Source organism: Oryx dammah, unplaced genomic scaffold (assembly GCF_014754425.2).
Source record: "Oryx dammah isolate SB20612 unplaced genomic scaffold, SCBI_Odam_1.1 HiC_scaffold_11, whole genome shotgun sequence".
Classification (NCBI taxonomy): Eukaryota; Metazoa; Chordata; class Mammalia; order Artiodactyla; family Bovidae; genus Oryx; species Oryx dammah.
The window spans coordinates 33,523,201-33,593,976 of NW_024070195.1; the positions used below are offsets into that span (position 1 = coordinate 33,523,201).

At 52.0% G+C, this 70,776-nt stretch overlaps 1 protein-coding gene across 6 annotated transcripts; it reads right to left on the reverse strand.

The window, feature by feature from the left end:
* Positions 1–26,184: 26,184 nt before the first annotated feature.
* Positions 26,185–42,224, reverse strand: VEGFA (vascular endothelial growth factor A). Of its 6 annotated transcripts, none has more exons than XM_040249619.1 (8): positions 41,108–42,224; positions 38,086–38,134; positions 34,736–34,932; positions 33,880–33,956; positions 33,508–33,537; positions 31,372–31,621; positions 30,307–30,438; positions 26,185–28,154 (listed from the first exon to the last, which is right to left on the reverse strand). In XM_040249619.1, the coding sequence occupies exons 1-7, from the start codon at positions 41,171–41,173 to the stop codon at positions 30,376–30,378; spliced, it is 732 nt and encodes a 243-aa protein (XP_040105553.1). In that variant the 5' UTR covers positions 41,174–42,224; the 3' UTR covers positions 26,185–28,154; positions 30,307–30,375. The 6 variants fall into 6 exon arrangements, with proteins under 6 accessions (XP_040105553.1, XP_040105554.1, XP_040105556.1 ...); XM_040249620.1 differs by lacking the exon at positions 41,108–42,224 and adding an exon at positions 39,428–40,330; XM_040249622.1 differs by lacking the exons at positions 30,307–30,438; positions 31,372–31,621.
* Positions 42,225–70,776: the final 28,552 nt, after the last annotated feature.

A 70,776-nucleotide genomic window follows, 5' to 3' on the forward strand; every position in this document is an offset into this window, starting at 1 on the left:
ATCCTCATAGCCACCACCCCAGGCTGAGCCACCTTCTCTCTGGAGGAAGGTACTAGGTCCCTACCCAGCCCTGCTGTTTGCCCTCTCAACCCAACACCAGAGTCCAACCCCCTCCAGCAATGGGGAATATTTTTAAAACACAAATCCAATTATTGTCACTCCTTTGCTTGAAACTCTTCAATGACTTTGTGAACTTCAAATGACTGCGAAAGCCCTACATACACACACACACACACACACACACGCACGCACAGAGAAATCCAGCAGCACCAGCCACCTGACAGCTCCCAGGATGCATTCTGCCCCACCTGCCTCAGGACCTTTGTACATACTGTGCCTGCCATCTAAACAGTCCTTACCCCTTGTTGGCCCAGTAAATGCCTCCTCACCCTTCAGCCCTCTTAAATGCACTTTCTCAGAAATGCTTTCCCTTTCACTTAAAACCTATTTCTTCAGCACCTTCTACATGCCAGGCACAGTTCTAGGAAATGGAATACAACAGTAAGCAAGGAAGACCAAATAAATGCCTGCCCTCTTCAACATATTCTGGTGGGAAAGAAAGATAACAAACATCTAGACTGAAGGCAAAAGGAGAAGGGAGTGGCAAAGGATGAGATGGTTAGATAGTGTCACTGACTCAAGGACTTGAATTTGAACAGGCTCCGGGAGACGGTGAAGGACAGGGAAGCCTGGAGGGCTGCAGTCCATGGGTCACAGAGAGTTGGACACAACTTAGTGATTGAACAACAACAATCAAAACACGAGTCATTTTCTTATTAGAAGATGTACATTATTAGAAGAAATGGTTTACATTTTTTATTGTTTAATAAAATTGTTTCAATATATATCAAAGGCATTTATTTTGATATATAGCAAATATATATAGTATAAAGACACATGTGTATATATATGTGTGTGTGTGTATATATATATATATATATATAAAATGGGGACTGTTAGCATTTAGTTCTAGAATGCTGTTTCTGTTTGTGTAATTTGGAAAATGTGACTCCAGCATGCTCCCTCAATCAAAAAATAAAATAAAATACAGTGTCACAGCTCGTGGATATACACATGGGCACACACACACCAAAAGCGACACACAGAGCCCATCACAGACCACAGGCTCACACATGTTTACATACACAAAGATAAACCATGCTTGAAACAACACATTCGCACACTGACAGTCATAAACACACAGAAACCACCCCCCAAAAGCCAGCCCTGCTGGCTGGAGGTGTGATGACCGAGGGTAACAAGTCTCTCCCCTCCTATGTTATCATCGTTCAGATGATAATCAACAGCTGGGGGCAGGGGAGTGGCAATAGGAGGCCCTAAATTCTACCCCCATTCCCAACAGTTACCCAGCAACCTGACCCCAGCAGAAGCTGAGGTTAAATTAAAATAGAGATCGAGGCACCTTGTAATTTGTGGTCACTCTCTACAGTGACCTCTGCTTAGCCCCCCAAGTCCAGAACCAGTACCAACCCCATTCCCAATACAGACCACCCCACTCACAGTACAGGCACCAGGAGCACACACTCTGCCCACCCTCCACATCACCCCACTCCTCATATCCCTGCACTTACACTTAGACCACACACTCGTGCACAAGCCCGCCCCACTCTCATGAAGATGCAGGTCAGCTACCGGGCTTCTCAATCGATGGGAACATCTGGGGTGTGAACCTGGGTTCCACACCCCTTCCACACCCCACATACCCAGTGCCCATGACCTGGCCTCTCTCCTCCTTGCTGCCTGAAATTTGTGACTCATGGCTCTTACACACAGAGCCACCCATGCAGGGCCCATGCCAGCCTCCAAGCCTCCCCATCACCCACTGGCACCTGACCCACCAGCCACTCTGCCTACGAGCATCAGAGGAAAGACCAAAGTCTTCAGGCACAAGGTTCCTCCCGAGTGGGGAGGGGCGAGTCACAGGATCCGAGTGACGTCAGGTGACTCGGGACCTCAGGAGCCCAGGGAATGCTGACCCCTGGGCAGAGGGCACAGCTGACTGCCCGGGTCCACGTGGGCCTGGCACCCTGGGGCTCAGCTGACTGTGGCAGCAGGGCCCAGTGAATGGAGGGCAGTGGGGCAGCCCGCAGAGAAGTCTGTCCCGCTGTCACCACACCTGGGGAAGCATCGAGGCTATCCCTCCACCCTCACTCTAGGGCTTGGCTCCCAGCTGTCTCCGGAAGTAACAACAGTGCCAAGGAGATGATCCAAAGAACCATCCTGGGCTTCCCTGGTGGCTCAGTGGTGAAGGATCTGCCTGCCAGTGCAAGAGACATGGGCTGGATCCCAGATCCGGGAAGATCCTGGATCTTGCTGTGGAGCAGCTAAGTCCATGCACCACAACTACTGAGCCCGTGCTCTAGAACCAGGGAGCCGCAACTACCGAGCCCACATACCCAGAGCCCAAGCTCCACAATAAGAGAGGAGCCCCTGCTCGCCAAAACTATGGAGCCCACACACCCAGAACCCAAGCTCCACAGTAAGAGAGGAGCCCCTGCTCAGCGCAACTACCGAGCCCACACACCCAGAACCCAAGCTCCGCAGTAAGAGAGGACCCCCTGCTCAGCGCAACTACCGAGCCCATACACCCAGCGCCCAAGCTCCACAATAAGAGAGAAGCCCCTGCTCAGCGCAACTACCAAGCCCATACACCCAGAGCCCAAGCTCCACAATAAGAGAGGAGCCCCTGCTCAGCGCAACTACCAAGCCCATACACCCAGAGCCCAAGCTCCGCAATAAGAGAGGAGCCCCTGCTCGCTGCAACTAGAGAAAAGCTGGCACAGCAACAAAGACCCAGTGCAGCAAAAAATAAACAAGTCCATAATATATTAAAAGAGTCACATCCTAGAACCTCTAGGAGGAGACAAGACGTCTTTCAGAACATCTTCTCTTCTCTCTGATTCCCTAGTTCCAAGAGAGAAACAAGGCAGTTGGCAAGCCACACAGAGAACAGGCACGGAGTGGTTCAGGCCTCACCATGGGGATAGAACAGCCCTGAGACTCTGTGACCCTAGGACCCGGGGCAGGGATACAGAGGACAAATGGAGAGAGGCGGCCCTCTGCCAGCCTCCACTCTCATGACTGATCACCCAGCCCACCCGGCCCCCGGCTCCCTCCATGAAGGACTGAGAACCAGTTTTCCTTCCTAGAGGTCCTTTCCAGGGTGAAACGAGACCAAGACTAAGCTGAGCAGCAGGACCATGAATAACAGGACTAAGAGTGTCAGGAAGACAGCAGGAGAAACTAAGGTCGCAGTAAAGAAGGACTGCCTGGTGGACCAAAGACAGTTTAATTCAGTTAATAAATACACCACGAGCACCAGCTTTGTGTCGGGCACTGTGCGAGGTGCTGGGGCCACAGCGAGGTGGGGAGTGTGTTCTCTGCCCTCAAATTGCTGAGACTGTGGTGAAGTAATAATAACATCCAGCGCCTGTATAATGTTTATGATATGCTAAGCCCTATTCTCCGGGTTTTACAAGCCATTTGATTCTCATAACCAATCTTCTAAACTAGTTACTATTTTTATTCCCATTTCAAAGACAGCCAAGAGATTGAGGCCTAGAAGGGTTAAGTTACTCACTCAAGGCTGTGCAAACAATAAGAGAGGATTCGAACTGGGCACTCAACTCCAAAGTCCGTGCTCCTCACCGTCTTGCTCTCCTCCTTCTGTTGGCAGCAGCAGGCTGTCTCGTGCCTATTTCTTTTTTTTTTTTTTTCAATTTCTATTTATTTATTTATTTTTATTTTTGGCTGCGCTGGGTCTTCATGGCTTTGGGCCGACCTCCCCGCTCTGGGGCGAGCTGGGGCCACTCTTCCTTGTGGTATGCGGTTTCTCATCGCAGTGGCCGCTCCTGTTGTGGGGCACAGGCTCTAGGGACACGAGCCTCAGTCGTTGGAGGACACGGGCTCCGTAACTGTGTCTCACGGACTCTAGAGCGAGGGCTCAGTAGGTGTGGCGCACGGGCTCAGCGGCTCCACGGCATGTGGAATCTTCCCGGACCAGGGATCGAACCCGTGTCCCCTGCACTGGCAGGCAGATGCTCACCCACTGTGCCACCAGGGAAGTCCTCTTGTACACATTTCTCCATGATGCTGGGGCCCCTCATCTCTCCTGCTCCCCCTGCCAACCCCAGCCTGAGTGATCTGTCCTCACATGTAGGTCATTTTCACCCACTCACCAAACATACACTGGGCACCTGTTCCGTGCCAGGCCCTGTGCTGATGCTGCAAACGCAGACCTTAGTCAGGCTGAGCTCGGCCCCAGGGAGCTCCCTGTCCATGAAAGGTCAGCAGGTGAACAGGCCATCAACTCAGGGAAACAGGTCTAGGGGAAGCTTGGATATGGGCTACTCTGGAATGCCATATGAAGGAGCCCACCAACAGCACCAAGAACTACTGGAATTCATGGAGCTTTAAAATACTTTGTGTATCAAAAGATACTATCAACAGAGTAAAAAGGTAACCCATAGAATGAGAGAACATATCTGCAAGTTATATATCTGAGAAGCGATTAATATACAGAATATATATAGAGAAAAAACAGAGTGTATATATATATACAGAACTCCCCAAACTCAACAACAACAACAAAATCAAACAACCCATTTCAAAAATGGGCAAGGAGGAACTTCCCTGGTGATCCAATGGCTAAGACTCTTTGCTTCCACTCCAGGGGGGTGCAGGTTTGATCCCTGGTTGGGGAACTAAGATCCTATATGCCATGTGGTATGGCCAAAAAAGAAAAGGAATTTTAATGGGCAAAGGACTTGAAGAGATATATCTCCAAAGAAGATGTACAAAGGGCCAATAAGCACATGAGAAAGAGCTCAACATCACACTTTGTTAGGGAAACACAAATTAAAACTACAATAAGATACCACCTCACACCTGTTAGAATGGCTGCTATCCAAAACACTTCAAATGACATATTTTGGGAGGATGTAGAGAAATTGGAAATTTTGTGCTCCACTGGGAAGAATGTAAAATGGTATAGCCACTATGGAAGATAATAAAAAGAGAATTGCCATACGATCTGGCAATCACATTTCTGGGTATATACCCAAAAGCATTGAAAGCAGGGTCTGCAAGAGATATTTGTACACCCATGCAACCCACAGCAACATTGTTCAGAACAGCTAGAATATGGAAGCAACCCAAGTGCACACGGATGGATGAACAGATAAACAAAGTGTGGTCTATGCATACAAAGGAATATTATTCAGCCTTAAAAGGAAAGGGATTTCTAACATAGGCGACAACAGGGGAACACCTGGAGGATATTTTATTAAGTACTGTTCCATTCATGCAAGGTATTTAGAGTAGTAAAGATCAGAGAGACAGAACGTGGAATGATATTTTCAGGGGCCGAGCAAGAGAGAATGGAAAGTTGTGTAGTGGGTCCTGAGTTTTAGTCAGAAAAGATAAAAGTTCCAGAGACTGTGTTGACCATCGCACAACGAGATGAACGTTCTTAATACCACTGAATTGGACTGTATCTTACACAGTAAAGACAGTAAATGTTATGTTATGTGTGCCTTAGCACAGTAAAATAAGTCGAAGAACTGGAGGCAAAACAGAACTGCTCAGCCAGTCAGAATGTGATGGGAAAGTTTCCCCGAGGCAGGGACACAACCGAGGCCACGTTGGAAGCAGCAAGAGGATCAGCTGAGTGGAGGTGAGGGCAGAGCTGACCTCTGCCACCAAACCTTGCTGTGTCCAGTTACTTCCTCGTGCAAAGGTTCAGTTTCCTCTCTGTCTTGTGGGATTGAAAAAAATCCCTGCTCTGCCAAACCCATAGGAAATTGCCTGTGCAAAGGGCTTGGGAAAGGATAAACCGGCAGCTTGTATTTGAGTCAGGTGTTCAGCTCAGTTCAGTTCAGTCGCTCAGTCGTGTCTGACTCTTTGCGACCCCATGGACTACAGCACACCAGGCCTCCCTGTCCATCACCAGCTCCTGGAGTTTACTCAAACACAGGTGAGAACCGTTGAAGGCCACAGCCGGGTGTGGAAGACGTTAGGTTTACACACCTGGAGAAAGCTTTCCTGAAGAGCTCCGTGAACCAGAGGTAGGACAGGAGTACAAGTTTGAGGCCGTGCCTTCCCAGAGGTAGGGACAGGCCTTTCCCCAGGGGGCTTTCCTGCGAGGGTCATCTTGTCCATCCCTCTGCCTTCTCCAGGCCTGTCCTACTTGACAAACCCCCAGAGCCTCTGTCCCTGGCGAGCCCCCAGGGCAGCAGGGAGGCCACAACCACTTGCAGCCACGGATCTCAAGGTAGTGATGAGCGGATCCAGCCCAGCTGAGCACAGAGCACCTAGGTTCTCACCCAGGGAGGACGAGGAGGAGAGAGAGAGGCTGGATGGATAAATCTCGAAAGCTCTCCAGAGGCCTGGTTGAGCCAGACCAGCAAGGAAACAGCAGGCCGCAGCCCATCACCCACAGTGGCGAAAAGCTCTGAACTTTGACACAACCCAGGCCAGGGGTCAAGTCCTGCGCTGCTCCTTGCTCTCTGTGTGATCCTGAGCCGTTACATAAGCTCTCCGGGCTTCATTCTTCACGTGGGTAAAAATGAGGGGGATGTTTGTACCCTTCTCACAAACGGAGGGTTGTTTTAAGGAGTACAGGTGGCTCTATATAGTGTCCCCAGGGTCCCACAGAGTTATTATTATTACTTGCGCTCTGCTTCCCAAGGCTGGGGTGATAGTGTTTGGGGCACGTTCCAGTGTCTGAGGGTGAGGGGCCTGCCCGGCCAAGTTCTGACCCCCTGAAGCCCCAGATGTGCCCCTTCTTTTGCTGTGGCTAGGAGCCCCTCCCATCTATGGGAATCCCAAGCCTGGAATGTTTTTCCCTCTCCCCCCAAATTGCTCTCCTGTCAGTGTGGGGTTGGGGGGGGGCAGCACCCTGGACTTTACCCTCCCTTTGGGGCTCACAAGTTCCATGGGCTGTTTGCCCTTAAAGACCCAGGTCCCTCCTTACAGCCCATGCATGGAGAGGAGCCAGGCCCAAGAGGAGGCATTCAAAGGAGCCATCGTCCTCCTTTTGGGGCTGCCCTGCCCTGTCCTGGGCCACCCCTCCATTCCCACCTTCCAGCTATTCTTACACACATTGACATCTGGGGCTGTTGGTGACCCAATAGGTAATCATTAGCCCCAGGGAAGTGCTGGCCCTTTAAGGCTGCCCTGGGAAGAGATGACAAAATCACCCCACTGGACTTTGTGCCCCGAGGCAGCTATGGAAAACAAGGTCTGGGAGCTACGTGCAGCCTGCCCAGGCAGGCCCACAGCCGGAGTCCAGCCTGGAGTGCGGCCTCTCCTGGCCCCTTTCCCTTTCCCTTTCTCTCTCCCTCTGATAAACTTGCTCTGCCCGTGAAAAACAGAGCCAGGCTGAGCACTCAGGTCTCCAGGAGCCGTATTCTCGAAGATGGGCATCCTTCTACCCGAATTGTGAGGCTCGGCTCATATCCGCCTCCTTCCAACAGGCGTCTCAGCCTGGACCACCCTTTTGGTGTCCATCTTTCTCTGTGCAAGAAGGGGAGCCCTGGAGGGTCCGCCCATCTGTGCCCAGCACCCAGCCCAGAGCTCAAGGGGCTGACCAAGCGAGAGCACTGGCCTAGTGAAGACAAGGGCAGGTGGGCATCTAGTGGGTGGGAGTCAGGACACCTGGGCTCTGAACCCAGCTCGACCTGGAGTCATCCAGGGCCTCAGGAGTGTCTCTGCCCACCTCTGAGCCCAGCGTGTCTGACTGTTGGCGATGGGTCTTCTCTTTGCCAGCCAGTGTCTGTGGCTCTCATCCCTCAGCGGGCAATGATTGGGTAGGGGTTGCTGATGCAGGGCATGGCCTCCACCTTCCTCCTCCTCCCTGTGAACCAGGATCACAGATAGGTTACAAGCATCTCTTGGGCTGACCAAGATGGGCAAAAGCTTTCTTAAACTGCTTACACCAGATGAATGGCTGAGTAAGAATCTTTGAGACTTCCTCAGGGAAGATTTCTCTGACAGCCCAAGCATTTGGCCACAGAGCTGAGGCACTGTGCTGGTAAATATCTCTCACCTCTCTGAATGCTTTGTACTCCTGGGGACTGGGAACTGAATCACCTCCGACTCAGAGTCAGAGCAAGCCCAGTGCCTGGCACATGCAAGGCCCCAGGCAAATGTTTTTTGAGTGAATAAATGAATAAGTGTCAATGGTTTTAAGATCTGAGTAATGATGTGCAGGTTGGGCCAGGACAAGACCAAATTCTTTCATCAAAAAGATAGATGAGAACTTCCATAGCAGACCAGTGGTTAAGAATCCGCCTGCTGATGCAGGGGACACGAATTCGATCCCTAGTCCAGGAAAATTCCACATGCCACAGAGCAACCGAGCCTGCCTGCCACAACTACCCATGTGCTCTAGAGCCTGTGCTATGCAACAAGGGAAGCCACACAGTGAGAAACCCAGTTGCCACAACTAGAGAGTAGCCCCTGCTCACTGAGGCTAGAGAAAGCCCACACAGCAGCAGCAGAGACCAAGCCCAGTCCAAAAAAACGGATAGGTGAACTTGATTAATCTGACCTTCCTGGTCCCACTGGGCCCATGCCCCACAGGCCAGTTAGTTGGTGAGCATCCATTAGGGGCAAGATGGGAGAATCAGAAGACATAGTCTCTGCCTTTGCAGAGCTCAGTGGCAGTCAAACGCCCTCTGAAATAATATGAGAGCAACTGCAAGGAGAAATCAGGATGGGGTAGACAGACCAAAGTTAGGAATGGGAGGGTAATAGACCAGGATGGAAGTAATCCCAGGAGGCTGCCCAGAGGAGGTGAGGTTTACACTACAGTGTAGACCCATAACATTAGTCTCATTCATCCAACTGTTGAGAAAGATATTGTTAAAAGCCAGGCTCTGGGGTACAATGGCAAATGAGCACAGTCCTTACCTCAAGGATCTTACAGCCTTACTGAGAAGCCAGCATCTAAACCCAGATAACCACATGGTCTGAGATGTGACCTGAGATATATACGCTATGTACCAGAAACTGGAGAAATGGGGAGCCTATTGGGAAGATCAGTTATGAAGAAATCCCCACCAAATCTGAACTTCTAAAGGAGCAGGAGACATGGGCAATGAGAAGGGGCAAGAAGAACCTTGTAAGGCCACAGGTATCTGGCAGGTAAACAAGGTTAATGAGGACCTGCTGTTTCTCCAGGTCCTTGGTGACCTCACCTTTGACCAACAGTTTCCTGGCACTAGCTCAGGCTGCCAAGGGGGACAGAGGGGGAGGAAGAGGATGGTAAACAGCAGGTAAGGCCAAAGGTGGCTCTGGAAGGCAAGGGGCACATTCCTAAAAGTCTCCCCAGCCTGAGGCCTGCAGCAGAGCCCGAAGTCCGAGAGCAAACCCACACCTGCATTCCGACCAGCCGAAGAGGTCATAAATACCTGAGAACCCACCAAAAGGGGTGCTTTTGGCGGCCTCAGCATTCCTCCCCTTCCCCACTCCACAGCTCAGTTCCTCCTCCAGGAGGCCTTCTGGGTTCACTTCAGGTCCGAAGGTTCCCACCAGGCCTGACCACCTCCACCTCTTCTCCCTTCTCTTCACTCTCCTCACCTGGACTGGCCAGTGGGAACCTCAGAGGTCTTAATGTGTGCAACCTTTGTGAAATGAGAGACCATCTGTACAAACCTCTTTATCTTTCCAGGTGAGGAATGGAGACAACAAAACGTATACTGACTCGCTTGAAATCGCCCAGATAATCAGTACGGGGCCAGGCATTAACCGACTCAATCCCACAAGCAGGCGCCCAGGACCTACTGTGGGTTCTGTGTCCTGCTGGCATGGGTGGGGCCGCCAAGAATTGATGAGCTGTAACTTGATTGGTCAAGCCGGCCTAAAATCCTTGGAATGAGAGTGCAAACAGGTTACCAACTTTCTGATTGTGTAAGAGAGCTTGCAAAATCGCTAGAAGTTCAGCAAAGGCAGAATTGGAGCCTTCATCCATTCGACAAATATGTATTGAACCCCAAACACTGGACATGGGCATACAGTGATAACTCACTGGACAAGTTCCCTGCTTTCCTGGACTCCGAGAGAGAGAGAGAGAGAGAGACAATAAACAAGTAAACACATCAGATTAATTCAACTAGGGATAAATGCTATAAAGAAAGTCAATAGGGTAATTATTGAACAGCTCAGTGATCTAATTTACACTGTGGTGGGGGGTGGTGTTCAAGGAAGGCCTCTTGGAGGAGGTGACATTGATCTGAGTCCTGAAAGGTGAGGAGAAGACATCCATGCAAAGGTGTGGAGCCAGAGTGTTCCAGGAGGAAGGAGAGCAAAGTCCCTAAGGCAGACATGAAACTGATATGTCCAGGAATGGAGAGGTCAGTGTGTGCAGGGGGTGAGGGGCCCCCTCGGGGAGATAGAAGGGGTTGCCAGGAGGCAGATGAGGAAGGCCAGCTTTACAGTACACAGGGAGGGTTTAAGCAGATGGCAGGATGCTGTGTGTGTGCTGTCAAAGATCATCCTGGCTGCTGGGAGGGGCAAGAATTGGCAGGGCTGGAGGGGGCAACCAAGAAAGCCATGGAGCCCAGGCCAGAGAGTGGGAAAGGGGGAGCAAGGGATGGAAATATTTCTGAGACAGAACAGGCCCCAGGGTTGCTGATAGAGTTGGATGTGGGAGATAAAGCAAAGCGCTGATCAAATATGAACGCCAGGCTTCAGGCCCGAGCCACAGTGGTGATGGAGGCACCATTCACAGGCTGAGGAGAGTAAGCGGTTCCTAGGGAACCAAGGGTTACGGGTTGTAGATCAGGGGGGAAGCTCAACGTTCTTTGCTCACAAAACCTGTCCCGTTTGAATGTGCTATATAATAGTGCATCCATATGACAACAAAAGATAGAGCCTTTTAAAGAATTCAAAGGAGGTTGTGACAGATGCGGGAAGCAGAGGCCAGGCTCTGACAATGGCCAAAAATGTCCAGAAAGGTATCAGTCATGAGTAGAATTTCAAAACCACTTTCCTTCTGGGTTTTCCACACCATAAGGCAGACAGCCAGGCCTCTCCCCTGGGGCCAACGGAGAGCGGTCAGGGACAGCGGGCTGGCAGGGAGACCTTGTGTCTACTGTGTGTGGTTCTTTAACTCTTGCTCACTCTCTCATTCCATCTCTGTGTTACGGGAATAGTAATTATTAGATTTTGATTTTTTAAAAATAAGCGTTCCTTCCTACTGGGGAAAAAAAAATACATATATATATATATATATATATAGGAAAAGGAAATGGCAACCCACTCCAGTACTCTTGCCTAGAAAATTCTATGGATGGACGAGTCTGGTGGGCTACAGTCCATGGGGTCACAAAGAGTCAGACACGACTGAGGGACTTCACTCATTAATATCAGCTGGAATCAAATACAAAACCAGCACTCTGAGACTTCCCTGGTGGTCCACTGGTTAATAATCTGCCTTGCAATGCAGAGGACGTGGGTTTGATCCTTAGTCAGGGAACTAAGATCCCACATGCCTCAGGGCAACTAGGCCCAGATGCCCCAACTAAAGAATCCATGCCCCAGAACAAGATTCCTCATGATGCAACGAACATCCCAGGTACTGCAACTAAGGCCTAACGCAGCCAAATAAATAAATATATATATTTTTTAAAACTGAAAAAAATCACACTCTAGGTGCCATGTTCTGCAGGAAATGTGGGCATGGATCCTGCAGCAAGAGCTCCCACTGGAAGCCTTCTGGATTACAGGGTGACACCATCCCTGTGCCTGTCACTGCAAACCCCAGAGGAAGACCCAGCAAATTCCTTCCTCCAGGGATTCTAGTTGAGAAACTCAGCCTCTTCCTCCAAATGTGTATCCTGCAAGGGCCCCTGTGCCTCAAACCCACAATCTTAACCAGCCACGGCCTCAGGCCCAGGCTCAGCCTGGTCTCTCTCCTGGGCTTCTGCTGACCTAAGCCACATCCTTCCTCTTTCTCCCCCATGCCAGCACCCTGCCGACACGTGGTCTTTTCCTTCTGACTGGAAGCGTCAGATGTTTTCCCTCCTGGCTGGTCTATCACCAGGCCACCTCCTCCAGAAAGCCCCAGGGGTTAAGTCTGATACCACCAACATCCAACTAGATGTAGGCCCCAGCTCCCATGAAACTGGCATTCTGGGTGGGGAGTCAGATTATAAAAAAGGAGGTAGATAGGGGAGTGGAGAGAAGTTAAGAGTAGAGACGGAGATTCAAGATCTCTCTAACAGGGATGCAGTCTCTTCACTCACTCGACATAGTGAATACCTATGATGTGTTGGGTGCTGTTCCAGGGACTTAAGATACAGCAGCAATCAGACAAAGAGAGGGGTCTCACTGGTGGTCCAGTGGTTAAGATTCAATTCTTTTGTTGCAGGGGGACAGGCATTTGATCCCTGGTTGTAGATCCTACATATTGTGTGGTATAGCCACAAAACAAAACAAAGAGAGAATTCCCTGGCATCCCAGTGGTTAGGATTCCATACTCTAACTGCCAAGGGCCCAGGTTCAATTCCTGGTCAGAGAACTAAAATCCCACAGGCCACAAGACACAGCCAAATAAAACAAAGATACCTGGCCTTATGGAACTTAAGTCCTAGTTGGGCAGAGAGACAGTACACAACACACATAACAAATAACTGCATTTTATAATACAAGACTGTTAGTGGTCAGTGCTTAGAAAAAACAGTCAGGTAAGAGAGACAGGGTGTGGGAAGCTCATTGCCATTTTGAACAGGACACTCAGGGGAGGGGCTTCCCTGGTGGCTCAGATGGTAAAGCGTCTGCCTGCAATGTGGGAGACCTGGGTTCGATTCCTGGGTCGGGAATTTCCCCTGGAGAAGGAAATGGCAATCCACTCCAGCACTCTTGCCTGGAAAATCCCATGGACAGAGGAGCCTGATAGGCTACAGTCCATGGGGGGAAGTCAGGAAGGTTTCTCTGAGGAGGCACGTCTTAGCTAGGGACTGAGGGATAGAGTATGGACACGCCCACCCTTGCATCCCTCCTCTTCCTCAGGCTGTCAACCAGGGAAAAGCCTTCTGCTGTCCAGCTACCCCTCTCTTTCCTTCCCACCCCCTCATCCTCTTTCCCTCCCTCCCTCTCCTCTCCCACCCCTTTGCTGACCCTCCCTCTCTCCCCATCTGCCTCCTCTCCCTCACCTATTTTTCTTTTTAGCTTCACCCCATGGAGATAAGGGCCTCTCCCTTCCCAGGATTCTTAGAAAACAGTTGTAAAAAGCAGAAAGAAACCCTGCAGCAGGCCCTTGGCAGGAGGGAGGGCAGCAGATTACAGTGTCTGGTGCTGGTCGCTCACCCTGTAATCATCAATGTGTCTTGGGTGGACAGAGACCCTGGGGCATGGGCCTGCTGGGCCAGGACTCCCCTGCCGCAGCCAGCCCTTCCCCAAACCCCCACCTCAAGCACAGGCGAGGTAGGAGGGGGCATCTTTTGGGTCCTGGCCTCAGTCCAGCCTTCGAGCCCTGACAAGGGATAAGGTAAGATGAACCGCCAAGCTTTCAAACACAGCCCCTCATAGTACAGAGGGTGGGGCAGAAGCCTCAAGAAAAAAACTGTGCAGCTCCAGTTCACGTGATCAGAGTCGACCCCAGGATGCTGTCCACAGCCCAGACTGTCTCATCCTGTGGCCCAGGCTTTGGTCTCAAGGAGCCGGTCCAGGCTTTGGCATTCCTAGTCTCAGACAAAGAAGGCAGGGCTATCATGGGCAGACAGTGGGCTCTAAGGGCGGGGAAGGGGGGCACGCTGCAGGACACCAGTTCCACATGGCCAGGAAAACTCTTTCCCTTGGAGACTGGCCCTAACCCCACAGCTCTGGGAGGCCAGCAAAGGCCCGTCCCAGCCTGCTCCCACCCCATCAGCCAGCCAGTGGGTTCAAGGCTGGGGAGGATGGGGAAACCAACGGCCCTCTTGTCAGCCCCACCCCAAGGGCCCAGGCTCGAGGCCCAAATGAGAGGCCCTTGTTCTCCCAGGAAGGAGACTCCCAAGGTCAGCCTCCTGGGTCATCTGTCTGTCCGAGAACAGGTCTGGCTCTTCTCGGCTGTCACGTGCCACGCGTGGTGGCAGCCTCCAGCACCTGAGTCATCTGTGACTCATTGCCCTCTGCCCTTGGTCTTGAGAGGGCTGGGCCAGGTGGACTTGGCATAGGGATGGTGAGACCTGTCTGGTATCCCTGGTCCAGCCTGTCCCTCCCCTTGCCTCCACCCTGTACAGACACAGGAAGAACCAGACCACGCGCAGAGGATATTGTGTGAACACACGTCTCCTCACAGAGGACCCAGAGTGGCTCATCTCTCTCTTTCACACACACACACGCACACGCACTCCCACGCAGGTTGGCCCCACATCCTCCAGAGTCTCCCTCAGACTCAGAGCTGGGGTATAGAATTTGGGCTCTGCTGTTACTCCCTGTGTGACCACAGGAAGGATTCATCCCCTTGCTGGGCCTCAGTTGCCTCCTCTGATTCTGGGACTCTCCGATCTCCAAGATCCCTTCTAGTCCATAATCTAAGAGGTGAATTTCATGAAGTGATTTCAGACCTGCGGTCAGTCAGCAAAGTGGGAGCCAGGAGGGTGATGGGGGCCGCGGCAAAGGTGGGGACTCCTTCCTGGTACCTTCCTGATCCCACCTAAGGCTACAGGCTAGCAGCAGAAGAGGTGATAATGCCCTGGACGACTCTTCCCAAACCAGCTGACTGAGAACCTCCAGGGCCCCTCTGCAGCCACCATCCCTAGGGGAAAGGCCCAGATGGTGGACTTCCATAGGGCTCCCCTCAGACCTGGGCTCCCTGAGGCGGGGCTGTGTCCCCTCAGACTGGGGCTCCCTGAGGCGGGGCTGTGTCTCCCCAAGACTGAGGCTCCTTGAGGCAGGGCTGTCTCCCCTCAGACTTGGGCTCCCTGAGGGCAGGGCTGTGTCTCCCCTCAGAATGGGGCTCCCTGAAGCAAGCAAAGCTGTGTAACCTTCAGTTTGAAAGCCCCACAGGTCAAGAGTTTTTAGTTCCTCCTTTTTATTTCACATTAACTCTCCTCCTTTCTTGCATGCATCTGACCCCTCTCCCCTTTCTGCCTGTTTCATGAGAAGTGACTTGGATGCCAGGGTGCTGACCCCCACCGGGACAGAGGTGAACAGACCTGAGATGCTATTCGCATCTTCCACCTGTTTTACCTCAAATCATCCCAGGAATGTGGGTCACACCTAGATCGCATTCCCTAGAGGAGAGACAGGGCAGAGTTTCAGAAAGCCAGGTATTTGCCAGGTCACACAGCAGGGGGTCCCTAGCTCCTCACCCTCTATCTGTTGTGTGTATCCCCCCCACAAGACCCCACCACTCCTGCTGAGGGCCACCTCCCCCACCCCCAGGAAGGGTTAATGAGCACAAGGCCTCCTCGCAGGGTGGAAGGTGGTTGGGAAAGCTAGGGAGGGTCAGCGTTTCTCCACTTGGCGGGCACGTCGGTTTCCCAATCCAGTGTTACTGGGGGGCCAAAACCAGAGCTGGGCAGGCTGGGCACTACCAGTTACAGATCCCGGCACTCTCTCCTGTTTGGCCGTGGAACATGACTAGCTCCTGAAGGCGCTTGGCCTGGAGGGGTCTGGCCTCTGGGGATGTGGGCCCAGGCCCAGGTGAAGCTAGTACTTAGAGAGAAGAACCGATTCGTGTTGATGTAAGGCAGAAACGAACACAATAATGTCAAGGATTTATCCTCCAATTAAAAATAAATAAATAAATAAAATTTTTAAAAAAAGAGCCCTAGAGAGGAATTTGCCAGCATGGGGGCCTGGCACCCACGAGGTGGAGAAGGAACAAACACCCTCTTCTGGGTCTCCAACTGCCCCTACCACCCTTCTGTCTCAGCTTCTGAGATATCACCTTCCCAACTTTTTTTAAGAAAAAATTTTTTTACAGACTTCTTGATTTAGTTTTGGCTGTGTTGGGTCTTTGTCACTGTGCACAAAGTTGCGGTGGGCAGGCGTCTCATTGCAGTGGCTCCTCTTGTTGCAGAGCTTGGGTTCTAGAGTGCTCAGCCTTCAGTAGTTGCAGTGCACGGGCTCAGTAGTGGCTGCCCACTGGCTTAGTTGTCCTGAGACATATATGGGATTTTCCCGCACGAGGGATCAAACCGGTGTCCCCCTGCATTGACAAGGGGATTCTTTACCACCGAGCCACCGTGATAAGCCCTTCCTGACATTTATGCTTTACCATAACCCATGTGAAAAAACATACGCTCTTCACAGGACTCCCTGAACATCCATGCACACACACATACCCCAAGGGTTTCAAGAAACAATACTTACCCTTACTATGTTTGAGCTTCTCTGAATATTTTCGACCCTGTTCTCCTTCATATGAAAAAGCATCTGGCTGGTGGCAAACCACTCATCTGACCTCATGACCCATTGATAAATGACAATTTGCAGTTTGGAAAACACTTCTGCAAGCTCACCAAGCTAGATCCATCACCATTGCACAGATGAGGACGCTGAGTCCCAGAGAGGGCACCGAAGCCTTCCCAAGGTCACTGGGCTGATCAGTGACAGAGTTGCAGCCAGAGCTCAGGTGACTCTCAGGGAAAATTTTCCACTGTAAGTTTCCAGAGCCTGGGGGACTTCTTGAGATAGCTGCCTGCAAAAACAAGGCTGGGGATGAGGATTCCCACTGGCAGATGGTCAGAAGAGATGAGATGGAGGTTGTTAACAAGCAGGCTCTCCTAGGCCTCCCCCAGGTCACAATTCTTAAAGCCATATTGAACCTGTGGTGAGGTCAGCCGTATTGAACCTGATGACTGCGGGGGGCAAGGTGGAAGGGGGGGTGTTGCTCAGCCTCCAGAAAGCACTCAGTGATGAGAGAGAGGTGAAAGGGAGGCTCCCCTCCCTCAGGGAGCCCCCATCTGAGGAGGGAGACCCTATCTCTGCTGTGGGCAGAAATGGAAAACATATCCAGAATGAGGGCCCGAATTCCACACCTGCATTCGGAACCTCACTGGCAGAGCAATGAGAAGGGTGGAGGGGAGAGAAGCGTTGAAGCACTTGAGGGAATCACCTGAGTGCAAGGACCAGCCATTCCCTTCAGGCAGAACCGCCTAACTAGAGGATACTCAGTCACTGTGAATTTCAGACTCACTATGAAAATGAAATTTTAACTGGGCATCCTGGATTTTCATCTACTATATCTGGCAAAATGCCTCCAGGACAGGCCCTTCTCAGAGCCAACAGGTCAGGCTGACAGGGACCATGGGGCCCACCTGAGACTAACAGCAGGAGAAACGCACGGATCCAGATATCCAGTCCTGAGTAGGGGGGCCCTGTCAGCCCTCAGGAGGCAGTCCTCAGACCCACAGCCACTCCCAGCTTGAGCGGCTGCCTCCACCCCACCCAACCCCACAAATGTAGCTGGGATGGGGAAGGTCAGGGACGGCCTCCGGAGTAGGCATGTGGTGGTAGGCAGGGGGGCCATCAGCTTCCTCTGACCCTTCTCTGCAGCCCCACCGGGCCAGTCGAGATAAGATGGTCTTCAGGGAAACTTCCTGTTAGGCAAACGCCAACGGCTGGGCCTGGCGCACCACCGGCATCTGGAGGCCGTTTCTCTGAAACCATGGGGCCAGGGGTGGGGGGAGGGTTTTACCAGCATTGAGTCAAACTTTCCCCCACCCTCACGTTTCTTCTGCCCTCCTTCCTCCCTGCAGCCCCCAACACACACCCACAGTTTTGGCTTTTAGTGTGGCTGCTGAAATCGGGCAGTGCCAAGGGTGTGGCTACGGTGGCCACAGCCAGAAGGAAAGGGGGTGATCCCACTGGCCTGAGCTTTCATAGCCTTTGTGGCCAAAGACGTCCCCTTCCCCAGACCCAGGAGGGGAGCTCAGTGCTGGGTCCCAGGCCCTGCCTGGATCTCATGACTGAGAGGAAAAGAAAGTAGTTTCTATTTCCCTGTGGGTTTCTACACTGGCTGTTTCCACATTCCACACCAAGGGAATAAACCACCTAAACTGCTCAGCCTTCTTTGAATACTATAGATCAGCCTCGAAGAGGAAGCTCAAAGTTTACACCCTCATTCTCAGGGAGTACCCAGGCTGATGAGAGAGAATGCGTATTGGTCCTTGGGGACCCTGGCAAAGTGATGTGACTAATGTCCACTCATTCATTCATTCAACAAGTACTCTCTTCATTGAGCCCTCTTAAGTGGAAATCACTTTATATTCATTACCTAATTTAATCCATATTAACACCTGGGTGATAAGTGTCCTCAAGCCTATATGAAAGATCATGACGATGAGGCCCAGACAGGTCAAGCAACTTGCCCAGGATCACAAAGCCAGAAAATACTAATGATGTCAGAAGTACAGCCCCTAACTCTGTGTAATTCCAAATCGTCTTTTCCAGACTTCCCTAGTGGTCCAGTGGGTGGGGCTCTGCCTGTCAGTGAAGGTGACATAAGTTCCATTCCTGGTCTGGGAAGATCCCACATGCCACAGAGCAACGAAACTCATGCCCCACAACTACTGAGCCCATGTGCCTACAGCCTGTGCTCCACACCAAGAGAAGCCACCGCAATGAGAAGCCGGTGCACCGCTACAAAGAGTAGCCCCCGCTTGCCCCAACTAGAGAAAGCCCGTGCAGCAGTGAAAGCACAGCCAAAAATAATTTTTTTTTTAAATCCTCTTTTCCTACTACTCCATGCCCAGTCACAACAGCAACAATAGCTAACCCTTTGGGGCACTTACTACATGCCAGTCACCACCCTTGGTCCCTCCAGGTTTCCCTAGGTCTCATGTCTCATGGTACCTGTTAAAGAGACAGCTGAGTTTCAAAAAGGTAGTTTTGTCCGAAGACACGTTTAGAAGCTGTCAGGGTTGGGCCTATGTTTAGGGCTTGGGTTTTGGACATCATGGGCCCAGAATTCTCCATCGGGATTTGAACCCAGGCTATCAGGCCAGGCTAGGCCAGAAGGGACCCAGTTCTAACATTTCTGCAGCTGCCAGACAGCAGGTTATTAATAGCTTCGAGGTGTTTATTATTGCTGAACAGTCAGCAGCTCCCAGAGGGGAGAGCAGGGTCATGGGACTCCAGCCAGGTCAGCCCCCCACCCCCAAGCCCCACGGGAGATCGTCCTGAGGAGCCAGATCCCTCAGCTGGGCCCCACAGCCCCCGCCCTGGGAACCCTTACCCAACCAGGCCATCGCCCTGTGACTGGGAGTGGTGACCCCTGTCACACTTGTGAGTGTGCAAGCTGTGCGGAAGGAGACCTGTGACCCGGCGTCTTGCTCCGGGTGAGAGGATGCAGCAAATGCCAGGGGTCATCTGCCCCACGTTTCCCAGCAGCAGGGCCCAGCAGGCCCCAAATCCAGGCCCAGACATCCTGTCTCTTACTCCAGCTGGACAGAGAAGAGCAAGGATGGAGCAGCTGGGAAGAAAACCCTGGGGAATGAAGCAGAGAGACCTGGGGTGGGGTGGGGAGGTGGAGATTCTTCTATAAGGCAAAAGCAAACAGGTATGCCAACACCCTCTCTAAATTATTTCCCCAGAAGTCATCTTCCTGCTGCTGCCCCAGGAGACGCCAGCTCCCAGATCACCACCTCTCCAGGAAAGCATACTTCTCCCCACCATACCGAGCCCCACCCCCACCAGTACCACACACCTTTCCCCCAAAGATCCTGGAGTCTTCCTGGGAGGGCTTCTGAGATGTACACTCCTGTGGGCCTGGCTTGCCTCAGTCCTCAGCAGGGGAGAAGGGATGAACACTTGCAAAAATGGGTATAAAACCCAGCCATGGTATTTTGGTTTAAAAATTAAAAAACCAGGTGGGAAAAAAACAACCAAAGTATACTAAAGTAGGAGAAGAAAAAGGCTTTGACGTGAGTACTAGAAACAACAGCATAATTATAAAGACCATTGTGAGCACACCCTACATACTGGGCACCATACGGGTATTTTTGCACGTCAACATCACTTCTTCCCCTCAAGTTAAGTGTAGGCATGATTGTTCCCATTTTGGAGATGAGAAAGTTGAGGCCCAGGGAGGTAATTCAGCCCGTGGCCAACCAGGATTCCAATCTAGATCCGTCAGAAGTCCTGGCGGGGCTTCGGGCAGCCTGTATCGGGCTCTGCCGAGGCAGCAGGCAGGGCATGTGAGGAAAAGCCACTTCGGGCTGGCCTCAAAGGCCATCACTGCACCTCCGGAAGACTTCCGGGCTCAGGATGACTGCATCAGCTGCAAATGGGGTGGAAAGTGGGGACATGGTCTCCCTGCACGGAGTCCTAGGAGGTAACAAAATGGGGTTTTCAGAGGGGTCAGGCAGGGCCCTAGGAGGGAGGTATATGTTGGCATCTGCCCGACTTGGAGCCAGACCTAGGGAGCATCAGGAGATGTGTGGGGAAACATCAGGGCCCAGCCATTGTTGGCTCAAAAATGGTACAGAGAGAAGTCCTGTGGGGACTGTACACACGTGCTGGGAGGCGGGGAAGGTTGCAGGCCCTGAAAGGACTCCTCAGGCACCAGTATCCCATGATTCCGAATATCGATAGCAGCCAAATGAAGGTCGGGGGGTGCCTTCCTAAGAATGCTTTCCATCTTTATCAGTAAAGAAATATCTGAACTTCCCTGGTGGTCCAGTGGTTGAGAATCAGCCTGCCAGTGTGGGGGGACACGGATTCAATCCCTAGTCTGGGAAGATTCCACATGCATGGGGGCAACAATGCCCGCGTGCCGCAACTGCTTAAGCTCGCTCACTCTAGAGCCTGTGCTCCGCAACAAGAGGAGCCGCTGCAGTGAGAAGGCCACGCATCACAACTAGAGAGTAGCCCCAGCTTGCTGCAAGCAGAGAAAACCTGCCCCCATCAACGAAGACCCAGCACAGTCAAAAATAAATAAATAAATAATTTTTAAAATGAAATAAATAAATGTCTGACAGCAGGGGTTTTGTCTTCTTCCCGAGACTAGAAACTCTAGGAGGGCAGGGAGCAACCTGAAGGCAAGGACCATGTCACCCCCCTCAGACTGGGAGCTCCCTGGGGAGTACTTATGCTTTCTTTACTAACAGACTGACCACCCAAAGGCAAATGCAACCTTTTAACACCTGTTTCAGATCTCATGATCCTGAATGGACCAGGCCCAGTATTCCTCCCATAGGCACCTATGCCCAACGGGGCCTTTTCCTTTGACTCTCTGCTCCCCTTGGTTCTAGCTCATCCCCCTTCTGAATGACTCCCATCCCCTCCTCTGCAGATGCTCAGCGAGGCCCTATCTTTCCCTTGCATTTTACCTTTCCAGGCAGATTATACATATTTACTGATTCCTTGCCCTCCCCCTGTTCCCCATGTCCTGATGGATAATGTCCTGTGCATGTAGCTGAATTATCTTCCTCCCAAGAACCCTGAAGCCAATGTGGTGGAGGCTCCCAAAGGTCATCTCATCTGGCCCCATCTTTAGGCTGGTACACGCTAAAACTGGTCCTAGTAAGTGTGAGTCCATTCTGCAACAGGGCATAAAATATATGGTTGGTAGTCCATATGGATAAAAGGAAGGAAAGGAAAGAGAAGATCCCATAGCCTTTTCCCCCAAATCTCTTGCACTTCTCTCTCTGCCAGTTCTTCTCAGCCTCTAGCCTCTCTCCCTCATGCTGTAAGTGAGGCCCACTTTCTCTTAGTGAGACTTCAATAAAACTGAGTCACTCCTCATTCTAGAGATCTGGACAATACTTTGTCCTGCCTGGGTCAGCCTTTGCCCTGAGTCTTCCCACCAGGGCAGACTGCTGCTGGACTCTGATTCACTTATAAATATCCTTCCTGGGACTTCCCTTGTGGTCCAGCAGTTAAGAATCCACCTTGCAATGCAGAAGATGTGGATTCGATCCCTGGTTGGGGAACTAAGATCCCACATGTTGTAGAGCAACTACTGAGCCTGCATGTACCGGGGCCCATGAGCCACAGCTACTAAAGCCAGCACACCACAACTGGAGAGTTCATGTGAAACTAAAAGATCCTGCATGACACAGAAAGACTCAATGCAGCCAAAGAAATATTTTAAATAAATAAATATCCTTCCTTCCTTGAACCTCCTGCTATACCCTGAGACCATCATGCATATACTAAAGCCTTATGGATGGGAAGGGACTACAGTCCTAGACCCAAAGAAATGGCCCTTTAGGTGGTTCAGATATGATCAGTGGGTAGCAATTACACCAACACTTCACAGTTGGTGACAACAGCTATATATTTACTCACAACTTTGTACGTTTGGGAAGAAGATGGCTTCTCTCCTTTATGTGTCATTGCAAAAGTGGCTCACCTGGGGCTAGAGAATCCAAAATGCTCTCCCTCACATGGCTGGGGCTTCAGCTTGGGGTGGTTGGGACAGCTGGGGGCTGAGTCCCCCTCTTCCTCTCTACATGGCCGCTCTCTCCAGCAGGATAGTTGAACTTCCTTATAGCATGGTAGCTGCCTTCTAAGGCTGGGATAGGGGTGGAAACTGCAATGCCCCTTAAGGCTGAGGCCTAAAAGTCCAGCACATCTTATTCTGCCACATCCTCTTAGTCACAGCCAGTCCCAGGTACAACAGAGGAGAAGCAGATGCTTCTTCTTGCAGCATGCAAGCCTAGGAGTGGGAAGAGCTGCTGGCAGCCATATTTGGATGCAGGCCACCACCGCAGTCCTAATACATGCAACTGATCCAGAATCACCAAGTTCTGTGTGGATCTATCCAGCTTCCTTGCAGGAGGGAAAGAGTAGGTTGGTGGGTTCCTGAGAAAAGCAAGTGTTCCTGAGGCCTTTTGGGGCTGTGAGCTGGGTAGGTTGCCCCTTAGGGAAAAAGGGCAAAGGGCTCAGGGTGGGCAGAGCAGAGACAAGAAGGAGCTCTGGATCTCCAGGGAGACAGTACCACACCAGAGGGGAGAGTGTGAGTCCCACAGTGGGGAGAAAAGCTGGGACAGCTTGGAGCTGGGCCTTGGAAGGTCCTTGGGGAAGGCTGCTGAGGGTGCATGAGCAGGTCTGCTACAATTGGGGGGTGCAGTGTGTACATTTTATCCTTCTTTCCTTCCAAGTCTATTTAAAGACTGTTTCTCTTTTCCGAGGCCATGTGTTGCAATCCCTTTCGTGCTTAGATTTCGGATCTTCTACTGATGAGCTCCAGCCCCTAGAGAAATCTCTTGCCTTGCCTTACCACACTTGGGGGAATTTGGCTTTCAGCCGTGGGGTTGGCCACTACCACATCCTCCCCCTGTCCCACTTTTCTTGTGCCTGTTTGTATTCGGTCTAGACAATTCGTTTTTATTTGTGGATGCTCTGCCCTAGCCTGGGGCAGCTGTGGTGAGGTGGGAAGAGCACTGGAATTGGGAGTCAGAAAAGCTGGTTTAAATTCTGGTTTGGCCCTTTACTGGCTGGGCGTCAATTCAGGCAAGTTATTTAGTCTCTCTGAGCCTCATCTGCCAAGGAAAAATAATGAGCCCCATCTCCAGGGTGGCTAAAAGGAGGAACCAGGGCCTGGCACAGAGAAGACAACTTCTAATCCCCTCACCCAGCCCTGCTCAAGTTTCCACCTGTTAACAAGCCCCTCTACCTACCACCCCAGCCAGAGCCAGCCATCACCTACCATCCACAGTCCTGGGATGAAATAAACCCTCTGTCACCTGGCCTCAGTGTCAACAATGTCAGTCAGATTACAAATGTTTATTGAGCATGTTCTACATCCCAGGCCCGTTCTAGGAGCTGGAGATACAACACTGAACAAAACAGATAAAAATCTTGGTGCTCACGTTGCTTGCATTCTAGTAGCTGGGGAGACGGGGGGAGGGTAAATTTTAAAGCTACACTGTCCAAAATGGGTAGTCACAGCCTCACGTGTATATTGAGCACTTGAAATTGTAGCTACACCCAACTGAGATATTTGATGAAAGCAAAATACATATTAGATTCAAACACGTAGTAGTGAAAAATGTAAACCCTCTGATTAATCATTCTTACATTGATTCGATGTTGGGATGATATTTTAGATATGTGGGGATTAAGTTAAATGTATGATTAAATGAAATGTCATCTGTTTCTTCTTACCTTTTAAAATCTGGCTCAAAGAACTTTTTAAATTACGTATGTGGTTCACATCATAGTTTTGTTGAACAGTCCTGTTCTGGAGTACGTTAGTGGTCACATGTGCCATGGAAAAAAAAGAGGGATGATGAAAAGAGGACCCCAAGTGGAGAGGGAAGAAGGGATGTTGACTATAAATGCATTGGTTAAGATGGCCTTGCTGAGAAGGTAACAACACCTGAGAAGTGAGAGAGCCCTGCATGTCATGTCTGGGGGAAGAGAACTCCAGGAAAAGGGAACAACATGTGCAAAGGCCCTGAGGTGGGAGCGCTCCCACGGTCCCAGGAACAGAGAAACCAGTGTGGCTGGAGCCCAGTGGCCAAAGTGGGGTTGGAGGTCATTGAGTCAGGGAGATGGAGGCAACACGGATGATGCAGGGCTTTTTAAGGCCATTGCATGGACTTTGGCTTTTTTCTCCAAATAAAACAGAGTCTGCAGGGTTTCGAGCCAAAAGGTGATATGATTCAGCTCACATTTTAACAGGCTCACTCTGGCTAACTAGAGTGCAGGCGAGAGAAGAACCTGGGAGGCCAGGTGGAGGCTCAGGCAAGTATCCACTTGGGATGACAAGAACCTGACCTCACAGGGCCGTTGTGTGGATTGTTAACCAGCAGAAGAGCTGCCGGTGGAAAGTGCTTGGAAAATGAGCACTTAACTAGATCCAGAGCTGCCTGAGGGCAGGGACCTCACCTCCTGTTCCCCCGCCCCCTCCACCCCCAGCGTGGCCAGAGGAGGCAGGGGGTGCCCTCCCTGATCAGCCACTGAAGCCACTTCTACCCCTCTCAGGGCATATCCCCTGTGAGGATTACAACAGCCTCCTGTGGCCTCCCTGCTGGTATGCTCCCTCTTTAAAACCCCTCAACTGCTGCTCATCCCCAGGTCTAGGCTCCTGGCACCATGGGCACTGCAGGAGGGGCTATTCCTGCCTCTCTCTCTCACCTTTGACCCCTTACCCACTCCCTTTCTGAGCCCCTACTCCGTGCCTTTGCTCACGCCCCCTCATCTGCCAGGGATGTCCGCTTCAACCCTTCTGCCCTCCCTTCCCTGTTCTGTCATCTCCTTCCCACTCACCATTACCTAAGGGTAGTGTCATAAGCAGACCCCCTAGATTCCACCACCTGCAATCCTTTCCTACTCCAAGCTGGATCAAATGTCCCTCAGACCCTAAATGTTCCCTAGAGGTCCAGTGACTAGGACTCCATGCTTCCACTACAGAGGGCACAGGTTTGATCCCTGGTCTAGTCAGGAAACTAAGATCCCACCTGCCACATGGCCAAAAAAATGACCCCATCATCTTTTATGTATTTTTCTATTTGTGAATTTATAATTCTGTGTCTCTTCACCCACCCTCACCAGACGAATGACGGTTGGAATTGTGTCTCATTCATAACAGCATCTCAAGCTCTGGCACCATAGCTGGTGGCCCAATAAACAAAAGAAGCTAGAGAAGTGGACTTGCAAGCATTGCTCATAAATGCCAAAGTCCCAGACAGCTTCCACCTTCCCGGGGACTGCACGCGAGACAGGCCTGAGCAGCAAGACAAGGCAGGGAGTCCACTTAGCGGCAAGCAGAACTCGGGCCCACCTTCCAGAGGTTCAAGGAACTGGAGAACCACCATGTAAAACTCAATTACACCCTGGGGTTACAGGCCCCACATGAGTACTTCTTCCCACTCCCAGCCTGTTGCAGCCAAGGCTCCAGCACCAAACCCAGACCCTTAGTGGCCTGTGGGAAGCAAGCCCACATAGCTAGCTTCTTCCCTGACACGGGACACCACCTGGATCACACAGTACCTGAAGGCAGCACTACTCACTGCAGGGACCTTGGCTCCAAAGGAGCTGTCTGTCTCTCCCCAGTTTCCATAGATGGCAAAGAATGGATGAGCTCCCCCAGGACCGGCCCAGCCAGAATGGAAGGACTCTGGCCCCAGCACAATGAAGTGGGTCACCCCATAGCCTATACACCTGGAACCCCTTTCCCAGACCTCAGGCAAAAACCATGTTTCCCATGGGAGGAGGGAAGGGGGGTGCAGGAGAAAGTCTGGAACAAAGATTCAATGGAGAAGGAGAAACCAGGAGGAGCTTTGAGATCAGAATTAAATTCTTTAATACAAAATGTTTTTTTCTTTAAGATATATCTGTATTCCTTCGTTGTTGTTTAAAAATAAATATGTACTACGGAATATCTCGAAAAACTGCACTAGAGACAAAGATGTGATGTTAATATCTTTTTCCCCACAATTATTATGGATAAACAGTAGCACCAATAAATAAATGATAACAAATATTAAAATTAAAAAAGGAGAGAGATTTAGTATGTAGAATTCTCTATTTTTTCTTGTTTTGTTTTTACATATAAAAAACAGAATAGCAATGTCTATTTTATCAGAATCACATATATACATAAACATATATATATATATATATATATATATACAAACACAAGTTGCCAAATATATATATAGTATGTAGATGTATATTGAAACCTTATTTCAAAGGAATGTGTGGTGGGGAGCCAGGGGAAAGGGGAGGGCAGAGTTGAGTGTTAGCAAAATTAAATATCTGTTCAGGACAAGCTAGTGACTGTCACCGATCAGAGAGAGAGATTGGAAACAGGAGTTTTCTACACAAAGACCAGTACAAACAAGAGAGAGCAAGAGAGCAAGAAATACATCTCATAAATAGTTGAAATTAAATATTAACCAAGAATACTGAAAAAAACCCTACTCTTTAATTAAATTAACTGTTTTAATTTCTAATTAAAAAGGGATATTAAATAAGTACCGTATATAAAACACTTCTCTTTTCTCTGCCTCCAGGGTGGGCACGGGGATCCTGCCCTGTCTCTCTACGCCGCAGGAAGGGTTGGGTCGGGTGGGGTAGGGTGGGGTTGGGGGATGGAGGTGGGTTAACCACTCACACACACACAGCCAGGTCTCCTGGAGGGGACAGAACTAGTGGTTTCAATGGTCTGAGGACATCGGGCCCTCCTGGGCTGCACCCAGGGAGCGAAGCTGGGAGAGGGCCAAGGCAGAGGCCCTTCCCTCGGAGGACCAGCTGTCACCGGGGTGGCCCTTCCTCCACCAACGTCTCTTCTCTTCGCTGAGACATGTCAGAGGCCTCCTGGGCATCTTGGAAGCAGGTGAGAGGAGGTGAAGCCTGCCCAGGCTCCTGAGTCTTCCAGGCAGTGCCCCGGGGTTGGGGGGCAAGATGCTCAAGGAGGGGGTCTCCAAAGCACAGCAGTGTCCCGAGTCTCCCCCAAACTCCTGGTCAGAGCCAGCGTCCTTGTCCCCTGTACCTGCCAGCTGTCTTTCTGTCCGTTTGACTCGGGGGAGAGGCTCGGGGCCAGGGCTGGGTTTGTCGGTCTTCCCAAAAGCAGGCCAAATTTGCCCCCGTGCCCTGGCCTTGCGCGTTCCCAGACAGGGGAGGGGACCCTGGCTGCCGTAAGAGGGACAAAAAGACGGTGCCAGACTCTCTCCTTCCGTCCTCCTCCCTGTCGGGATCTGGGCGGGGTCATTCTCCTCCCAAATCAAGTCCACAGCAGTCAAATACATCCAGTGAAGACACCAATAACATTAGCAATGTTAATTTTTTAAAAAGAATATATATATTTTATATATATATAAAATATATATATTTATTTTTATATATATAATATATATATATATATAAATGTATGTATGTGGGTGGGTGTGTCTACAGGAATCCCAGAAATAAAACTCTCTAATCTTCCGGGCTCGGTGATTTAGCAGCAAGAGAAATAAAATGGCGATCCAATTCCAAGAGGAACTGTGCTGGGTCACCCGCCCATGAATGCTTCTGCCGGAGCCTCATGCTCCGGACCCAAAGTGCTCTGCGCACAGCCTCCTCTTCCTTCATGTCAGGTTTCTGGATTCAGGATTGTTCTGTCGATGGTGGTGGTGGTGGTGGTGTGGTGGCGGCGGCTATGGGTCGTTCTGTGTCAGTCTTTCCTGGTGAGACGTCTGGTTCCCGAAACCCTGAAGGAGGCTCCTTCCTCCAGCCCGGCTCACCGCCTCGGCTTGTCACATCTGCGGGGACAGGGGAGACAAAGGCTGGGGGTCAGGGGCAGAGGAGGGGCTCTGGTGGAGAGGCTGCAGCCCCCCCTTTCTGCAGCCTGAGGCGGTGGTGGAGAAGAGAAAGCACAGTCCTAGCCTCCGGGAGCCCCCTGCCCAAGGGGCCCCTCCACCACCACCTAAGCAGGAGCTAAGCCCGGGGCTCCCAGGCTGCCCTCTGGACTCTACAGCCCAGCTGCGACAAGACAAAGACAGGATGACATCTCATCACAAGCAACAAATGAACACGTCCCCAAGAACGGTCCCCGCTTGACATTTAAGAGCTGACGGGTGAGTAAAGTTGGACCGAGTTAATCAGCAAAGCGTCCCTGCCGGAGATGTTTCAGGGCGGTGCCTATGGGGCTGGTCTGGGGGAGCGCGTCGGGGAGAGCAAAGGATGGGCCTGTGCAGGGGCCAAGCAGGCCAGCGGGCTGGGGAAGGGAGGCTCCCGAGGGACGGGGATCCAGCAGGGCTTGAGATCCCCGGGAAGGTGAGGGACACACCTCCCCTCTCTGTCTGTGCCCACTGTCTGGGCCTCCGCGTCAGGCCCCGGGCACCAGACTGCCTTTCCTTTTCAATGTGCTATTTAACTTAGGGTGGGGGAAGCAAAGGGGACTCCTGGAACTCTCCCCTCATGCGTCAGGCCCGGGGCGGCTCACCTTTTACCCTCCCCATGTGAGGAAGGACCAGAGCAGACCCTCCCTTCTGAGAACCTAGAAATAGGGATCTAAGCTTCCAATCTGAGGACGGACATTCCCCCATACAGCCAGATCAGAGGAGGACTTCGGGTAACTTCACTTGGCCTCAGGTCACTGTAGACATCCTCCAGTCCATCTCTCCAGAATCATCACCATGGTAACCCTAAGATGGTGAGTCCCTTATCTTCTCTGAGGCCCCTGGGAGATGCAGAGACCCCCTCATCCAGTCCCAGGGTGAGCCAGAGCCCCCACTCCTCCAGAGTGTACATTTTTGGTCTTCACGTACTGCCAAGACAGAACCGACAGCAACACCTCGCAGCCTGGTCCCCAGCCTCCCCCGACACTCACAAACCACAGGAACATGGGGGACGGGGAAGACAGCCACATTCGAAGGACCTTGTTAATTAATGAGGCGTTTGGACTAGATGGGGGTGGGGGGGGCGGGGCGGGGGCTGGCCCTGGCCCTGGCCCTGCCTGGGAATCCCCATAAAAGCCTCTCATCCCAGGGTGAAGCTTGCGCTGGCCCAGAGGGCTCCCTGCCTTTGAGCACAGGCCAGACGGTCGAAACACCATCAAAGGCATCAAAAGACGGCCAGCCACCAGTCCTGGGCTCCTGTTCCTGTCCTCACCCCTGAAATCGCTCATGTACTCACTCACCCACCTGACACTTCCCTGGCCCCCGGTGTGCACAATGGACAGAGGTACAGACACCCGGGGGGTCACACAGATGAATAAAACCCAGGCGTGAGGGACTCACAATCTAGTGTCAGGAGAATGTGTGTGGTTCCTTCCATCCACCCATCCTGAGGAAATAACAGGTGGGCTGTCCTGGGTTGCTGCCATGATGACCGGAGTATTACGGTATCAGCTGTGCCCTGACGGTAATCTCCTATCTGCCCTAAACCAACAGCCAGGGCCCACGCCCTCCAGGCCCCCAGTCTGAGGATGCACTCAACCCCTGTCCCCACAGAGAGACACTGAGGGGATGAGAAACCCAACGGTCTGCACATTGTAGAGGCAGCATGCCCCCCATGCCCGGACGGGCCCTCCCTATTAGTAGCAAAGGTAGTCATCATAACATCAGGACCAACAGCCACCAGGAGCAGGACCACAGGACACAACACTCAGCTTGCGTCCACACCACCACAGGAAGCCACGCGGGCCTGCCCACTCAGGCAACCAGGGCAAGCTCTGAACGGGCCCTGCCAGGCTGGCCAACGCCTGCCGCCCAGCACAGGGGCCCCCCACGAGCAAAGAAGGCAGCAGTCACCAGGCAGGCAGCTAGAAGCAGAGCAAGCAGCTGGCAACTCTCAAGTGCGCGCTCGCTCACTCTCTCTCTCTCTCTTACTCTCTCTCTCTCTTTCTCTCTCTCTCTCTCCCCATCTCTGAGCAAAGCCCCTCTCTGACTTGCTCGCCCTCTGGGAACCAACCTGCAAGTACGTTCGTTTAACTCAAGCTGCCTCGCCTTGCAACGTGAGTCTGTGTTTTTGCAGGAACATTTACACGTCTGCGGATCTTGTACAAACAAATGCTTTCTCCGCTCTGAGCAAGGCCCACAGGGACTGCAAAAGGCAAAAGGAAAGACATCTAAGCTAGAGCGTCAGCAGAGAGAGAGAAACAATCCGTGCAACACCCCCACCACGCCCGCAGCTGTGCCCCACCCGGCTCGCGGGCCCCCACGCCTGTCCACGCCCTGGAAGGCTCCGATGCCACAGCAGAAGACAAGAGAGAGCGGCGGAAAAAGAGGCAGCAATAACTAGAAGCCGGCCCGCAGGAAGCGGCGACGTGGCCGGGCAGAGTGCAAGGAGCGGGCTGGGCTATCCCACGGGCACAAGTGCAAGTCTCACGCCACGGGGCCCAATGGCTACCACCCCCGAGAAAGCACACGTTGACTCTCCAACCTGCTGGGGATGCCCATCGGGGCCAGCTTCTCCCTGTGTGAGGGCTCACACCCCGGCCCCTCCACCAAAGGGCTGAGGCAGGGAGTGATGGCAGGCCAGGCCCAGAGGCAGGGTCCACGGGCCAGGCCACTGGTGGCCAGAGGGCCCCCCACTGCCTCAAACCCAGAGGAAGAGGCCACCCTTGGGGAAGGCTTCTGGGAGTGCCACGGGTTGGGCTGGAATACGGGGCTCCCCTCTGGAGGCCCCAAGTCCACGAGGAGGGGCCGCAGGGGTGTTTGACCCCACGTCCTCCTTCAGCCAACAACAAGCTGCCTCCTGTCATCTGCGCCCCTTCCTCACACCACATCTGCCCTCCCCACCCCGCCCCCCAGCTTCCAGAGAAGTGCGGAAGCCCAGAGCAGTGGAAACCAGTTGGGTGAGCAGGCATCCGCGCCTGGCACCCGTGCCAACATGGGCCCGCCACCAGTGCCCAGTGGGTGAGGGAAAAGGCGGTGCCCCAGCCAAGCCAGAGCCCCCCTCCCTGAATCCTGCAGGCCCACTCTGCCCACCCTCCCGCCTCCAGCCCTGGACCAGTAATGCCACCACCATGCCTACCCCCTCGGTGCCAATTAGTGGAGTGAGAGTGAGAGAGAGACACTGGGAGGAGGGAGGCTGGGAGCTGGAGAAGGAGACGGGGGAGGGGTGGGCAGCTCTGGGGTCCTGCAGGTGGGAGTATGACTGGGGGCCGGGCAGGCTCCGGTGGGGGGAATGAGACGGCAGCGGCACCACGTACGCGCTCCAGGATTTATACCGGGATTTCTTGCGCTTTCTTTTTTGCCCTTTGCCCTTTCCTCGAACTGATTTTCTGGAAAATAAAAAAACAGAGACAGACAGAAAGAAAGCAAGGGGGAAGGGGAGAGGAAAGGAAGCAGTGAGGGGCGCAGGACACGTTCCGGGGCACACGGGAGAGCTTGCACACAGGCACACAGGCGGGAAGGGGATGGGGCGGCAGGCACTTTGAAGGCACTTTAGCCACCCTCGTGGCGGGGAGCACGGTGGCTTCACCCACTTTAGCCACACCCTAGCAAGGCTGTGAGTGGGAACCAGAGGCTGGGTGGAGGACACCGGACCTGCAGGCCTCCACACTCGTGGTGTCTCCTGGTCCCAGGATGGGGGGGTGGGCGGGGAGGCAAAGTTTAGAGGGCCAGCTCTGTGCCCAACAGCCTTGAACAGGTCTGACCCTGAAGGTCAGGGGCTCTGGAAGGCAGGCCAGGATTTGGGGAGGAAGTCAGAGGCCTGACTGGATGAGGGGCAAGGGAGGGCGTGTGCAGGTGTGTGCTCCAGGCACCTTCTGCCTTCACGTCCAAGTGCAACGGTGAGGGGTCCCTCCAAGGGCCCTGCCTCCGTGAACCCCGGATGTGGGGGAGCAGCTATCTTGGAGCTGGCACAAAACCAAGGGCGGCACATGAAAGGCGCCAGCTAGCCCAGCCATAACCTGGGCCGAGAGGCGGGGCTGGGTGCCCTGGGAGCCCCAGGCAGGCAGCAGGGCGGGGTGGGAGTTAGGGAGGCGTGGGGAGGAGGGGCCCGGGCAGCACTCGGCAGCAGGTCCTCTCCCCAGCCTGTCAGAGCCTGCTACACCATCTCACCAGACTCTCTTCCGAGCCCAGGCGAGCCCCCACTCTCCCTGTGGGCAAGGCAGGGATTTGGGGAACGGGCAGGTGGTGGTGGGGGGGGCAGGCTGAAGCCTGTCCCCCTCAAGGGAACCAGCACTCTCTACACCTGCCCACACCCTCCTCCCCACACCCCCACCAAGAATACCCCTCAGGAGGACAGCCACAGGGGACCACAGGGGAGAAGTAACTGGGGAAGGGATGGAGGAGAGGGAGAAAATACTGGAAGAGGAGGGTCTGCACTCACTCGCACATTCTCTCTGTGTCTGCTCTCCCCACTCACTGTTCTATAGCCACAGCAATACTGGAAGCTGGGGGCTTAGGGCAGAGGCAAGGGGTCGAGGCCACTGGGGTTTCAGTGTCACCAGAGTGTTGGGGGGCAGACGGGATGGTGGGTGGGAGCAGGGTGGAGGTACTCTCTCTCAGTCTCTTCCCCTGCAGGCTCTCTCCCATGCCAGCTGCTCACCCCATCCTGAAGGCTCATGGCCCCCAGACCTCTCCCCACCTGCTCTGTCCTGACCTGACCCTCCACACTGAGCAACTGGACGCCTCAGATGATGGCCAACATTCACCTCTTTCTCCCTGGCCAAGGGGGCTGAGCGGCTCTGGCCTGTCTCACTCCCACAGGAGGGCACGCATCAAGAAAACACCCAGCTGGCCCCCAGTCCAACTGCACCACCACTACAGCCACTGAAAGAGGCCACTTCCTCTAACACACAAAAGCTGGCCTCTCTGCCACCCACTCCCTCTCCTTGCCATGGGTGATGGGAGGCTAGAGCAGGCCCAGGAGCCAGCATCCACGCTGGCCCCACACGCAAATCCCGGCCAGGAATGGCCCAGAGACGCATCATCTCTTCCAAAGGAAGCTCCAGGCACCAGGCTGGGTTTTGTCAGTCATTCTAGAGCTGTCATCCTAGGGCTTGTTCCATCCCGCTGCTGCTACCACGAGTCCCCATGAAACCAACTCTCAGACCCAACTGACCCCCCATCAGACCCCCATCCCCGAGAGAGGAAGCCAAGAGCCCCAAACCAAGACAATCAGTCAAGGAGAGGGAGAAGGGCGAAAATCGTGGCCACTTACTTTTCTTGCCTTGCTTTATCTTTCTTTGGTCTGCAGTGGGTAGAGAAAGAGAAGAGAACAAAACAGAGAGGAGTTCAGCTGGTGATAGTAACAGTAATAGTATTTATGATACATCAGTACAGTTTTAATCTCTTGACATATAACAACTCACTTAATCCTTATAACAATGCTAGGCAGTACATAATACTATCATTGTGCCCATTTCACAGATGTGGAAACTGAGGCACATTAAAATAAAACTGAAATGCCCACAGTTACACAGCTGGAGGGTGAAAATGGGCTAACATGCCTAACTCTGGAACATGCTTAACTCTGGTCCAGAACAAGCCCCCTGCAGCTGTTCACTGAATGACTCCCAGATTCCATCCTCACCTGCATTCACATTTGTTATGCTGTAGGAAGCTCATCTCTCCTATGTGCTGGCTTTGGTGAGGTTTGATCCGCATAATCTGAAGGGAAAGGAAGCAGATCACAGAGGTTAGTGACCCAGCCAGCCATACCCGGGTGGGAAACCCCATGGCTCCTGCCACTCAGCACCCAGGGGTTCTACAGAGCAGAAAAGGGTGGTAGAAGTGTGGGGGGACCAAGGGCTCTATCAGAAAGAGCCTCAGGCCCACCCCAACTCCTCCCACCCTGCTGACCTCAAGGAGCCCCTGCTTCTCTTGAGGGCAGACAAGTCTGCAGGGTTGGCCAGGCTGGGAATTCAGGTCCTGGGTTCTTGCCTCTCCCTCTCCCTCCCCTCCTGTTATCCCCTCCAGGCCTCACCCTATGCCCAGGAGGGCCACCCACTCCTCCCTGGGGTCTCAGAGTTCCCTCCAGCCCCATCCAGGCTGAGACACGCCCCATCACCAGTCTTCCCCACAAACCAGACTCATCCAGCTTCCCAAACAGAGCCCCCAGGGAGGTAGGGCTGTCTTCCTCCAAGAGGGGAAGGGAGGGGCTCCTGTCACAGGTGTCAGCCCTCTCCTGAGCCCAGGGGGCAGAGGTCAGGAAGGAGGAGGAGGTGATCAGGGGTTGCTGGAAACCTGGGCTCAGAAACGCAAGCATCTTTTTCTCCAAAGAGGGTCAGACGCCCACATCTCCCCTTGACTGACTCCGCGGCAGGAGCTGGGCAAGGCAAGCCTAGCTCCTCCGTTTAAGAGCTGCCCAGGAAAGGGCTGGGGAACACCTGTAGCCAAAGCCTGAGGGCCCACCCCCGCCCCCACCCCAGCTCCCTGCCAGTGCCCACCTGCATGGTGATGTTGAACTCCTCAGTGGGCACACACTCCAGACTTTCGTCGTTACAGCAGCCCCCGCACCGCATCAGGGGCACACAGGACGGCTTGAAAATGAACTCGATCTCATCTGGGTACTCCTGGAAGATGTCCACCAGGGTCTCAATGGGACGGCAGAAGCTGCGCTGGTAGACATCCATGAACTTCATCACTGTGTGGGAAGGGGGTGACACGTGAGCCCAGCAGGTCACAGAAGAGATGGCTGGCCCCGCTCTCCACCCAGCTCTGCAAGGCCTCTGCTTTCTGTGAGAGGTAACCACCATGGGAAAGGCCTTCCAAACATCTAACTCAAGCGTCTTGGGCCGCGGTTGAAGTCCTTCCCTAGCTTTCCACCACCAACACTGATGAAGACCTGTGTTTCTTCTAAAGATTACATGGTGTCAGGTCCCAAGGGAGTCACCCGGCCATATCTGGTGCCCTTGCCTCACCATGACAGCCAAGCTGATTCCTAGGTCAACTGTGAGGCCAGAGGGCAGTTGGGGTATGTGTATACCTGCTGGGGGTCTCTAAGCTTCCCATTAAAGGAGGAACAGCCAGCTTGGCAAACCTGCTCTCCATTTCCCTCCCACCTCCACAGCAGCCACTGCACCATTAGCCACTTAAAGAGCACTTCTTCTGTGCTCTGGCGCTGTGTATGGGAGTCTGTGATGTTATCCCAGACAATTCTCCCCCCATGGTACTGCAAGGTTCTAGTAGGACCCACCCTCCGCCTGGCTTTACAAATGGGGAACTAGAGGCTTAGAGAGGCTGAGTAACTGGTTCCAAGGCCGCACTGCCATTAAGTCACACAGTTAAAGTTGGCTCTGAACATCAAAGCTTCCCCAAGCCAATGTCCTGTGAAACAGAAGGGGAGCCTTGGGGGGCACTTTGCCACCTGCCAAACCCCCTCCCCAGATACGGGCTGAGGAGGCAGTGGGCATCGGCCCAGGGGCTGGGTCCGCCTGGAATCAGCAGGTGGCTGTGGGCGGGCACACTGCGCTGGCCCTGCCAGCCACCGATAACCCCACCCAGAAGGGCAAACTGCTTGCATCATGGAAAAAACGGTGCTGCCACTGCAGTCACAGAGAGCTTCTAGAAGCTGATCTGGAGGGAGACCAGGGTAAAGACAACTTCCCAGGCTGGCCTTGGAGCCTGGGGTGCACCGGAGCATGAAGGGGTGATTCTGGGCCACAGGGGCGGGGCCCTTGAGAACGCATGAAGTCAGGACTCCGAATGGCTACTTCAAATTGCAGCCTGGCCTGCTGCTCCCGGTCACCCCTCCATCACCACCACCACGGAGCAATCCTGTCCCTGAAATGAATTTCCCCTATACAGAAGGGAAAAAGCAGCACCCAGCTAGTGAGGAAGCCTGGGCCCTGGCCAGGACTCGGTGTGACCTTGGGCCAGTTCCTCCCTCTCTGGGCCTGAGGCTCTGCACATCTGGAGAGACACCGAAACAAGAGGCTGAAGTAGAGGGTTTTGCCTTCCGACTCCAGCCCCAAGAACAAGCGCCCTTTTTTCAGTCCAGGAGACACAAGGTTGGAACCCCACCACGGCATCTCAAGTCCATACTCCCAGCTGCCTCCCAGTCAGAGGGAGTCTCCCCTCACTCCTCTCACCAGAGGTGTGAAGGAACATGAGTCTGGGGGTGGTGGGGGTATACAGTGGATTAAGGATAATGGGAGGAGCTGAGGGGAAGGAGGAGAGGCTGCAAGTGTGAAAACGAAAGAGAACAAAAGAGGCTCCTAGACTCGTCTGAGGTTTCTGCTTTCCCCATCCAGACAATGGGCACAGAACTCTCCACTGCTAAAAGGCTTAGGATCAAGTGTCATCAGAAAGAGTATAAACCAGAGCAGGGACCTGAAGAAGTCCTTTTCTAAACCAAGTCTATATTGAAGAAGATGACTAATCAAGAATTCTTGACCTGACACTTCACCCTGGTTGGGAACAGAGGTGGCCAAGACTGTGGGGCCACAAGAACAGGACAGCAGAATGGTCTGGCCTGGGTCATGAGTTGGTAGCTAAGGATAAAAAGATCCAAGGTGGAAATTTCTTGGAAAAGCTCCCTGGGATCCCTGAGGCCCCCCAGGAGGTAGAGGGGGAAACCTCATCGCACCCATCACACCCCAGCTACTGTCTCCAAGGAAAGCTGTCCTGCTTTTTTCTCAGGCGTGGGCACACATACACTCCAACTTCAGACTCGTGGCTTTCCTTATTTCTCGAAGACAACCTTTTTTCCCCAGCAGACAAAGACCATTTGTCTCGCCTCTCCCAGACCACAGAGAGAGACCACTGGAAGCTGAGGGGGCTGGGTGCACCCTGGGAAGGGGCACTGTCAGTGGCACAGCAGGGAAGCCAGGCCCTGGGTCCAGGAAAGGACCCCTTCCCCCCAGGTGAGGAAGGAGGCAAAACCAGGCAGGCAGCACCAGCAGCCTGGGGAGTGTAAACACTGGCTCTGGCCACCACCTGGGTACCTGATTCGGGTCTGGGAAACTCGCCTGGAGGAAGACCCCAGGGCCTTTCCTTCTCAGAGGCAGAGCATGGGAGTAGAGGCTACATTCAGTACTGGGGAGAGCCAAGGCGTCCCTAGAGAAATGGGAGGATCCGTACTCCAAACCACAGTGAACAAAAGGCAGGCAGACTCGGGCTGGGCAGAGGGGCGGGGCTCCCGGGAGCTACCGCCAGCCCTCTGCTGGACGCAGAGGGAAGTTCACAAGCACCCAAACCTGCTCCTCAGGAGAGCATGGGGAGGCTGTCGGGCTTTCTCTCTCTACCCCCAGAGGAATGCACACCGGCGGGGAGGGGGTTCCACAAGGCTGCACCCTCTGCACCTCCAGCTCATGCACAGCCAGCAATCGAGACAGCAAGGGTCACAGCCCCCACCACAGACCCCACAGGTGGGACCTGGCCGGGTTGGAAGGGACATGGACTATTCATCCTCCCCTGGGAGCAGAGGGGAACAAGGAGCACTGCCCTTGACATCTGGGATCCTTGGATACTATTTATCTTCCTGGCTGTGCTCATGGCTCCCTCTCCAAATAAAATTTTACTGGAAAGAGCAGAGGAAAAAGACCACGAGTTCTATTTCTAGCAGCGGTCTTAGTAGGTCAGAGTCCCCCAGAACTGAAGGGTTAACCTCTCGGCACTCACCCTTTTCCTTTCTAGATCCCCTTTCTAGATCCTTTATAGATCACCAGCCCCAGATTCCTATGCCCCTTTACCCCCACAACCCCGCCCCAACAGACCTTCCCACCCATCTGCTGGGGGATCAGGGAACCCCATCCATGTGCAGGAGGGGTGGGGGCCGGGGTGGGGGGCCACTTACCTTCATGGGGTTTCTGCCCTCCTTCTGCCATGGGTGCAGCCTGGGACCACTGAGGACAAAACAAAGAGCGAAGAATGGGCAGGGGCAGGGGCAAGGGTGCACAGGCCCAGCCAACCCACCCCTGCTCCCTCCTGGAACCCCTCCCAGCCTGCAGCCTCTGGCTTCTCCCGGGCTTCTGAACCAAGCAGGGCACTTCCAGGGGCTCCCTACAGCACAAAGCACCCCCTCTCCGAGCTGCTCCAATTCTGAAGTCAGGGAAGATAATGACTGACCAGATATTGGGGGTGAGGGGCTCTCAGAACACAGGAGGAAAACACCAGAAAGCAACGCTGTTCAGGTCCCCGCCCCTCCCCGACATTTCCCTTCCCCAGCTCTCAGCGGCCCCTTGCTGAACTAGGACAAGTGAAGTCTCTCAGCGCCCCTGACTCCCGGGTCCAAAGCCATGGGCAAGTCTTAAGGTCAAACAGGAGGACAAACGTGGACTGGGGCAGGAAGGAAGGACTGGGGGTGAGAAAAGCAACATGGTGACCTTCCCCTGCTGACATGACAAATACCAGGGTGAGCTGGTGCTGGGGCGGGGGGTGGTGCAGAGGGCCGCAGGGCGCCAAGCACCCTCCCCCACCCAAACGCTTCTGTTCTCAGGAATAAGTAGTAAAGCCACAGGTTGCCTAAAGAGTAAACCCTGGGAGGAAACCCTGGGGCAGGGGAGGGCCCCGTTTTTCCCTAAGAACCAGTCTCCCCAGAACCTGAATGTATCTCCAAAGCCCCGAGGCTCGCACTCCCATCTCATTCTCTGGCTTCTTCTCCGTCCCAGACTGAGGGGTTCCCCAGTCCCTCTCACCTGCTGGGCACCTTCCTCCAAGGCAACCAGGGAAGCCTTTAATGCCTTAGCACTGCCCAACCCCTAGGGGGCCCCCTACACTCCCTAAGCCTGAGGCTTCTGGTTGCTCCCCACCCCCACTAGATCATTCCTCCCCTCCCCAGAAGCTGTGAAGGTCAACTAGCCCGACCATGCGGACCTGACAGCTCCGGGCAGGCGAAGGCTTCTCCCAGCCCTTCCAGAGAGTCTCCAGTCGTGGCCACCTGCCCACCCCACCTGCCCCTCTTTGGGGCAGATCCAGAGCAGCAGAGCGGCACTCTAGCGCACAGAACTGCAGATTCTGCAGAGAGAGTCTGTCTGCCTGTCTCTCTACCCACACCCTGCTGCAATACACCCTAGACCCCCAGCCTTGCCTCCAGGGCCAAGGTCAGATAACAGTTTCCAGGATCCCAGATGGACAGCCTGCCACTGTAGCTCCCTCAGAGACCCCCATGCCCAGGGGTCTCTGCCTGAGCCCCTTACCCATCTCCATGGCACCCCTGTTACTCTCTGCCAACATTCCTCCTATGCCCTCCACTCCTCCTGGGCCCCAAAGAGCAAAGGGGTCAGAAATTTCATACCCCCTCCAAGGCTAGGGGGCACTGGGAGGGGCAGTTCTGGGCGGGGAGGGGCCAGGTGCCCTTCTCTGGGGGCCTCTGAAGGTCACACTGTGGCCAGGCAGCCTCTCCTCCCCCTCCCCCCCCCCCCTTGGAGGCCTGGAGCCAAGGCCTTTGTGCCAGGGTCTGAGGAACTCCTGGTGGCAGCAGGGACCCCAGCCTGTTTCCTTCCTTCTGCCTCTCTCCAAGGGCGCTAGGAGCAGAAAAGGACCTCTCAGGTGGTTTGGGAAAGCAAGCTGGGTGGGCAAGTTTAGAGTTCCCCAAAACCACCTGCTCCTACTCCAACGCCCATTTCACCAGAACAAAGTGTGTTTGCAAGGCTGGCAGGAGCTCCCTCCAAAGGTTCGGGGAGGGCTAGTCCCACACTGCCCATGTCACAGCAAATTTCAAATCATTTTCCCAAAAAGTGCAAAGTGGAATAAGGACACCCTTTAAACCCTCCCTGCGGTCGCCCCCCAAAAAGCTAAAGCACAGCTCACTCGGAAGTGTGGGGGAGGGGAGGGAAGCAGACTGTCACCGAGTCGGGACTTTATAGAGTCTCGACAAAGCCCCGGGCTGGGCCCGGGTAGCCCGACTCCTGACAGCGATCTTTCTTTCCTCGGAGTCTGGGGCTGGAGAGAGGTTATGTGGGTCTTCTCAGCAAAAGGGAGTTAAAAATAAAGGGGTGGCGGGGGCTTCTATTCGAGCAGGGGAGGAAACTGGGAAGGGGCGTGAGGAAATGCCTCCTAGGAGGGGTTTAAGGGCTGGGGACAGCGGGAAGGCACAGGGGTGGTTCTCCGGGTCCTCGGCGTGGGGCTACCTCGAGAGGTCACCTTCCCGCGGAGGGCCGGCGGGGGGAGGGGCGCGGCTCGCCGCCCCGGGTTCCCCGCTCGGGCCGCCGCGGCTCCGGGAACACGCGGCCGGCCAGGCCCGGGCTGATGTAATCGGCTCCGCGCCGCGCGCGCCCGGCCGGGCGGGGGAGGGCGGGCACCGAGCGGGACGCGAGCTGGGACGGGGGGGCTGGTGCGGCGCAGGTGGCCCGGCGGAGAGGGGGGGGTCCCAAGCAGCAATCCACCCCCAAAACTTTTCCCCAACTCGCGGCGAGGGCCGCAGAGATCGAGCGGCAGTGACAGCAAGCCCCATCTCTCGCCTGCCCCCTGCCCCCTCCACGCTCTCTGCCCTCCCCGGGTCCAAGGTCCGAGCACCCCCACCCCTGCCCGCCAGGGCTCCAGCTCCCGCCCCAGCTGCCCAGACTTCCAGTCCGTCGGGAACCAGCGGCCGGGAGCAAACTTCAGCCGCCGGCGGCAGCGCAAGCCCAGCCCCCTCAGCCGCCTCCTCCGGCTCCCGCCCTCCGCTGGTCGGCCCAGATCGTACGTGCGGTGACTCTGGTGGGTGGGCAGGGCCCGCGTGGGCGGTGAGACTCTATCCCGGTGCCCTCCCACCTAGCGCGCGCCCCCTCCCCCTACACCTACGAAGATAGAGGGGAAGCCGCGAGCCCGGTGCCCAAGGACCCGCGTGGGGCACGGAGTCCCCCACGCGCGCTCTCACGCACGTCCCCAGCCCTTACCTTGGCATGGTGAAGGTAGAGCAGCAAGGCAAGGCTCCAATGCACCCAAGAGAGCAAAAAGTTCATGGTTTCTGAGGCCCGGCCGGGGCCGGCGCGGCTCGCGCTCCCTCTCCGGCTCGGGCTGCGGGGCGGCCCGCTCTCCTCGGCGCCCAGGCGGGCTCCTCTTCCTCCCGGAGCCGAGGCCCGGGCCAGGGCCTGGGGCGCGCGCGCGGCTGGAGCACTGTCTGTGCACACAGCCGCCTCACCCGTCCATGAGCCCGGCTTCCGAGAGCCGAGTCGCCACCGCGGCCCCTTCTCCTCTTCCTTCTCTTCTTCCTCCTCCCCCTCCTCCGACTGCGGCTCCTCCCGGCCCGAGCGAGCACTTCTCCCGGTGCCGCTCGGCTCGGCTGCCCCGGCACGGACCACGGCTCCTCCGGAACGAGAACAGCCCAGAAGTTGGACGAAAAGTTTCAGGGCAACGTCGCGAGCCCCGACCCCCTCCACCCCGCCTCCGGGCGCGGGCTCCGGCTCCTGCCCGCGGCTCGCCGCCGCGTCCACCGTCGGCCGCCGGCCGGGGAGGAGGTGGGTGCTGGGGCAGGGGGCGGTGTCTGTCTGTCTGTCCGTCAGCGCTGCTGGTCCGACGCGGGATCCCGAGGGGGAGGGCTCACGCTGCGCTCTGGCGGTCACCCCCAAAAACAGGTCACTCACTTTGCCCCTGTCCCTCTCGTGTCTCGCTCGTCAGCGCGCGCTCTGACCCGGTCTCTCTCTCTTCCTTCACTTCTCTTTGGAGCTCTTGCTACCCTCTTTCTTCTCTGCTCGTTTCCAGAATCCGAAGTGATTTTGGGGGGGAGTAAAAGAGCAATCTCCCCAAACGGTCGGCCCGATTTAGTGGGGAATGGGAAGCAAAAATAAATTAAAACGGGAAAGAATACGGTTTAAAAAAAAATGTTTCAGAAAAAAGGAGGAGGGTAAGCCCTGGATAAATGAATATCAAATTCCAGTGCGGAGACCCCTGGCCGGTGACCCCGCCGGTCCGTCCGCCTCTTCGATGCGTCTCCCGACCGAGCGCCGCTGCCGCCGGCTCCACTCGCCCCCCAACGCCGCGGCCTCGTCGCAGCCCGGCTGCCCCAAGCCTCTGCGCTCCTCACCGCTACGAGCAGACTAAAAAGAAGGCAAGCCCCGCCCCGACACGCCCAGGGGGCGGGGCCAGACCCAGCCTCAGCTCCTGGGTCCGTCCCCTCTGCGCCTCTGGCCCCTGCCTTCCCCTGGGGACACCGACCGAAGCCCGGGCCCCCACCCACCCCAGCAAAGGGAGTGCTCGATCCCCACCAAGGCGCACAGCCTGAACATTACCTATCGGCCCCCTCTGCCGGGAGACACACACGCCCGCGCGGTATTTGCGGGGCGGGTACAGGAAAGTGAGGTTATGTGCGGTCAGGGCCCCAGAGCTATTCCCTCCTCTATGCTGGGAATATTGGAGGGGGCAGGGGTTTGAGGGAGTCGGACAGGGACGGGTGGAAAGAGAGACACACAGATCCGTTGGAATCCTGGGGTGACCCCTGCCTTCTCCACCCCCCGCCAAACACTCTCAACTACCCGCCCCCCCCCAACACACAGTCACAGGCGTCCTCACTCTCACGCAGACGCTGCATCCCAAGTTCACCCAGCTTCCCTGTGGTGGCTGAGCGCCCCCTAGTGACTATCGGATGCACACCCCATCTCAAGTTCAAGAGGCCTCAAGAAGAGGGTTGAGGGAGATTACCCCTGACACACCCCCCTCCACCCCCCCCCACACCCCCTGTGTTTCTGACCTCTCAAACAGTGGCACGTCTTGGACTCGAGTGGTCCCACGTGCACAAAGCCCAGTGCTGGGCACAGAGGGCATGATGTATCCATCCGGACTCTGTGCTCATCTCCGGGCCTCATCTGGCCCGCTGACATCAGAGTTAGCCGCAGCCAACAGGCCGGGGTGACTGGGGTCCTTTGGGAAGTGTTCAGGGAGGCTCCCCTGGGGGGAAGTATTTGGCACTATGTTTGTGGGGCTGAGAACAAGAAGCCATGTGGTTCTGGGGTTAGTCAGTGGCCCAGAGAGAAGAGGACCTGTTGGAGCCCACGTATGCACTGTGGAGTCTGGCAGAGCCCAAAGGGAGAGGCAGCTGGGCAGACAGAGGCCCTTGTTTCTGCTTCTCCACCCCCCCTCCCCCAGATGTTGCCAGGGAACTGAGGCCAGGGGGCTGGTGGGGGCGGTTGGAGGCTAGGGCTCGAGTGATGATTCAAACCTACTCACCAGCACTAAGGAACGTCTGTAGGCCAGCTGCCCGGAGCTCCCACCAGGCCGGAGGCCAAGGCTTCTATCAGTCCCAGTCCAGGCTCACAGCTCATCTTCTGAACAGAACTGGGGCATTCTCCTCAGCAGCCCCCAGACCTTCAGGAGTCACCGCCTACTTCTTGCAGCTAGCAGCCTCTCCTCCCTTTTCCCCAAGTCCCCTCTGTTTCTTCAAAGCTCACCTCTTCCCCAACTCTCCATGTCTTCCCTAAGTGCCCCCCAAGACCCTTCACCCCACCCTTGCATATAGGAACCAGCCTGGAAAAAGTCCTGGTTGGGCTTGGACCCAGCAGCTCCCAGTCTCCCCCAGGGAGGAGGAGGGTGCACGGGGGTGATACCTGTGAGAAGAGAGGGACTAACCAGTCTCATTATTCATCTAGATCTGGCCTGGGCCTGCCTGGGACTGGGCTGAGAATGAGAACTAGGCTGAGACTAGAATGCACCACTTCCCTCAAGTTGACCCAAACAATACAAGGAGGTTACTCAGCCAGCCCCTGGTCTCAGCACATGGTGCTGTGCTTTGGTGGGGGTGCTAGGTTACCCACTTAGTGCCGCAGTTCCCCAGAGTGGTGTCCTGAGGCCCTTATGGGCAGAGGGGCTGGCTCAGCCTCTACCCCATCCTACCCTCTCCATCATTCATGCCTCTAGTCCCGTCTCCACCACCTGGCAGGCTCCCCAGCAGCAGGGACAAGGTCTTTTTACAGTTAGTAAATGTTTATTTGCTGGCTCAGGGCCCCTCCCAAGCAGGCCTCCTCACCAAAGCTCCACGCTCCAAGAAGCCACGTGGGTCATGGAAGCGAAGTCAATAAACTTCCTCTTTGCCCAACCTGGTCCATGTCTAGCAACCTCAGAGCACAAGACGTGGACACCTTACCAGGGATCTCCTGCCTTATTCCTGCCCTGGTGCCAGCAGAGCCCAGGACAGGGGCTCCCAGCTTTACCACCAGGGATCACCCTGCCCCCCTTCCCCCCTGCATCCCTTCTCATCCCAGATCCCTTGGTCCCTGGAGAGGCCTAAAGAGGGCTTAATAAAGGATGCTGAAGTTGGGAGGAAGACAGAGGGGTTCTGAGGAGGGAGGGCCATCAGTTGTCATTTAATAGCCACAGGTCTCTGCCCTACCTGAGTCAACCATTCTTCATTCAGCAAAGTGTGTTACAGCAACCTCTGTAGGTTCTGCCAAGGAAAACAGAGGAATGAGGCAGCAGAACTGCAGCCTTGCCTGAAGGGTTCTGAGCACCCTTCTCTGGGGTGAAGAGGGGTCTCCTGTCTCCATCTTTCATTTCAGAGCCACAGCCTGGGGGTGACTCGGGGGAGGGGGATTGATACCACCCCCAGTGTGGTTGTCACCGGCTTTCACAATAATACACTGCCATGGACTCAGCCCCATGGGTGAGAGTCCCATGCACCTGGATCTTCAAGAATGGGGACCAGAAACACACAGAACATGAACACAAGTCAACGACCGTAAGACCAATCACATCTCTACAGCCTCTTCTCCCATGGACGTAACCCCCTCCAACAAACTTGATCCCACTGATCCTCCCTCGGCAGGCCGCTTCAACCCCGGGAATATCAGGGCAGACTGTGGCTCCAGAGGGACCCAAGTTCACCCAGAAGCATGGCAAGGAGGAGGGTGAGGGCGTCGCATGGAGCAGAGAGCAGCCCAGACAGAGGTGAGGCCTGACCTTCTCAAGGGGCTACCTCAGCCCCACTCGGAGGACCCCACATCATGGCCAGGACAGCCTCGGCCTGTGGCTCTGAAGCAGTTCAGAAGAAGCCAAAGAGGAAGGGGAAGGTGTTCCAGGGGAGGGGGAAAGAAAGGCAGGGGTGGGTGGAGAAGAGTGTGAAAGGTGGCCAGGAGCCAGCAGTAGCCCCAGACAAAGGGAGTAGTGATCGGGCCCAAGGCACAATGGTTGTACTTTGTCCTGCTGATCCTGACACCTGTGAGGTTCAGGGTCACTCTCCCTGTGTGTGTGTGGGAGCTCCCCTGCAGGGATGAAGAGGTAGACCCCCTCCGAAGCCCCTCCAAAGGGAGGTGGGGGAGAGAGCCGGTAAGCCTTGCTGTTGTCTGAACATTTCTCAGTGTGGTTCCTCTGTATTGGAAGAATGGTTTCTCCCTCACTCCATCCCCCAAGCCCCAGGCGCCTAGGAGGACACAGAGCTGATCCACCGCAAGGGCAGGAACAGAATATGTTGAATTGGAGAAAGAACTGGGTTGGTCTGCCTCAATTCTCTATCTGTCCTCTCTCTCTGTGTGTGTCTTTACGATAAAAGCAAGGAAGAGAGCCCTCTTTTCCCAGTGCCAATGTTGTATTCCCATCTGGATCTGGAGGTCTGACTCGAGGTAATGATGCCACTTAGGAAACAAGATTAGAGCAGAGAAAGCCCAAAAAGAGGAGCCAGTCAGGACAAGGGGAGGCAAGAGGGAGAGGGAGCTGGGACTTCTCTGGGGGTCCCGTGGTTAAGAATCTGCCTTGTGATGCAGGGGGCATGGATTCAATCCCTGCTCTGGGAACTAAGATCCCACGTGCTGCAGGGCAAACAAACCCGTGTGCCCCGGCTACTGAGCCCCTGCTCCCTAGATCCTGTGCTTCACGACGAGAGAAACCACCGCAATGAGAAGCCCAAGCACCACCATGAAGAGCCTCTCCCCTGAACTACAGAAAACCCGCACACAGCAATGGAGAGCCCCTGCACCACAGCAAAGACCCAGCACAACCAAAAGTAGTAATAATAAAAATAAAATGTTTTAAAGATGGAGAGGGAGCAGAAGGAACAGGGTAGGGCCACACACTGGGGGAGTGCCCCCACCCACACAGCCCTAGGCCCCATCTGCCTCTCCTTCACGAGCCTCAGTCGAATCCCCAAACACCAGGCTCTCTCCCTGGATTGCTGCTCCCCAACGGTCCCAGGCATGTTCACTTCCTGACGCTCCAATCTTTGCTACCCCTCTGCGTCTGACCCCCATCCTGCCCACTGCTGCCCCTTTTTCACACCCTTGCCCAGTCTTGGAGGGAGTCCCTCTGCTGGGAAGAAGGTGTGGCAGAGGTGACAGCTAAGGTTCTAAAGCTGCATTCTCCCTCCCGACCCTGGGGGGTGCCTGGGAGCTGAGCTGGGTTCCAATCTGTGGGACTTTCCCAAAGCCTGGGGGGGCACCAGGCTGTGCTGATATTATAGGAGACACAGGGCCATCTCAGTAGGGCTGTGGAAAGCGCAGGGACTCTGGATCCAGATGCAGCCAAGTGATACGGCCACTCTTTGACTGTGTTTCCTCAGGCAAGTTACTCAGGCTCTCTGATCCTCATCTGCAAAACAAGAGTAAAACACCTCCCTTGGGGAGTTCCTGCACACTGACAGCTGCCCACAGCTACCCAAGAAGGTAGGATGGGAAAGAGGCCCTGAGAGAGACACAGAGAGTTAGGAAGATGCTGAAGCAGGGTGGTCAGAGGATCCAAAATGGGCATCAAGAAGGCCTTTGGGCAGGAAGAAGCTCAGAACGTTTATTCCACGAGAATTATTGGGGCTTCCCTGGTGGCTCAGATAGTAAAGAATCTGCCTGCAGTGCAGGAGACCTGGGTTCGATCCCTGGGTTGGGAACATCCCCTGGAGGAGGGCATGGCAACCCACTCCAGTATTCTTGCTTATAAAATCCTATGGACAGAGCCTGGTGGTCGCAAAGACTGAACAACTAACACTTTCACTTTCAAATATTAAATTCAGCCTATGAACCCTGTTTTGGTCCAGACCCTGGGGCTACAACAATGTAGAAGGGGCTTCCTGTGTGGAGTACACCGAAAATAGAAACTCCAAAGGGGCACTCTGGGAGTGGGGGAAGGCTTCCTGGAGGAGGCGACACTAGAAGAGCTGGAGTCTAGCCAGCTGAGTGGAGTGGGGATAGGGACCAGGCAGGAAAGTGAGATCCGGAGGACGCTGCCAACTCCCTCAGCTCTCCCAGCTCTCCCCTGGGTGACAGAGCTTTTGCAGAGCAGAGGATTAGGGCTTCTTCTGAAACATTCCCAGCCAAAGTGCATAGGGACAATGCTGCTCCCTGGAGGGGTGGGGAAGTGAGCCCCACACTGGTTTCCCCAGCCCTCTGGGACAGCATGTCTCTGCCACAGTATTTAACTAAACAAGCAGACACTAGAGGTAGGTCCAGCTTGCACATCAAGCGCTGCTGTTGTTTGCCCAGGGGCGACAGGAGGCGGGCAGAGGACACCAGCCTGTGACAAGCACAGGTCACTCAGCTGGGGCGGAGCTCAAAGCACAAAGACCTTTCCTCCAGTTCTGCCCCCTTCCTATCCCCACCTGGTGCCTAGAGCCTTCCCATCTGCCTGCCACAGACATGTGGAGACTGGAAACAGCACTGGGCAAAAAACTCGAATAGGCCGCATGCAGTGTGACCTCCACCAAGTCAGCCCCCTCTTCTAGACCTCAGGCTTCTTCTGGGTGAAAGCCTCTCCCTAAGCTTTGAGGTTCTGTAACAGCTCCATCAAACACTACAACTGAGATCGCTGATATAAAACGTCGTATCTTGGACTTCCCCAGTGGTACAGGGGTTAAGAATCTGCCTGCCAATGCAGGGGACCTGGGTTCAATCCCTCCGGGAAGATTCCACCTGCTATGGAGCAATTAAGCCCATTCCCCACAGCTACTGAGCCTGCGCTGTAGGGCCTGTACTCTGCAACAAGAGAAGCCACTGCAATGAGAGGGTGGTCTAGGCACTGCACCTAGAGAGTAGTCCCCACTTGTCGCAACTAGAAAAAAGCCCGCATGCAGCAATGAAGACCCAGCGCAGCCAAAAAAAAAAAAAAAACCAAACGTCACATATCCCAGGGATTTGTGTGTTTCTAAAGTTTCCTGGGGAGGGCAAGGCTTAACTCCAAGAAATTTAGCACGAATGGTGACATCTGGAGCACAGCACCGGTGGTAGAGGGGAGATGTGATTCCAAGAAACCCCTCGAATCCCAGCAGATAGAGAACTGCTTCTGCTCTTACCTGGCAGACCAAGACCTCTGTCATTTTTGAAATGACACATCAGCTTGGAGAACTTTCACTGTGAAACACCCCAGCCCTGGCTCCCTAACCACACCCTCCTCACGTCTAACATGCAGTGGAAAAAGCCAGAGAGACTGGGCTCAGTCTTCATTCTCCATGTCCAAGCCATGAGACTTAGGACAAGCAACTGTATCTGTCTGAGCCGCAGTTTCCTCATCTGTAAAACGGGAGTCCTCGTGCTTACCTTCCAGGGTTATGGGGAGATGTACAGAGACAGCGAATATGAGCAAAGCTCTTGGCCTAGAGTAGGTCTCATGTAATGTTACTTCTCTTCCCTTTTTCCTGTCCCTACTGCCATGTGTGAGCAAACCCTCAGAGAATGCAAACATACTATCATTTGGCTAAAGTCAAACAGAAAGGAATAGGGAAATGGATTTATCCCATCCTTCTGTTGGAGGAGGGAGCAAAGAAAGGAAAGAAAGAAATGGAAGGAATCACACGATGCCTGCCAAAGATGACTAGGTTTTAGTTCCTGCTTTAGCCTCTCTTTGGAGCAACTGTGTCAGCAGGCAGTCACTGAGTTGGCTGTAACGTAGTTTCCTTCAGGGAAATCCTAGGGGGGAAGAAAAGAAGCAGCAAGTGCCCCCCACCTCTTAGCAAGAAGGGTCCCTTCTCTCCTCCTCTGGAGAGGAGGCCCATGACCGGAAGTCTGGCCCATGACCCAGGCCCCCTAGGACGGTTCACAAAGATAAAGCCAGTTAATGACTGGCCCCCTGAGAGGAGTCACCCCACCATCCTGCCTGCCTTCCCAGACCCAGAAGTGCAGGGCAGGCCATGGGGAGTGGAGGAGACTTCCCCTCATCTTCCAGGAGCAGCCTGGCCTAACATCCTCAAGATAATTAGTGAGGCAGACAATTAGTCAAGGGGTATCTGTGTCAGGAGGACATGGGACCGATTCCTGGAAGCCTGGGGGGTGGGGGGTGGGGCTGGGGGCGGGTGTGGGAGTAGGCAGACAAAGCACACTCAGTTTCATCTGCCCCGTTGATTGGAATTTCACTTGGGATTTCGTTTGAAAAGGCTCCACTGCTAAAGAAGTATGAAAATCGCTTCACTGGCCAGAGGACCCAAAAGAGGCCCAAGGCCTTCTGAAGTCATCCACATCTCTTGACTCACAGCTCAGCCTCCCAGCTACCTCTCCACGGGCCACTTGAACACTTCATCAGGACCCAGCACTGAGCCAGACACCTTTGGGGTGCATGGGACTTCTGCCCTCTGGAGAGCCAGGCGATGCCCGGGAAGGGTGCTGGCCCTAGGTGTGCATCTGGGGCAGGTCAGTTTCTGGGCCCAGGGCTCATTGTCAGCTCCCCCTCCCCACAGAGAGGGGCTGAGCACGCCTTCATTCCAGGTAGTGCCCTCCAGAGGGCGCTGCTTGTGTGAACCATGCCCCACTGGGGTCCCCTGGAGAGATGGCTCTTTGCACACGTCCCCATCTGCCAGCCCCCTCATTCAGACTCAGCTCCTTCCAGAACACAGCTGGAAGCATCAGGAAAAGTGAAGGTGGGCACACTGCAGGCTGCTGTGCCCGCTCCAGCTTCCCTGAGTCCCAAGACCTGGCCCTGGTCAGCTCCAGCTTTGGGGCACCAGCCCCCCCACCCCGTACCCACCTCCCCGCTGAGAGTGACAGCCAAAGTAGCTAACACCCATGACAGCCCGGGCACAGCTTACATGGAGCTGGGGGCAGGTGCCGAACCAAGTGTAAATCCCTCAGTTTCTGGATGGCGGGGAGGTCCAGAGGACCAAGGAAGGGACTGGGGTGGCCAGAGAGGCATACGGAGAACTCAGGGGCTGGGACAGCAGCTGTTTACCAATCAGGTGGCCGTGCCGGCCTGTACCAGCTGAGCGTCTGCCCTGCCCCAGTCCCGTCTCAACCCTAGGCTGGAATGTGTAGTTCCCAGCCGAGGAGGAGGCCTGTCTGGGGCCCTGGTCAGAATGCCTCCATATATCCTGCACTCCCGGGAAGACCAGGGCACGACTCTCCGCACGCTCCATCCACAAGTGTAGCCCACGTAGCAGAGACCCCACCGCTCACGGGTTCCAGGCATGGTTGAAAAATGGGCAGGTACCCTAGCCAGGATTCACAAGTGCCCAGATCATGGACGGTTACAAGTAGTCAGAGCATTTTCCTTCCCTTCTGGCCTCTCTTCCCTTGACTATCTCATCTCACCTCATCTCTTTCTCTCCCACCCCTTTCTACTGCCTCCCATCACCCCAGGAGACTTCCTAACCAGTGCTGTGGGCTGAGTGCTCCTCCACCCTGTCAGAAACCTCAGCTTCTCTGAGACCGCCCCCCAGGGAGGTGACCACGCCCCACTCACTGTTGGGGGTGGGGGGCAGGCAGGGCAGTGGGGGGCTCGCTAGGGGAAAAGATGGTCTTCACATGTCCCCCCTGCCCTCCAGGGACTAGGGGACAACCTGTAGAAGGGACAGCTCTGAGGACATGCGACGTGCCCTTGCCCACCAGGCACCAGGGGTGTTGGGGTGGCGATCCTAGAGAAAGGAACAAGCACAGAGAGGGCGGCCAGACCCCCTCCGCCAGGCGCTCAGTGTGACCTGTGCCTTCAGAGAGGACAGAGGTAGGCACTATGAGTCTGCCCTGCCCCAGCCCCTCACCATTGCCCTGGGGGAGCTGACCCACCCCCCACTCCGTGACCCTCTCCCCACTGCGCGTCCACCGGTCTCTTCCTCTCCATCGCTCCTCAGGTCTCCAGGCTGAAGGCTGCAGGGACTGAAAAACCACGTGTGCACTCCAACACACGCGCACACACACACACACCACCGCCCATGACAGGGCCCCACAGAGAGGAGAGAGTGTTCCCAGAAATGCAGCTGCTCCAGAGCCAAGCCGATCTGGGTCACGGCGCCCTTCCCACAGGGGCTGCGGGGAGGCCGGGCATCCCCCGAGCGGCCCCTCAGTACCGCCGCCGCAGGAGTTACCTTGAAAGTCCCTCACACAGTGTCTCTGAGGCCCTGCCGTAAGCACTGCTGCTTCCTGAGCAGACCTCCTCAGAGACGCCTGTGTGGGGCCGCGACTGGGGGTCCGGACCCCTGAGTTCACAGCCAGAAACTGTCACAGTCTGGCTGTGTGACCTGGAGCCCACCTCTGACTTCAGCGTCTTCTCTGTAGAGTGAAGACGCAGACTGGTTTCTGAGGCCTGTTAAGGCTCCCAGTCCAGGTGTGTAGGGGAGGCAGAGGAAGGGGTCAGGGTAAGAGCTGTGGACACTCAGGCCTGTGGCCTGGCAGACTGGAAGAGACGCAGGGAGAACCAGGGAGCTCCACTCTGGCACCACCGCTTAGAGGCCAAAGGAGGGCTTCCCAGGTGGTGCAGTGGGAAAGAAACCCACCTCCCCACAAAGGAGACGCAAGAGACGCAGGTTCAATTCCTGGGTCAGGAAGATCCCCTGGAATAGGAAATGGCAACCTGCTCCAGTATTCCTGCCTGAGAAATCCCCTGGACAGAGGATCCTGGTGGGCAGAGGTCCTGGGGTCACAAAGAGTCGGACACCACTGAGCATGCACGCATGCATGAAGATCACAAGAAAATAATGCGTGGGAGACAGCAAAGGGCCACCTCTGTAGTCTGTGATCTGAACAACAGCCTGGGTTTGCCTGTTGCCATTGACCAGAACAGCTGGGACTGCAGCAAGAAGGATCTGAGTTAGACACGCTGGGGCCTACCAAACTCATCTTCTCCAGAGGGAATTATAGGATGAGAGCCACGGGAGGTCTATCTTGAGACTTCTCACTGATTGGTAGCCTGGGTGAAATGCCAGGAAGTGGGAGAGAAGGGGAGAGACAAGAGGAGAGGAAGACAAGGTGTTAGCTCCCGTCCCCTCCCAACCTTTTAGGAGAGAAGCTGGGTGGGGTGCCCGTGCCTCCAGTCTTGGAGCTGAAGTGGAAGAAGGAATTTGTCAGGGGTGTGGTGGAGCTGAGCGCAGGGCAGCAGGGAATGGAATGACAAGGCTGTCAAGTGGCGAAGCAAGTGTTTGTGGGAAACAGAGAGAAAGCCCCTTCTCTGGTGGGAGGGGGTGAGAGGGAGCCTCAGCCCGGGTCTCCCTGCCCAGGCACCCCAGCCTCACTCCAGGCTCAACAGAACCTCACTGGGGCAGAGCCTGCCCCTCCGCTGTGACTGCGGCTTGGGCCGGGGAGCCCAGAGCCGCTGTTCGAGAAGTAGTGACACCCCCGCAGCCTGGGCCCAGGTACTAGGGAGGGGAAGGCTGGGGGAGTCCCCAGGGCAGAGTGAGCCCAAGGGGCCCACCTTCCCCCGAGACTGCAGGACACTCAGGCCAGCTCTGCCTTTCCTCTGGGTGTCATGCCCACCCCTCCCCTGGGGGCAGCTGGGCAGGCTCTAGGAGAAGGTCTGCCCTCGCTATCCTTCTGGCCCGGCCCTCAGGCAGGTGGGAAAATTCTGAGACTCATTCCAAAGTCCCTCTGCCTCTGTCCCAAACCTGGCATCTCTGGTCTCCTGAAGGGATGGAGGATGAAAAACCACCCATGAAGTCCCCTTTTTTCCTCTATCCATCTTAATTTTTTGCTGCAATGAAGACCAGGTAAGGAGAAGTTTGAGCAAGGCTGTGCGGCCGGGCCCTGCAAATACCTCAGCCAAATAATGAACAATCTGAGGTGAGGCTGGGGTATGTGGATGGCGGCCAGGTGAGCAGATGAGCACAGAGGCAGTGCACATGTGTTTCAAGAAGGCTGCTCAGCCATCCAGCCCCCTCTGGAGGTCCAGGTCCCCAGCACCCAAACTTCCAGCCTGGAAAGATTTATTAACGTAACTCTATGCCTCTGTCCAGCCCACCCCCACCCCCCAGGCTTTCTCCACATCACCGTCCTCCTTCTTCTCCATCTCTTCTACCCAAGCAGGAGGAGTTAAGATTCCCCCCGACCCACCACCACCTTCCCAGGCCTCTCCCTACAAAGTCACCTGGGGACACACCCCTCACCCCACCTCCCCTCCTGGCCTAAGGCTCTTCTGGAGATTCCTGGTTGTCAGAGGACAGGGACACAGATGTCCCCCATGCACCCCAGGGCTGGCAGAGGCAGCCTCCAGCATCACTGAAGCTGCCCACAGGGAAGGTGAGAAGTGGAGTAGGGCTATCCTGATAAGCTGGCTGGGTGCTGACTAGGGAGCCCCATCTCTGGCTGTCTCTAGCCCAGACAGAGGTGGGGGGCCCTGAACTCCTTCTACCTGAGCCAACAGCGCAACCCCACTGGGCACTTCCAACAGCAGGCTTCAGATGAAGCTGTGGTCTGATTGCGGACACCTTCCCGACGTCCTTGGAAACCCAAGACCCCTCCTCAACCAGGACCCCTCCTGCGTGCCTCACCCATCCTGAGCCTCTAGAGGGCGAGGGAGAGCAGCGCTGGACTTCCCGCCCTTGGGGCATACCCCGGTGACCCTCGGCACAGGCCCCTGGGACCAACCAGCTGTCCCCACCCCCCTGCCCCTGGGGGAAAGGGGTCCCCGCTAAAGGCTGGGCAGCCAAACTCACCATCTAGGGGCGGGATAGTGTGGGCCAGGTCTGGGAGGGGCGCTGCTCGGAGGATGCAGGCACAAGCAGGCTGTGGGGGGTGGGGTGCGGAAGAAGGATGAGTATAATCAGAGGAAAGATTATCTGGAACCAATCCGAGATTATTCTGCTATTCATCTGGGAACGGAAAGGAGAGCTGTGCCCTGGGCCCTGGGAATTTCTGGTTATTCCCTGATCTGGGAATAACGAGGGGCTTCTTGGCCCACAGAGCAAAGCTGCAAAGCTCCCCCACCCTCCCCAGGATCAGAACTAGGGTGAGGCAACGAGGGCACAGTTTAAGGAGGGGCTCATTGTCAATTGCAGGGTTGGCCCTACCCATGAGTGCAGAAGGGTCCCTTTTTCACACTGGATCCCTCAAAGGAAAGACCTAACCCCCAACTCAGGGAGAGGGGAGGGGATGAGAAGGGACGCAGCTGTTTATTAACTGAGCCTAGGTCTCTGTGTCTATCTGTGTCACTGTCTGCATGCATATTTGTGCATCCAGATTGTGGGTCTGCCGATTTTTAGCTGTGAGTCCTTGGGCAAGTTACCCAACCTCTCTAAAGTTCTGTTTCCTTGAAAACTTGTAATAATAATACCCATACCACAGGGTTATAGTAAGAATTGAATGAGAAAATATATGAAAAGGATGAAGCATAAGCACCTGGCCTGCACACAGTAGAAACTAAATCAATGGTGATTGCTATTCCCATTGTCAATAATATTATTGTATATGTGGCTTCAGCTTACGTTTCAGCCTTATTTCCCACTATTGCCCTATGTGTAGGTCCTATTCCAGCCAAACAAGTCTTCTGATAGCCCCAAACACACACATTGCTTGTTTCTTCCTCCTGGTCTATGCTCCATCAGTTGAAAATGCATCTCTTAAAACAAGACTTTCAGAACACTTTTGTTCCATGGTCTCCGCAAAGCTCTTACAGCATGAACTGTCTATACCTCTCATGCCAGCCTCAGTGTGGTGTTCAAAGCAGTTAGCTCTCTGGGGTGTGTGTGTAAGTGGACTCTCTCCAAGCACACTTATACAGAAGGGGCTGCACTTTCCAGTGGTCTGTATCTCCCCAACCCCAGCCCAAGGACTAATACAAGCCTGCAGGTGCAGGGAGCCACGTGTAGGCTGTTTGTGAATGATGATGATGATAGTGGTAAATACTGCCTTTGACTGCATTCCTACTGCGTGCCTTACATGAGCCAATTAATCCCAGTAAATTATCACTGTAAAACTACAGTTTGGAGAGTTTAAGTAACTTGCCCAAGGTCAAACCGCAAATAAACAACAGGGCTGGGATTTAAACTGTCTGGCCCCAAAACCTGCACTCTTAAGAGTGCAAACCACCATGGTTTGAATAAAAGAATGAACTGAAAACCAGAATTTCCTTTTCATACTCTAAGAAGGAAATAACAGGAAAGCAAAATGATATCAGAACTTCAGTCAAATGCTTTCGGGGTTTCAAACCAGAGTCCAATTGAGGCGGGGGGGGGGGCAGTCCTGATCCGACACCATTCAGAGTGAGGCCAGAGACCTCAGTTGTTGCCTTACTCACTATGATTCTAGGGAAAAAAAAAAATAGCAAATGAAGTTGAAAAAATATTCATCCCAGAAAAATCACTTACCTTGATCACCAGAATATTCAAGTTGATCCTAGTTCTATTTTGTCTGTAGGAGAAACTTAACTTTCCCTTTGTTGATCATCAATTTAGCAACTTTTTTATAATTAAATGGGAACATTGGTCAGTCAGCAAATATTACATGGAGTAATCACCAGAAAACCTTTCACTGACTGGTTTCCACACATACTCCCATCGATCCCCAGCTGTTATAATAAAATTTGGTCATGGCTGTGTTCTCTTTTGCCATCTTCCTTTTGTCGTTCCAGGGCTGGGCCACCTTGGAATGTCTACGCTACATTTCTCTCCTTCTGACTCAGTTTTCTTACCTAGAAAATGGGGATAGGGCTTTCCTGGTGGCAGAATGATGGAGAGTCCACCTGGCAATGTGGGAGACATGGGTTCAACTCCTGATCAAGGAGGATTCCACATGCCACAGAGCAGCTGAGCCCTGGCTCGTGCGCTGCAATTACTGAGCCTGTGCTCCAGGGCCTGGGAGCCGTAACCACTGAAACCCATGCAGGCTGGAGCCGGTGCTAGGCAGCAAGAGAAGCCCCCACAGTGAGAAGCCTGAGCCTGGCAACTGGCGAGTAGCCCCTGCTCTCCAAAACTAGAGAAAAGCCCTTGCAGCTATGAAGACCCAGCACAGCCAAAAATAAACAAAGAAAGAAACTATTTTAAAAAAGAAAATGGAGACAATAAGACCACTAATTCCACAGAACTATGGTAAGAACCTAATGAGGTGATGTATCCATAAAGCACAGAGGTGACTTCTCTGGCGGTCCAGGGGTTAAGAATCCACCTGTCAATGCAGGAGGCTAAGATCCCACATGCCAAAGAGCAACTATGCCCTCGCTCCACAACTACTGAGCCTGTGCCACAACTAAGCCCTGATTCAGCCAAATAAATAAATAAATATTTTAAAAAAGAAAGCACAGGAGTTGGCATGGTGTGAGTGCTTATAAACATGTCAGGCTATGGTGGTGTCATTTTGAGCAGGGTAGAGCAGTGTTCCCGGTTGCCAACCCCACTCTGGCCAGAGGGAAGCAGCTTCTTCCAGCGCCCCTTCCCTCCTGTCTACTAGGATGTGTGTTCCCAGAAAGCTGCCTTCTGCACTCTCTTACCCAGCCAGTCACACCTCAGCCACCCAAAGACTTAGAATCATCTTTGAACCCCGAGACCTCTTCCCGTCCAACTTTGTTTTTTCTGACTTGGAAGGCAAAACCTTCTGCTATCTACACAGCTTGCCCCAAATCGTATACCATTTGCTTCCAGACTACCTGCAAAATCCTATATATCCCCAAAATGGAGCTTTACACACCTTGGCCAACAAAATCAAGTTTGCCTAAAACACTCTGGATTCTATTTCTTTTTGTGAATTGACCTCAGACTTCATTGTACACCAAACAAGGAAATCAATCTCATAATTTGGTGCCACACCTTGTCTTGAACCAAAAAAAAAAAAAAAAAAGGTGTTGTTATTACCTGTTCAGTTTGCTCACTCTTCTGGGTCACACATCTTGGCATTAAATAACTTTTGGCTATTTCCACATACTATTCAGTTCCCAAAGATGAAATCCTGATATCATTGAGGAAATTTTTGAACGGAATAAAGGTTCTGAAGCCACTTCATTTGCTCATTTCCTGATTCATAAATTCAGTAAATATTTCTTGATACTTTCTTACATACCAACCCCTGGATGAAATACTATGGTAAAACAGACTGACACAATTTCTGCCCTCTTGGAATGTACAAGTTAACTCCTGAGCAGAACATACATGGCCTATGATTATGTGGAACTGGTAATAATTTTAAAAAGCCTCTAATAATGGATTAAAGGAACTTCTAGGAAAAGATGCCAGCCTGAACACCTGCATCCACTTTTGCTCTTTCCTGAAACTCCACTAAATCAAAGTGAAAGGCTTTCCAAACTTTTCTTGCATGATTTTGCTTCTTAAGGTATATACCCACAAGGACAGGAAGAATGGGAGGGAACAGCAACAAAATTTTGGAAGCTAGAAAGCAGGTGGAAGAAGAGTAAAGACTATGAAACAGGTGGTGATGAAAACCATTACCACCTAACCTGTATCCCAGAATCCGCCAAAGGTGCAGGAATTGGTGACACCAGTTACCCGGGGAAGTAAGCGTGAAGTGGATTGAGTAAATAAAGAAGACTGGGAATGTGTGTTTTAAAAGCAGTCAGGGGGACTTCCCTGGTGCTCTAGTGGTTAAGACTCCAAGCTCCCCATGCCGAGGACCTAGGTTTGATCCCTGGTGGGAACTACACCCAGAACGCCACAACTAAGGAGTTTGCATGCCATAATTAAGACCCGACCCAGGACAGTCAAATAAATATTTTTTAAAATACTAAATGAAATAATTAATTAATTAATTTAAAGCAATCCGATGTTTCCCCTACCGAATATAGCCAGTCAAAGGATTGAAGCGGTTCCCTGGTGAGGGGAAAACAGGTCTCTAACAAGGAAATTCCAGGAAACACTGAAGGAAGGAGTATCTCACTGAAAATGTTCACGTAGTGGATGCTGAGACCTGGGTCCTCTTACCCGCTGGAATTCCCAGAACACTGGCCATTGTCCTCCAGGATGGAAACTGGAGGGTGTACCTCTGGGAAATCTGAACAACCTCAAAGGAAGAAAAGACCAAGGATACTAACATCAGAGGCTTCAAAATGAAATATTCCAACCAGATCACCCTAGTGTGAGGCTCACAGACAACAGGCCACACACACTCATGCACACATACACACAGAAGAACTTCCAACCAGCTTTTCAGATCCTTATATTTAAAAATTAGCAGGCAACGAAGGTTTCTGGCACATCCGAGGAAAGCTATGACTTGGAGGAAGCTGAGCCTATGTAGCAAGAAGAAAGCTTAAAAATAACATTATCATTATATCCTGAGCATGATAAGGAAAAAATATTGCAAAAATGAAACAAAAATAGAATAGTGTTTTCTAAAAAGAGAGAGGTTTTAAAAATCAAACATGTCATAGCAGAAATAAAAAACAAATTCAGTAGAAGTTTAGAAAACAAAGCTGAGGAAATGTGTATAAGGTAGAGGGAATATAACAAAAGGACGGAAATTTTTGAATGACTGTGCAATAAAATTGGGGGACAAGATCAGGCAATAGTAACCAAATAACAGGAGAACATCCAAATAGCTGGAGAAACAGAGAAACTAAGGGCAAGACATCATTAATGACATACTGTAAAAAAGAACTGAAGAACTTCTGAGATCCCAGTGCAATGGATAATCATTTTTTTAAGTATTATTTTAAATTTTAATTTCCAATTGTCCATTACTAATATATAGAAATACAATTGATTTTTGTATATCTAGCTCGTATCTTGCAACCTTACTAAATCCATTTATTAGTTCTAGTAGCTTCTTTGTATATTCCATCAGAGTTTCTACATGGATAATCATGTTGTCAGCAAATAATGACAATTTTCCTTCTTACTTTTCCATCTGAATGCCTTGTATTTATTTTTATTGGTTTATTGTACTGTTAGAACCTCTGGTACAATGTGGAATAGAAGCAGTAAGAGTAAACATACTTGTCTTATTCCTGATCTTAGAGGAAAAAACATTCAATCTTTTACTGTCACAGGTTTTGTTTGTACAGGCTCTTTATCAGGTTGTGGAAGTTCTTTTCTATTCCTGGTTTGTTGAAATTCTTTTTATCAGTAATGGTTATTGAATCTTGTCAAATGCTTCTTCTACATATATTAAGATGGTCATTTTTTTTTAAATTAGGTAGTACAATGAATTACATTGATTTTTTTAAAATGTTACCAATCTTCATTCCTAGGATAAATCTCACTTGGCCATGATGTGTTAGCATATCTATAAAGATAGAGTTAAATCAGATTTACAAAAGTTTTGTTAATAATTTCTGCATCAACATTCCTGAGGGATACTGGTCTATAACTTTCCATTCTTGTAATATGTTTGTCTGGTTTTGATATCAGAGTGATGTTGGCCTCATAGAATGAATTGAGATTTCCCTCCTTTATAATTTTCTAGAAAACTTATGTAGAATTGATATTTTTTTCTTCCTTAAATGTTTGGCAAAGTTCATCAGTAAAGTCGTCTGGGCCTGGAGTTTTTTTTCTAGGAGAGGTTTCAACAACAAATCGAATTTTTTTTTTTTTTTAAGTTTTGCATTGTTTTTTACTAAAGTCCAGAAATTTCCATATGACAAGTACATCAATGAAATGTTCCCAAAGAAATACTGAACAATATACACTCTAGTTAGCTGAGGATTCCAGCTCAAGAGTTCATACTTAATTCTTGTGCATTAAAAATCAGCATGGATCTTAGATGATCTAGAATACACTGTGTTTTGAAATCCACAGCTGGTTTGATTTTTAACCATAATGTAAAACCAGTATTCCTATTCCATCAAATGTGTTTTACAAGCAATAATAAATTCAGATCCACTGTATTATGCAACACACATCTTTGGAAAGCAACATAAAACAGTGAGATCGGATCAGTAAAAATATACAGTTAAAAGAAATATACTCCCTTTTTGTGTTTCCTGTCTAGAGAATATCCTTTAGAATTTGTTGGAGAGCTGGTTTGGTGGTGCTGAATTCTCTCAGCTTTTGCTTGTCTGTAAAGCTTTTGATTTCTCCTTCGTATTTGAATGAGATCCTTGCTGGGTATAGTAATCTGGGCTGTAGGTTATTTTCTTTCATCACTTTAAGTATGTCTTGCCATTCCCTCCTGGCCTGAAGAGTTTCTATTGAGAGATCAGCTGTTATCCTTATGGGAATCCCCTTGTGTGTTATTTGTTGTTTTTCCCTTGTTGCTTTTAATAGTTGTTCTTTGTGTTTGATCTTTGTTAATTTGATTAATATGTGTCTTGGGGTGTTTCGCCTTGGGTTTATCCTATTTGGGACTCTCTGGGTTTCTTGGACTTGGGTGATTATTTCCTTCCCCATTTTAGGGAAGTTTTCAACTATTATCTCCTCAAGGATTTTCTCATGGTCTTTCTTTTTGTCTTCTTCTTCTGGGACTCCTATAATTCGAATGTTGGAGCGTTTCATATTGTCCTGGAGGTCTTTGAGATTGTCCTCATTTCTTTTAATTCATTTTTCTTTTTTCCTCTCTGATTCATTTATTTCTACCATTCTATCTTCTATTTCACTAATCCTATCTTCTGCCTCCGTTATTCTATTATTTGTTGCCTCCAGAGTGTTTCTGATCTCATTTATTGCGTTATTCATTGTATATTGACTCTTTTTTATTTCTTCTAGGTCCTTGTTGAACCTTTCTTGCATCTTCTCAATCCTTGTCTCTAGGGTATTTATCTGTGATTCCATTTTGACTTCAAGATTTTGGATCATTTTCACTATCAATATTCGGAAGTCTTTCTCAGGTAGATTCCCTATCTCTTCCTCTTTTGTCTGGTTTGGTGGGCATTTCTCCTGCTCCTTTACCTGTTGGGTATTCCTCTGTCTCTTCATCTTGGTTATATTGCTGCGTTTGGAATGGCCTTTTTATATTCTGGTACTTTGTGGAGTTCTCTTTATTGTGGAGCTTCCTCACTGTGGGTGGGGTTGTATCAGTGGCTTGTCAAGGTTTCCTGGTTAGGGAGGCTTGTGTTGGAGGTCTGTTGGGTGGAGCTGGGTTTCTTCTCTCTGGAGTGCAGTGGAGTGACCAGTAATGGGTTATGAGACGTCTAAAGTTTTGGAGTAACTTTGAACTGCCTGTATATTGAAGCTCAGGGGTGTGTTCCTGTGTTGCTGGAGAATTTGTGTGATATGTCTTGCTCTGGAACTTGTTGGCCCTTGGGTGGAGCTTTGTTTCAGTGTAGGTTTGGAGGCATTTGATGAGCTCCTATTGCTTAATGTTCCCTGAATTCAGGAGTTCTCTGATGTTCTCAAGCTTTGGACTTAAGCCTCCTGCTTCTGGTTTTCGGTTTTATTTTTACGGTGGTCTCTAGACTTCTCCATCTATACAGCACCAATGATATAGCATCTAGGCTAAAGATGAAAGGTTTCTCCACATTGAGGGGCACCCAGAGAGGTTCACTGTTTTTGAAGACAATGATCTGCTTTTCTGGTTGCCTGATGTCCTCCGCCTGCATTCAGAGGTTGTTTTGTGGAGTTTGCTCCGCGTTGAAATGATCTTTTGAGGAATTTGTGAGGGAGAAAGTGGTCTTCCCTTCCTATTCCTCAGCCATCTTAGGACCGCCCCCCAAATCGAATTTTTTTTAAAAATTGATGTAGGTCTATTTGGATTATCTGTTTCTTCTTGAGTAAACTTCTATAGTTTGTGTCTTCAAGGAATTTGTTTACTTTATCTAAGTTATGGAAATTATTAGAGTAAAACTACTTATAATATTTTCTTATTATCTTTTAAGTGTCTGTAAAATCTATAGTGAAATCACCCCTTTAATTCTTGATACTGGTAATCTGTGTCTTTTCTCTTTTTTTCTGCTCAATCTGACTAGATGTTTATTCATTTCATTGATCTTAAAAAGTGGTTTTTGGTTTCATTGATCTTCTCCAGTCTTCTATAATGTTTTCTGCTTCATTAATTTTTCTCTGATATTTATTATTTCCTTTCTTCTGCTACTTTGTGCTTAATTTGCTCTAGTTAAAATTTTTTAAGTTCGGGAATTCCCTGATCATCCAGAGGTTTAGACTTAATGCTTTCACTGCCGTCACCCAGGTTCAGTCCCTGGTCAGGGAACTAAGATCCTGAAACTGTGAAGCACATGCAGAAAAAAGTAAAATAAAAGTTTTTTAAGTCATTAAAAATTTTAAACTGTGAAGCAAGGACTTCCTTGGTAATCCAGTGGCTAAGACTCCACACTCCCAATGCATGGAGCCCAGGTTGGATTCCCTGGTCAGGAAACTAGATCCCACACACCACAACTAAAAGTTTGCATGCTGCAACTGAAAGGTCCCACACACTGCAATGTAGATGGAAGCGCCCATGTGCCACAACTAGGAGCCAGCACTGCCAAATTAATTAATTAATTAATTTAAAAAAAATGTTTAAAACAAAAATAACACAAGAACAAGTTTTCATCTGTTTTGTGCTCGGGAATAAAATTTCCATTTCAAAAGCTCTCAAGAGGTATGAAAACACATCCAATCATTCATACAACAAATATTGAGTCCCTGAAAGTGCTGAACACTATTCTAGGCTCTGGAGATAGAACAGCAAATAAAACAAAGTTAACACCCTCAGTGAGCTGACTTCTAGTTGAAGGACACAAGGTGATGCATAAGTAGGCAGATACATGTATAAGATGTCAGGTATGGATGTGAGAGCTGGACTGTGAAGAAGGCTGAGCGCCGAAGAATTGATGCTTTTGAACTGTGGTGTTGGAGAAGACTCTTGAGAGTCCCTTGGACTGCAAGGAGATCCAACCAGTCCATTCTGAAGGAGATCAGCTCTGGGATTTCTTTAGAAGGAATGATGCTAAAGCTGAAACTCCAGTACTTTGGCTACCTCATGCGAAGAGTTGAGTCATTGGAAAAGACTCTGATGCTGGGAGGGATTGGGGGCAGGAGGAGAAGGGGACGACAGAGGATGAGATGGCTGGACGGCATCATGGACTCGATGGATGTGAGTCTGAGTGAACTTCGGGAGTTGGTGATGGACAGGGAGGCCTGGCGTGCTGCGATTCATGGGGTCGCAAAGAGTCGGACATGACTGAGCCACTGAACTGAACTGAGTAACAAATGCTAAGCAGAAAAATAAAACAAGATGAGAGGGGATAGAAACCGAGCAGGCTGAATGGAGCTATTTCTATTTCAAATGGGCTCAGCAAACAGCCAGCTTTGAACAGAGACATGGAGGAAATATGGAAGGCCACAGAATGTCTGAGCGAGCAGCAAGCCTGAAGTACCCAAAGTTGGAACTTGCTTCTTTTTGAGAGAAAGTGAGAATGTCTAAATGGCTGGGGAGAGAGGAAGCTAGGAGGTCAGAGCATGTGAAGTCTAATTGGTGCTGTAGAAACTTCATATTTAATTCCAAGTGTGGTAGGGAAAACTTTGGGATAGCCTCCCAGGATTCCCCACCTGCTGTGCACACACTCTGTGCAACCCCAGGACAGCACTCACTCCTGCGATTAGGTTCTATTACATGGCACGGCTGACTGTTGAAATGAGAGGCTGTCCCAGTGAGCCGGACCTAGTCACATGAATCTTTTTCTAAATTTAATTTTTATTGGAGTATAGTTGATTTACAATGTTGTGTTAGTTTCTGCTCTACAGCAAAGTGAATCAGGTATACATATACATACATACATTTTTTAGATCCTTTCCCATACAGGTCATTACAGAGTATTGAGTAGAGTTCCGTGTGCTATACAGTAGGTTCTTATTAGTTATCTATTTTATATATCAGTAGCATGTATATGCCTGGAGGAGGGCATGGCAACCCACTTCAGTATTCTTGCCTGGAGAATCCCCATGGACAGAGGAGCCTGGTGGGCTACAGTCCATGGGGTCGCAAAGAGACATGACAGAGCGACTTAAGTACACACACACTGTGTATATAAGCCAGGCTTCCCCAAGTGGCATTAGTGATAAAGAACCCATCTGTCAATGCAGGAGACTTAAGAGATGTGGATTCGATCTCTGGGTCAGGATGATCCCCTGGAGGAGGGTACGGCAACCCACTCCTGTATTCTTGCCTGGAGAATCCCATGGACAGAGGAACCTGGCGAGGTCCATAATGTTGCAGAGTCAGACACAACTGCAGCAACTTAGCACACACATACGTTATATATCAGTTCCTATCTCCCAATTTATGTCTCCCTCGCTCACCCCTTGGTACCCATGTTTCCTACATCTGTGACTCTATTTCTGTTTTGTAAATAGGTTCATCTGCATCAATTTTTTTAAGATTCCATGTATAAGTGCTATCATATGATATTTGTCTTTTACTTCACTCAGTTTGAACACGAACCTTTTAAAAGTAGTTTTCTCAACAATGAAAAACCAACAGCCTGATTCAAAAATGGGCAAAAACTTGAAGAGACATTTCTCCAGAGATATACAAATGGCCTATGAGCATATGAAAAGATGTTCAATATCACTATTCATTAGGGAAATATAAATCAAAACTACACTGAGATACCACTATACATCCATTAGGATGGCTATTTCATAAAAAGGTGGGAGGGAGGTTTAAGAGGGAGGGGACATTCATATATCTACAGCCGATTCATGTTGATGTTTGGCAGAAACCAACATAATTGTAAAGCAATTATCCTTCAATTAAAAAAAATAAATATTTTTTCTAAAAAACAGAAAATAAGTGTTCATGAGAACATAGAGAAATCGAAAGCTTATGCACGGTTAGGGGGAACGTAAAACGGTAACAGCCACTGTGGAACACAGTATGGAGATTCCTCAAGAGATTAAAAACAGAATTATTATATGATCCAGAAATTCTATGTCTGGGCATATACCCAAAAGAATTGAAAGCAGGGTCTCAAAGAGATATTTGTATACTGTGTTTATAGCAGCATTACTCACAATAGCTAAAACATGGAAGCAACCAATGTGTCCATCAGTAGATGAATGGATAAGCAAAATGTGGTATAAACATACAATGCACTATCATTCAGGATATCAGAATCCTTTAATATGCTACAACATGGATGTACCTTGAGGACATTATGCTTAGTAAAATAAGCCAGTCACAAAAAGGCAAGTACTATATGATTCCACGTATATGTAGTACTTAGAGCAGTCAAAATCCTACTGGCAAGGGACTTCCCTGAGGGTCCAGGGGTTAAGACTCTGCTTTCCAATGCAGGGGGTGCAGGTTCAATCCCTGGGTGGGAACTAAGGTCCCACATGCCATGGGATGTGGCGAAAAAAAAATTTGTTTTAATCGTAAAAGCAAAAAGTAGAATGGTAGTGGCCATTCCTCCCTGGGCCAGGGGGAGGGGGAGACGAGGAATTATTGTTTAATGGGGTTACAGTTTTGGTTTTATAAGATGAAAGAATTCTGGAAGCATACAGTGAGGATGTTTACACAACATTGTGAATGTATTTAACACAGCTGAACTGTACAGTTGTAAATGCTTAACATGATAAATTTTATGTGTAATCTACCACAATAAAAAAAAAATGAGGGGAAAAAAGCGGAGCTTTCTTTGGCTGGTCAAAGAAGTCAGAGATTTAAGGCAAGAGGCGTTAATGTTCCATTGCTGGCTTCAGTATGGAGGGGCCCACATGGCAAGGAATACAGGCAGCCTTTAGGAGCTCAAAGCACCATCCCTGGCTGACAGCCAGCAAGGAAATGGAATCACAGTCCTACAGTGACAAAGAACCAAATTCTGCCAACAATAAGAATGAGATTGAATGTGTATTTTCCCCCGGAGCCTCCAGATAAAAATCTCAGTCCAGCCAACACCTTGATTTCAACTTTGTAATACCCTAAGCAAAGAACCCAGCCAGCCATGCCAGACTCCTAACTTACAGAGCTATGAGCTAATAACTGGATGTTGCTTTAAGGTATTAACACTAAATCAGTGGTTGCTTATTAAAGAGCAATAGACAACTAATACACTTAGTATGAGGAGAAGCCATAGGTACAGGTAGTCTTTTTATGAGTTTTATGTCACCCCAATTAGATAGTAAGCTCCCTGAAGGCATAAACCCAACAGTCTACATAAACCCAACACCCCTCCACAAGATTGGGCCAGGTGCCATGTGGACACCCAGGCACTATTCCACAAATAGCTAAAACATTTTGATCAAAGGCAAGTTTTTTGGGAAAATGTCTAGGTTCTTGTATTTACCGCAGTGAAGGACTGATATATGTGCAAGTTCTTTAAGAAGAAGTTGCACTTTATATGTGTATGTTTTGTCCTCTCCTATGGGAAATGACATCCTCAAACGCAACATGCTAAAACAGAACTCACCTTCCGTCCAAACACAGCTCCTCCAGACCTTCCTTTCCACTGCCAGTAATGCCACCATCACTCAGGTCCCCAGGCTCTGAACCTTAGACTCACACTCAATTCATGCCTCTCCCATCTACCCTGTAGCTGGAGTCCTGGAGATTCATTTTCCAAAATGCCCCTCTGTAAGTCCCAGACTTCATGTTCTCACCACTCTCTGCATAACTGAGGCCTCTTCTGCTCACACCTGCATAAGGGCAAGGGCTCCCTAAGAACTTAACCATTCCCTCTTCCCTGCTTCAAATCGTCCTTGGTCTGCCACCTGGCTAATACCCCTAAGATAACACTTGGCAATGTAAGCCCTTTCTATAAGACTTTCAGAGGCTCTTCATTGGTCACTCGGGTAAGCTGGGTGCCCCACACCAGGCTGTGAGCATCTTGAGGGCAAGAGCCATGTGTTAAGTTTCTTTGTAGCATCATTGATATGCCATGTCTATATGAGGCTACTGATGATAACGGTCATGACCATGAGAATTTGGAGGCTTCCTTTTCTTCTAGGTCAGAGAAGACCAGTTTGGGTTATCATTCTCCCATGGTCTAAAGACTTAATCAGAAGCAGAGGAAAGCTATGAAGTGTGTCTATCTTCTCTATAAACCTATTATCCCCAACCCCTCCCTGCACCTTGGAATCCTGGCTAGCATGCAACTTCCACCCCAGTTGTTCCTTTATCTATTATCAGCTGTCACATCTTTTGTTCACAATAAAGGGGTTCCCTTCCCAAAGGTGTATGCAATTTGACATAGTGATAGCCTTAAAGGAAGCAAATGTTAATGGTGGGGGTTCAACTATCAGCTGGTGGGTGGAGTGAGACATTTGGACTGGGATATAGAGCTTTGCTACCACATCCAAAAACACAGCCTCGCCCATGCAGCAGGACTGATGTTAATAAAAGAATAGTATTGAACACACATACCCACCCCGCCACAGCTGGGAACAGAACTAGAGTCTAGGAAATGGGCAGGATCCAGAGCAGGCTGCTGGGAGAAATTGCTGGTGAGAAGATGGAGAGGAAATCTGTGAGATGTCAAGTGTCCGGAGATCTTAACCGAATAAAAGATAAGCTCCTCTCATCCTGTTCACCTGAGACCCTTCTCCCACACCCCTCGAAGGTCACACTGGGTTGGAGGGGTGGTCACTCAGTCAAGAGTGCAGGGAAGGCTGCTATGACCTTGGTCATTTTCATGTCCCCAACCTCATTACCAACTCCAAAGACAGTTTAAGTCCAACGCACCCCAGGAGTGAGTGATGGAGAAGCCATCTTCTGATCCATCAGACTCTCCCTGCTCCATCTCTCCTGTTCCCGTTATTAAAACCCAGAGAAATGGTTCCCTGTGCAATCCTTGCCTCTCCATAGTTGCAGTCCACAGCTTCCTGGACCTAGAGAGGGGAAGCCTCTATGTATGTGCGCATGTGCAGGGTGGGGGTGGGTGAGGGTGACCCAGGAGGATGAGGGACCAGGGAGGATGAGGGGTGTAATGGAAAAGGAGGAAGGGAGGAAGATGTGCGCAGCTTGGGGGGTGGGGTGGCCTCTGGCATCCTGGAGGAGTCTTCCTCCTTAATTGCTTGAGTTCTACAGCTGTCATTGCTAACGAGAAATTAAAAAGCACCCTGACCTCTGCCCCCACCCCTGCCCCCATCTTCACAAGTGCTTTCTCAGCATGTTGCTCTGGGAGAAGCACCCGGCTGGAGGATGCTACGGAGACCCAGGGACGCCTTGGGCTGATGGCTCTCTGCTCCCCGAGGCGGGGGAGGCAGGAAGGCACAGTGAGGAGGGGAGGTGAGAGTGGGCCCCCAGCTTCTCCGCTCAGGCTCTGGTTTCCTGGAGGTCCTGATTATTGTATCTCCTGCTTCATAATCCCCACAGCACTTCTGGGACTTGTCAGACCTCAGGTCCAGATTTGGGGGTTGGGAATTAGGGTCCCTGGAACTGCAGTTTGAAGATCTAGGCTCAGCTGCCCTGGGCTCAGTGAACAATTAAACTGGAGAGAAATGAAGAAAGGATGGGTCAGAAACCACTGCAAGAAGGATCTCAACTCACACAGGGAAGAGCCTCCTAGTTCTCTCTCACATCCCACCCAGAGATGCATTCTCCTCTCTCAGGATAAGAAGTTTCTACCCATGGGAGTCTGCGTGCTCTGCCTGCTGCCTGCCTCCTCTCCCCGCCACCCTCATGCAGATCTCAAGGCCAGACACTAACTTATTTGCTCTCAGAATGGAATTCCAGCACCTAGATAGGAGACCATCAGTATGGCTCCTTCCTGCCACCTACCCTTCCCCCTCCTCCTGTCAAGGACCACTGGATTTTCACAAGCGAACATTCTAATGTTCTAATGTCTTCTCTTCCCATTTTTCACCCACACTGCCCCCACTGTTCTGCACAGTGCAGTTAAATAGTGGCATCATCTACCCAGATTATAGACAACGTCCCCCAGTGGATCCTAGTTCTTTCACTTTAAATGGTAACGCTGCAATGAACATCTCCACTCACTTAGTGAAGTGAATACAGTTCCTGAATCCATTTGCTATTGTTCTTTCCAATTTATGTAGATACTATGGAGATGGTGGTGGTGGTTTAGTCGCGAAGTTGTGTCTGACTCTCGCGACTCCATGGATTGTAGCCTGCTAGGCTCCTCTGTCCATGGCATTTCCCAGGCAAGAATACTGGAGTGGGTTGCTATTTCCTTCTCCAAGGGATCTTCCTGACCCAGGGATCAAACCCACGTCTCCTGCATTGGCAGACAGATTCTTTACTGCTGAGCCACCAGGGAAGCCCACTGTGGAGATTAGCGATAGGCGATTTCATTTCAAATTGTTCCCAACTTCATCATAGATTGTTGCCTTCACTGCTGCTGCTGCTAAGTCGCTTCAGTCATGTCCAGCTCTGTGCAACCCCAGAGATGGCAGCCTACCAGGCTCTTCTGTCCCTGGGATTCTCCAGGCAAGAATACCGGAGTAGGTTGCCATTTCCTTCTCCAGGGCATGAGTGAAAAGTGAAAGTGAAGTTGCTCAGTCATGTCCGACTTTGCGATCCCATGGACTGCAGCCCACCAGACTCTTCCATCCATGGGATTTTCCAAGCAAGAATACTGGAGTGGGGTGCCATGACAAATACCCATCTTACAACAACTGTCCTCGAGAGTTCTGGCGTGTTTTGAAGGGTTTTTTGGTGTTAAATTTGGGTTTTCCAGCTCAAGATGGCTGAGGATCTGCACACAAAGTCAACCAACACATGCAATCCCCAATCACATTAGTATTCCATCCGTTCTGGCAAATCTTACATAAGTCCGTTTTTATGTAAGTCAGAATCCCGTCAAGTCAGGAGATAAACGAAGCAGGTATCTGCCTGGCAGCAATGTAAACACAGGGGAGGATGGAAACCTGCCCAGTGAGGGTGTCACAGCTCCCCTTGCCTCTGAACAAGGGTTATTTCAGAACGAAGGAGCAGAGAGCGTGACACATGCGTTTACACCCCATCAGCCAGCGCTCTCTTGCCAAAGCTGCTGGAAAAGCTTGACTCAGGCTGAGTTTACATAAGTCAGCCTTACGTAAGTTTCTACCTATAAAGACACTGGAAGGCACAGGGAGAAATGTAAATAGCCAGGATTATGGGTGTGAGTTTAATTTGGGGGACCAGATATTACGAGACCACTTTAAAAATCATGTAAGCATGATCAAGATGAAGCTTGGGCAGAATGCCTACTATGCGTCTAGCCCTGCGGAGGGGTTGTCAGATGGTTAAGAGATGTTATGAGATGGTCCCTGCCTTAATGAAGCCTACAATCAAGTTATGGAAAGATCTAGAATCCACTAAAGCGGCTTCCATCTCCCACTTGGCTGGCCACTCTTAATACCCCTCCCCCACATTACTCCCTAGCCAAGCCCTCCCCTCATCCTGTCCCCCAGCTTGTCCCCACAGAGGAGTAAACCTCTCCATGTATGGGACATTCCTTGGCATGTCACTGATATTCACAGCAATGACAATGTCAAAAGGCACCCCTCTCCACGTCCCCCTCCCTCGGCTGCCCTCCTTGCCTCCCCAGTATCTTTGGTCGGGGGGGGGGGGGGCGGCCGTGTTCCTGACTCCACTCTGTCCCCAGTCACCTCTCCAAACACAGCTCAGGGGGACTCAGAATGGGAATGAGGGTGGGAGGGGAAGATAGGCCTCCACCATCTGCATGTTCTCAGCAATCAAATCAGTCCTCC

Coding starts and splice junctions, on each gene's coding strand:
- VEGFA (XM_040249619.1), bottom strand. CDS start 41,173: ATGAACTTTTTGCTCTCTTGGGTGCATTGGAGCCTTGCCTTGCTGCTC. Junction 34,933..38,085: donor AGGGCAGAAACCCCATGAAG/GTAAGTGGCCCC, acceptor CTTCCCACACAG/TGATGAAGTTCATGGATGTC. Junction 30,439..31,371: donor CACTAATTGGCACCGAGGGG/GTAGGCATGGTG, acceptor TGCCTTTTGCAG/TCCCTGTGGGCCTTGCTCAG.